This window comes from Melospiza melodia, unplaced genomic scaffold, assembly GCF_035770615.1.
Source record: "Melospiza melodia melodia isolate bMelMel2 unplaced genomic scaffold, bMelMel2.pri scaffold_51, whole genome shotgun sequence".
Classification (NCBI taxonomy): domain Eukaryota; kingdom Metazoa; phylum Chordata; class Aves; order Passeriformes; family Passerellidae; genus Melospiza; species Melospiza melodia.
In genome coordinates, this window is record NW_026948797.1 from 3,629,965 (window position 1) to 3,696,918 (window position 66,954).

Consider the following 66,954-nt stretch of genomic DNA (forward strand, 5'->3'; position numbering starts at 1 on the left):
CACCAGAGCCAGGTGTCGCTGCTGAGCTGTCCCAGTGTCCCTGTCCCGGTGCGCCTGTCACTCCCCGGTGTCCCCCTCGAGCAGCCCCTCGTCCCCCACCCTCAGCCCCTCGTCCCCACGGCTGGTGCCCAGGACCCCCCCGGCCGCCGCCAGCGCCACCAGCGCCGCCAGGGCGGCGGCCCCGAGCACGGCGCGCGTCCCCGCGGGGTCCCCGGGCAGCGCCGGCAGCGCCAGCGCCACCGCCAGGCCCAGCGGCAGCCGCAGCCACCGCGCCCCTCCCGCCGCGTCCCCGCCGCGCTCCAGCCGGCGCCGCAGGAACGCCATGGCCGGGAAGTAGATCCCGCAGGAGAGCTGCAGCAGCAGCACGGCGAGGAAGTCGCCGGGGGCGTCCAGCGGCAGGGCCAGCAGCACGAGGGCCAGCGCCAGCAGCAGCACGGAGCCGGGCAGGAGCCGCAGCGGCTGCAGCCGGAGCCTCCCGGTGGCGCCGCGCCGGAACAGCGCCGAGCCCGCGGCGCTGGCGGCCGTGAACGCCGAGAAGGCGATTCCTAGCGGGATCCCGTGCGCCTCCAGCACGGGCGTCCAAAGGAAGGCGAAGATGAGCAGGATGCTCTCCACCAGGGCCTGCACCAGCCCCAGGAGCAGCGCCCGGGGCTCGGACACGAGGCCCCGAAGGCCTTCCCCGCAGGCCTTCCCGCAGGGCCGGCTCTTGCCGTAGTTCTCATCCCAGTTTTTGCCAGCGAAGATCCCCGAGAGGGCCAGGAAGGGCAGCGCCGCCAGGAACGGGGCTGCGGGGCCCAGCGGCAGCACCTCGGCCAGCAGCCAGGCCAGCAGGCCGGCTGCCACGGCCAGGCCGCTGTTCCAGAGCGCCACGCGCGAGAAGGTGTCGGGAATCCACTCGGCAGGGAAGTCGTGGCGCTCCAGGTGCTCGTGGAGGTACCAGCACTCAAAGGCCGAGAAGAGCAGCGAGGTGCCGAGCCCCGCCAGGACCCGGGCGGCCGCCAGGGCCAGGAAATCGTGCGAGAGCTGCAGCAGGCAGGACACGGAGCACAGCCCCGACGACAGCACACAGGACTTCTTCCGGCCCAGCCGATCCACGAAAAGCCCCGAGACGAGGCCGAAGGCGACGTTGGAGGCGAAGCCGCACGAGTAGAGGGCGGCGATCTGGCTGCGCAGGAAGCCGCGGCTGTGCAGCAGCTGGAAGAGCAGCGGGCCCTGCAGCCAGTCGGCGGCCAGCGCCGGCAGGTAGCCCAGCAGGAAGCGCCGCTGGAAGCCGCGGAACGCGGGGTTGGAGGGCGGGGGGCGGCGCGGGGCCGGCTCCAGAGCCAGGCAGGTGAGGAGGAGGAGGGCGAGGGCAGAGCAGGGCAGCAGGAACATGGTGGGGAGGGGGCTCAGGAGGGCCTGGGGAAGGGAAAAAGGGAGATCAGCGCTAGGAGGAACTGGGAGAGTCCAGAGATGCCACCCAGGTGCCCCAAATTCCCCAGACAGCCCCAGGGACCCCCCACCCCACAGGGACCCCCAGCATCACTGATAGGCCACACATTCCCCACAGCTCCTCCCAAGGCCACCCAGACCCCCCCCCAGGCCCCACAGACCCCAAACCCCCCCTGTCAGTGCCCCTGTCACACCTTGGTGTCCCCACTGAGCTGTCCTGCTGTCCCTGTCACACCCCAGCATTACACCCCTATGTCCCTGTCCCACCCCGGTGTCCCCTGGAGCTGTCCTAATGTCCCTGTCTCTGTCACAGCCCAGTGTCCCTGTCCCACCCCAGTGTCCCTATCGAGCTGTCCCAGCGCCCCTATCCCCATTGAGCTGTCCCAATGTCCCTGTCCCACTCCAGTGTCCCCGTGAAGCTGTCCCAGTATCCCTGTCTCTGTCACAGCCCACAATCCCCCACAGACCCCCATACACCCCACGCTCCAGATTCCCACGGGCCCCACACAGAACCTCCATAGACTCTCCATAAGACCCTCACAGAACCCCCACACCCCTCCCACAGGAGCCTCGCACCCCAAATCCTCCTTAAACCCCCCCATATACCCCCTACAGCGCCACACAGAGCCCCCTCCACTCCCACAGCCCTCCCCGACCTGAGAGTTGCCCCATAGGATGCCCCCGGACACCTCTCAGACGCTCCAAAGCCCCTCCATCCCTTCCGGTAACCCCCGGGTCCCTCAGGGTCCCCCCCCATACCCCCGGGCCCCGCCGGCGTCGCAGCTGCTCCGCGGCGCCTCTACCGAGCCACTTCCGCTTCCGGTCCCATGTGCGCCGCCATGTTGGCCCGTGCCACGTGACACCGGGGCCCCGCCCCCTCACGGGCCCCCCAGGTCCCCACGGAGACCCCCGGGGACCGGTGGGGACCCCCCGAGGGACCCCCAGACAGCGCACGGGGGATTGCGGAGACCCCCGAGTGTCCCCCACTGTACCCCCCGCGGGGGGTTTGCGGCATCCCAGCCCAAAGAGCCGCCCAGTGGCACGCTCAGGGGGGTTTGTGGGGACCCCCGCCCTCAGAGAGCTCGTGCGAAGAGCCTCGAGCAAACCCCCCCGGTAACCCCCGGTACCCCCTGGAACCCCCTCTCCGTGTCCCGGTACCGGGGGCTGCCCTGCCCGCCCCTCACTCACCGCCGCCTCCGGGGGTCCGCGCTGCGGCGCGGGGGGGCCGGGCCCCCCTCACTTGAGGCTCAGGCGGGGCCGGGGGGGGACGCGGCGCGGGGGGGGGCAGCATCGGGGGTGACACGGGGGAGGACACGCGGGGGGGTGGCACTGGGGACAGGCGGCGGGGGCGCAGCACGGGGGGCGGCAGGGCGGGGGGTGATACTGGAGGCAGCAGGGAGGGGGGTGACACTGGGGGCGGCAGGGCAGGGGGGGACACTGGGGACAGCAGGGCAGGGGGTAGCACTGGGGGAAGCACTGGGGTGGGGGGTGACACTGGGGACAGGCGGGTGGGGGGCACCAGGAGGGGTGGCAGGGCAGGGGGCAGCAGGAGGGGGCGCAGCAGGGCGGGGGGTGGCACTGGGGGCAGCAGTGGGGGGGTGAGCAGAAGGGGCAGGGCAGGGAGCAGAAGGGGGGGGCGCAGCAGGGCGGGAGGTGACAGGGCGGGGGGCAGCGCGGGGATGTCCCCCCGCGCCGGCGGGGCCGGGGTCGCGGCCAGCCCAGCCCCATGGCCGAGCCACCCCCCCGCAACCCACGGCCCCCCCCCCCCGGGGATTTACCGGGCAAAGCGGCTGAGCGGGGGGAGCGGGGGGGGGGCACGTGGCGGCACCCGTGGGTGAGAGACACTGGGGACATGAGGACACGGAATGGGGCACAGGGGACATGGGGACACCGGGGACGTGGGGAACGTGGGGGATGGGGGGACACGGGGGGACATGGGGAGGACCTGGGGATAGGGGGAATGCGGGGGTACAGTGGGACGGGGGATATGGGAGAGCACCGGGGACGCGGGGGGGCACAAGGGGTACGGGAGAGCACCGGGGACACAGGGGATATGGGGGTGCACAGGGGACACGGGGGGCACAGGAGACATGGCGGGGCACAGGGGACACGGGAGACATGGAGGCAATTGAGGGCAGGGAACATGAGTTTGGGGGCAATGTGGGGACACAGGGACATGGGGGACACACAGGACATGGGGGATGCTCGGGACATGGGGGACGTGGGGATGTGCGGGGACATGGGGAACACAGCTGGGGGGACACAGGGGACATAGGGGTGCACAGGGGACATGGGGAACACGGCTGGGGGGAGGAAGGGGTTATGGGACACGCGGCAGCATAAGGGACACGGGGGCCATGGGGAGACACACGGGACACCGGGGACATGAGGAGGTCACAGGGGACACGAAAGACATGGGGCAACACGATTAGGTGGACCCAGAGTTATGGTGACTTGGGGGTCACGGGATTACGGGGAGATGCTGCTGGGGGGACACAGGCTGGGGACATGTGGGACACGGGGGACACGATTGGGGCTCACAGGGAATTATGGGGGCTGTGGGGGCTGTGGGGAGACGTGGGGGGACAAACGGGAGAGCAAACGGGGGGACACGAGGGTTGGCGAGACACACGGGGGGGTCCCAGCGTGGCAGGGGCAGGGCCGGGGTTGCACAAAGGGGCCATTGAGCTGCGCTGGGGGAGGGGCGGGGAGAGGAATTTCCACCCAAAACTTTTTCCATGAGCCCATTCCTGCCCCTCCCCCGCTCCAGCCCCTCCCCTCCCGTTTTCCCGGCACGGGGCGGGGGGGGGAGAGGCGGGGTGGAGGGGGTTACACGCGTGTCCGGGCATGGGGACACGTGTGTGCATGTGTGTCATGTGCAGGTACACACCCTGCACATGTGTCCTCATGCCCAGACATGTGTGTGCTCACTGGAGGCTGGGTAAAGGTGTGTGACACGTGCAGTGACTTGTGACCATCGCATGTACAGGTGTGTGACACGCACAGTGACACGTGATCATCCCATGTACAGATGTGTGACATATGCAGTGACATGTGACCATCCCTTGTACAGGTGTGTGACACGTGCAGTGACACGTGACCATGCCATGTACAGGTGTGTGACATGCCTTTCTTTACATGTGATCAAGCTGTGTGCAGGTGTGTGACACATGCAGTGACCTGTGCGGTGATCCCGTGTGCAGGTGTGTGAGCTGTGTGTGATCCCGTGTGCAGGTGTGTGAGCTGTGCAGTGACCTGTGCAGTGATTCCATGAACAGGTGTGTGACCTGTGCAGTGATTCCGTGAACAGGTGTGTGACCTGTGCAGTGACCTGTGCAGTGATCCCGTGTACAGGTATGTGAGCTGTGTGTGATCCCGTGTGCAGGTGTGTGAGCTGTGCAGTGACCTGTGCAGTGATTCCGTGAACAGGTGTGTGACCTGTGCAGTGACCTGTGCAGTGACCTGTGCAGTGATCCCGTGTGCAGGTGTGTGAGCTGTGTGTGATCCCGTGTGCAGGTGTGTGAGCTGTGCAGTGACCTGTGCAGTGATTCCATGAACAGGTGTGTGACCTGTGCAGTGATCCCGTGTGCAGGTGTGTGAGCTGTGTGTGATCCCGTGTGCAGGTGTGTGACCTGTGCAGTGACCTGTGCAGTGATCCCGTGTGCAGGTGTGTGAGCTGCGTGTGATCCCGTGTGCAGGTGTGTGACCTGTGCAGTGACCTGTGCGGTGATCCCGTGTGCAGGTGTGTGAGCTGCGTGTGATCCCGTGTGCAGGTGTGTGACCTGTGCAGTGACCTGTGCAGTGATCCCGTGTGCAGGTGTGTTACTCCTGCAGAGCCCCAGAAATGCAGTCAGGCAGGCGGTGCGGGCACAGCCCTTGCACACCCAGACACAGCTTTGCACACTCACGCACATCTGTGCACACCTGGACATGCTGGCACACACCTGTCCGCAGTGCACACGCTGGGGGAAGTGACAAGGGGATTGGAAGGGACCGGGAAGGACCGGGGAGATGGCGCGGGGGACTGGGAGAACTGGTAGGACTGGGAGGGATTGAGGGGTGACAAGGGGACTGGGAGGGACTGGGAAGGGCTGGGGTAGTGACAGGGAACTGGAAAGGACTGGAAGAACTGGGAGGACTGGGGAGACGGGTGATGACATGAGGACTGGGAGTGCACAGCCTGGAATTGGGAGGGGCTGGGGAGGGTGTGACGACGCGGGGACTGGGAGGACTGGGAGGGACTGGGGGAGACAGGGGGCGGGGCCTGGGTGCCCCCCAGGGAGGGAGAACACACGGAGGGGACAAACACGCCTGATACCGTGTGACACATGTGACAACACGTGTGTACGCCACACCGCGTGTCCGCGCCCCAGACCTCACCCTCTGCTCCAATCCCCGCCCATTCCCCATCCAGCCCCGCCCACCAGTTCCGCCCCTCGCTCAGACCACGCCCCCCTGCAGCGCCCGGGCCCCGCCTCCGCCCCGCCCATCCCTGAGGCCGCGCCTCGTTCCTGCTCAGCCCGGCCGCTCCAGGCCCCGCCCCTTCCAGGCTCCTCCATCTCAACCCCGGCCCCTTCCCAATTTAACCCCGCCCATTTAAGCCCCGCCCACACTCCATCTCTCACATTCCAAACTACCCCGCCCCTCCAGGCCCCGCCCCGTTTCCCCTCGCCGTTCACCACCTCCCACCGAAGCTCCGCCCTCCGCCCAGGCCCCGCCCCATTCCCCGCGCGCCTTCCAGCCCCAGCGTGTTCAGGCCCCGCCCCTCGCGCAGGCCCCGCCCCCAGGCCCCGCCCCCGCAGCCGCACCCTCCGGGGCCGCTCGGGGCCGATCGCGACCGAGGCCGATCGCGACCGATCGCGGCGGGGCCGGGGGGCCCGGGGGGGGCCGGGGTCGCCATGTTCGGCTGCGTGGAGGCGGCGGCGGCGCCGCGGCGGCTGCACGACGTGACGAACCGCGGGGGCTGCGCCCTGCGCAGGGTCCCGGTGCCCGCCGGCTGCGGGGGCCCCGCCCGCAGAGGTACCGGGGGGGCCGGGGGCGAGGGGGATCGGGAGTGCCCGAGGGGTGGGAGGAGTGGGAGGGTTCGCGAGTGGGTGTGCGGCGGGGGGGGGGCGGGGAAGCGCGGCCAGGTGTGAACTGAGCGTGCAAACGGGTGTGAGAGGGAATGCGGGCGTGCCGTGGGTGCGTGGGGAGTGTTCGCGTCGCGAGTGGGTGCGAGGGGTGCCGGGGAGACCCTCTGGGCGTGCGAGTGCGTGTGCAAATGAGCGTGAGCGTGCGCTGGCCTCGCCCCCGCGGGGGTGACTGCGCGGGAGGGGGCGGGGGTGCGGCTGCGAGTGGGTGTGGGGAGCGTGGGGGGGGGGTCGGGGCCGTGGGGAGGGGTCTCCGAGAGTGAGCCCGAGTGTGCCAGCGAGTGCCCGTGTGCGGGAGCCGGCGTGTCGGGGCGGGCGTGGGGTTGGCCCCGTGTCCGCGGGTGGGTGCGTGGGTGTGCCGGGAGCGGGGCTGCGAGCGTGTCCCGGGGTGTGAAGGCGCGGGAGGGGGGGTGAGGGTGGCCCGGGGAGTGACGCGCGTGGGTGCCGGAGCGGCCTGGGCGTGTGCGGGAATGACGCGAGGGGGTGGCCAGGGGGGCGAGTGAGTAAGGGGGGACATCCCCAAATTCCCCCGAGGAGGGACCCGGGGTGGGGGGCGCACTGCGGGAGCCCCTTGGGGGGCTTGAGGGACCTGGAGCCTGTTTTGGGGGGAGCTCCGATGTCCCGGAGCCCTTTGGGGGAGCAGAAATGGGGAGCCGGTATTGGAGGGGCACAGGGACACGGACCACACAGGACACTTTTGGGGGGCGGTCGGGGTCCTGGACCCTGCTTTGGAGGGGCTTGGGGGCCCCGAACCTTGTTCTTTTCGGGGGGTCGCAGACCCCTTTATGAGGGTAGGAAGAGGCACCCGGTTTTGGGGTGGCCCACGAGGGAGGTCCTGGGGGGCCCCACAGGAACCCTACCGAGTACATCTGGGCACAGACGGGGTGGGAGGGGACAGAATCCCCTAAAACGCCCCTGATTTCCCCCCTTCCACCTATGCCAGCGGTGCGCTGCCCCCTCCTGTGTCCTCCCCCCTCCCAGTTCCTCGGCCTAACTGGTTCCAGTCGTGGCCGCGCCCGCGTCCCCCCGCGTCCCCCCCCGCGCTGCCAATGTGGCACTTTAACCCCTGCGGGGCTGCCCCAAACCCGCCCGAACCCCGCTTGGCGCGGGGACGGGGGCGAGGGGGCTCCTCTCGGCAGGGCGAGGGGGGGCGTCACCGCCCGGGTTTTGGGGGAGCCCCTGTGGCCCCCCCCAAATTCCACCCTGGGCGGAGGAACTTCACCCCCCGCCTCCCCCCGTTCGAGGCCTGATGGGAGGCTGCCCCTTGGAGCGCGGAGACCCCAGAAAACCGGGGGGCCCCGCAGAGTCGTGGCCCCCGCCGATGTTTTTGGGGTGCTGTTTTTTTGGGGTGTGGATGCTTTAATTTGGGTTCCTCCCTTTCAAAAATCAAACTTTGAGAGAAAACACGCACGGTGGGGTCCCCCAAATGTCCACCCCGCAAATGAAACCCCCTCCCCACCTCAACCCTCCGCGGGGACTCCCCAGCATTGATGCGGGAAGGGGGTCAGAGCCAGCCCTCTGCAAACCTGGGGTGGGTCCCCGTGCCGGGGGCCGGAGTGTGCTCCCCAATTTCCGGCCTCGTTTTTAGGGTGGGGTCCTCCCCCGCCCCCCTCCCCCGGGTTATTTTGGGGTGCCCGTGGCACGCGCTGTGGCGGGGTCCCCCTCGCTCCCCCTTTCCCCCCGCGGTTACAAACGCGCCGCTCGAGGCCGGAATTTCCTCAATTTCAGCAATTGGGGTTTTTTTTTAGAAAAACACACAAAACCTACCCAAAAAAAAAAATATCTGAAACCAGCCGGCCCTCCCCCTCTGCCGCCCGGGCTGCGCGTCGGGGGGCTCCTCTCTCCCCCCTGTGTCACCCCCGGCACTGCGCGGGGGGATTGGAGGGGGCTGGGCACCCTTCTCCCGGATTTTGGGGTTTGGGGAAGCTGGGTCCGTCCCCACGCCAGGTGCTGGGGATCAGAGGGGAGAGGGTGAACACTGATATGTCCCCCACCCATGGTGGACCCCCCGGATTCCAGCCCCGATTTTGGGGATTTGCAACTCAGATTTTACGGTGGAGGTGACAGCGAGACCCCCAATATCACACCGAAGCCCCCTGTGCCTCAGTTTCCCCCACCCCCCGTTGTAGGCTGGGGTCTCTTTGGAGAGGGGTTGAGAGGGGCTGTTTAACTCCCAACACCTTTTCCCCCCCCAGCCCTGGAGCCCTCCCCTGGGCGGGTTTTGGGGGACACGGGCCCCCCCTCGCCACCGCCCCCCCCCCCGCGTGCACAAGCCGTGCTTCGTGTGCAGCGACCGCAGCTCCGGCTACCACTACGGAGTGAGCTCCTGCGAGGGCTGCAAGGTGCGGGGGAGCCGGGGGCACCGGGCAGGGGGGACCCCCGGCCACTGGAAACCCTGGGGGGGGGAGGCACTGGGGACCCCCGAGACACTGGAAACCCTGGGGGGAGAGAATTGGGGACCCCCGAGACAGTGGAAACCCTGGGGGGAGAGAATTGGGGACCCCTGAGACAGTGGAAACCCTGGGGGGAGAGAATTGGGGACCCCTGAGACACTGGAAACCCTGGGAGTGGGGCACTGGGGACCCCCGAGACACTGGAAACCCTGGGGGGAGAGAATTGGGGACCCCTGAGACAGTGGAAACCCTGGGGGGAGAGAATTGGGGACCCCTGAGACAGTGGAAACCCTGGGGGGGGCAGGGCGACCCCCTGAGACACTTGGAAATCTTGGGGGGGGGCGCTGGGGACCCCCGAGACACTGGAAAACCCTGGGGGTGGGGGCAGTGGGGACCCAGCACTTGGAGGAGGGGGGGGTCCTGGGGACACTGGGGACCTGCCCCAATAAAAGGGACTCGCCGCAGGCAGTGGGGATCCACCTGAGGAATGGTGACCCCTTGGGAGAGTGGGAATCCCCCGAGCGCTGGGGGAGCTGTAATGGGGACGCTTTGGGCACGTCACGGACGCTGTGGGGTGAGTGGGACCATGCCTGGGGGATGGGGACTCCTTCCTAGGCCAGTGGGCACCCCTGGGGAAGTGGGAGTCCCCCAAGCCCTGTGCTCCACCCTGGGATACTGGGGAGCCTTACTGGGACCCCTGGGGGTGTGATAGCGGTGCCCCCGGTTTGGGGTGCCCCCTGAGCGCACCGTTTTCCCGCTGCAGGGCTTTTTCCGGAGGAGCATCCAGAAGAACATGGTGTACACGTGTCACCGGGGAGCGCAACTGCCAGATCGACAAGGTCACCCGCAACCGCTGCCAGTTCTGCCGCCTCCAGAAGTGCTTCCAGGTCGGAATGTCCAAGGAAGGTGCGAGGGGGGTCTGGGCTGGGGTCCCCGAAGTTGGGGACCGGCCCCCCAAACATTGCTGAGGGGCCCTGGTGGTGTTGTGGTGGGCCTGGGGATGTTCCTGTTCTTGGGAGGAACTGGGGAGGATTTGGGGCCGTGGAGGGGACTGTGGGTGTGAGGCTTTCCCTCCTTGGTCCTGCAGAGGAGTTGCCTAAAATTGAGACCCCCTTCCCCCAAGCTTTGCTGAGGGGGTCCCAGGGTTCTGGGGATGCTCATGGTGGGGATGTTCCTGTCCCATGGGGGGATTTTTTGGGGGAGGAAGCCTCACCTGGGAGGGATCTGAGGGGGCACACTTCAATTGCCCCCAACCCCCAATGCCACCCCCCAGCCGTGCGGAACGACGGGAGCAAGAGGAAGAAGGAGGTGAAGGAGGATTTGGGCGGGGATGAGCTGAGCCCCGAGCTGGCCGAGCTGGTGCGCAGGGTGAGCAGAGCCCACCAGGAGACCTTCCCCTCCCTGGGCCAGCTGGGCAAGTACACCACGGTGAGCAGGGCTGGGGGTCTGGGGGGACCAAGGGGGGGCCCCCAACCCTCCCCCAGCCCTCGGATCTGGGGTAGGGTCGCTGCTCCCTCCTGATCCTCCCAAACATGAGCGCTGGGGGCAGCTGGGGCAGGGACATGTTCATTAGGGAGTGGGGGCACCAGGTTTCTGTCCCCAGGGGGTTTTGGGGGTCCCTTTGGGAGTGACCCCAACCCCAGCCCTCACACCTACAGTTGGGGTCCCTGTTCCCTCCCGATCCCTCCAAACCCTAAGTGCTGAGCACTGAGGGGGCTGGGTATAAGTTCAGGGGTAGGGGGGGCACTGGGGACAGCACTGGGGGTCGTGGGTGGTGTTTGGGGGATTACTTATGGGAGGGACTCTAATGCTGGAGCTCAGAGCGGGGTCTCTGCACGTCCTGACACCTGAAAACTCAACTGTTGAGTAAGGGGGGCAGCTGGACCTGGGGCTGAGGGTCACTGAGTGCCAGCACTTTCCAGGGAGTCCCAGCAGCTCCTGAACCCCCATAACTGAGCCTATGTCCCTCATAAATTGGGCACTGACCACATGGTGCAGCTGGATCTGGGGCTGGATTTACTGAGACTGGGGTCTCAGGTGGTCCCAGTGGTCTCAGGGAGTCCCAATCCACCCTGAACGCCCATAACTGAGCCCATCCCCCCCCAAAACCTGAGTGCTGACCGCTGGGTGCAACTGGACCTGGGGCTGTGGGGACAAGTTCAGGGTGCTGGGGTTGGGCTTCCAGAGGTTCCAGGGGGTCCAGGGGCTCCTGAACATCCCCTAACAGCCGTGGCCCCCCCGTGCCCCCAGAACTCGAGCGCTGACCACCGGGTGCAGCTGGACCTGGGGCTGTGGGACAAGTTCAGCGAATTGGCCACCAAGTGCATCATCAAGATCGTGGAGTTTGCCAAGAGGCTCCCGGGCTTCACGGGGTCTCAGCATGGCTGACCAGATCACTCTGCTCAAGGCTGCCTGCCTCGACATCCTGGTGAGGCTTGGGGGGGCCCTCTTCAGGGGGGTTAGGGGGCTCCTTGAAGGGGCTTGGGGTGGCCCACGATGGTCCTGACCTCGCCACCCCACAGACAGATGTCCTGGAGAGGGGCTGGGAGGTCTCCTGGGAGGGCCTGGCTGGGTTTGAGGATCCCTTGGTGGGAAACTTTGGGGTCCCTCAGGTGCTTTTTGGGACCTTGGGCTATTTTGGGGTGTCCCTGACCCTGACCCCCACCCAGTGCTGTGTCTGTCCTGTGGTAGAGCCAGAACAGGACACCACAATTCTCCAGGATGGGCAGATCCCCGGTGGATTTTGGGGGTGTCTGCTTTGCAGATGCTGTGGATCTGCACCTGCTTCATTCCAGGGCAGGACACAGTAATGGGATGGGCTGACCCTGGGTGGATTTTTGTGTCCCTGGAGGTGTTTTCAGGCCCTTCTGTGGATTTTTGGTGTTCTTCTGTGGATTCTATTGCCCTTGGGTGATTTCGCTGACCCTGGATGGATTTTTGGTGTTCCTGGATGTATTGTGGTGCCCCTTGGTGATTCTGGGGCCCCTGCCCTGCAGATGCTGCGGATCTGCACCCGCTACACGCCGGAGCAGGACACGATGACGTTCTCGGACGGGCTGACGCTGACCCCGGACCCAGATGCACAATGCGGGGTTTGGGCCCCTCACCGACCTCGTGTTCGCCTTCGCGGGGCAGCTGCTGCCGCTGCAGCTCGATGACACCGAGACCGGGCTGCTCAGTGCCATCTGCCTCATCTGCGGGGGTGGGGACATGGGGGACATCGGGAAATGGGGGGGACAGGGGGACTGAGCCAGCTGCTCAGTGCCATCTGCCTCATCTGCGGGGGTGGGGACATGGGGGGACATCGGGAAATGGGGGGGACAGGGGACTGAGCCAGGGCTGTTCATCTGTAGGGGTGGGGACAATGGGGGACATTGCAGGGACATTTTGTGGGGGACGGGGGACAGGGGACTGAGCCACGGCTGAGGGGTGGGGACATGGGGGACATTGCAGGACGTGGGAGGGACAGGGGACTGAGCCAGGGCTGCTCAGTGCCATCTGCCTCATCTGTGGTGGTGGGGACATGGGGGACATTGCAGGACATTGTGGCGGACAGGGGACTGAGCCAGGGCTGTTCATCTGTAGGGGTGGGGACATGGGGGACATCGGGACATGGGGGGGACAGGGGACTGAGCCAGGGCTGCTCAGTGCCATCTGCCTCATCTGTGCCTCATTTGGGGGACATTGCAGAGAGGTTGGGAGCGTATCAGGGCTATGGCAGATATGGGGACTGGGACTGAGTTGTGGCCGCTCAACCGCGGAGATGGGGACATGAGGGGATACTGGGGGGACATGGGGATCTCTAGGACAGAAGATGGGCATGAGGGGACATGGGGACACAGGGTTGGGGGAAATGGGGACAATGTCTATGTGGGTGGTGTCTCTCTCTCTCCCCAGACCGGATGGAGCTGGAGCAGCCCCGGCGTGTTGAGCGGCTGCAGGAGCCGCTGCTCGAGGCTCTCCGGGTCTATGCCCGGCGCCGGCGCCCGTGGCAGCCTCAGCGTTTCCCCCCGGATGCTGCTCAAAATCACCGACCTGCGCGGCATCAGCACCAAGGGTGAGCAACCCCCAGATCCCCGGGGGCCCTCCAAACTGCAGCAACCCTGCCAGGACCCCAAAACCCCCCAAACGCCCTTAGGGATCCCCCCAAAACCCCCTAGCCACAGTGATCTTCCCAAACGCTGTTCAAAGTCACCACCAAAGGGGGCAACCCACAAACCTTCCCAGAACCCCTCCAGAACCCCCAAAACCCATCAGGACACCCCCAAACCTGCCTCTGGCACCACAGGATTTGAAGCTCTCAGGGAGGCACAGTTGAAGGTCCTGGGGATGTTTCAAGTTTTTTTGGGGGGTGGGGGGGGGGGGGGGCATTTGAAGCTCATTTTGGGGTTGTTCAGGGTATCTGGGGAGGTTCAAGGTTTTGAAGGCATTGAAGCTTTTGCGGGGTTTTGAAAGTTGGGGGACTATTGACGTTTGGGAGGGTGTTGAAGTTCATTTTTGGGTGGGATTCAAAGCCTCGGGCAGAGTCAATCTCTTGTGCGGCTTGTCAAGGCTTTGCAGCAATTGAAGCTCATTTTGGAGGTGTTCAAGGTCTTGGAGGGGTCCAAGCTTTGGGGGGTTCAGAGTTTTGGGTGGGAATTGAAATTTGAGAGGGGTGTTGAAGCTCATTTTTTGGAAGGGGGGTTCCATCTCTCAGGATGGGGCCCCAAGGCCTTCAGGGGTGTTGACATTTTGGCTTCCCCCAGGGGCAGAACGAGCCATCACCCTGCGCACGGAGATCCCGGGGCCGATGCCCCCCCTGATCCGGGAAATGCTGGAGAACCCCGAAATCTTCACCGAAGTGGGGGGGGATGCGCCCCCTCCACCCCCAGACCCTCCTGCCGGCCCAGGACAGTCCCCCTGGTCCCCCCACATCCCCCATAGCCCCCCCCCAGCTCGGGGGGGGATCTCCAAAACCCGTCCGCAGTGGGGTGGGGACATTCAGAGCTGCCTTCCAGGGAAGCTGCCTTCCTCCTCCCTTTTGCTCTGGGGAGGGGGAGCTCCCCAAAGTGCCCCCCCCTGAATTTGGGGAAGGGGGCAGAGACTGACAGAGCAAAGCTATTGCCTTAAGCTGGGGGGCGTCTGGGGGGCACCCCTCAAACCTCAGCTTCACGCCAAAGCCCCCCTCAGACCCTGCTGCCACCTCCCCTTGTACTGGGGGGGCTGTGAGGAGGGCGAGAGTTGGGGGCCCCAGCACCTCCCCACCAAATTAATGCCTGACACTCCCACGGTGCCCCCCCGTGGTTTATTTATTGGACACAGGGTGGATTTGTGAGGGGGTACACACCCCCCTTCTCCCCCAGGACATCCTGCCCCCAAATCTGGGGGGAAAATGTTTCTATTGGCGGGGGGCTGCTTGTGGGTTTTGCTTTTTGATGCTGTTGGGGTGAGGAGGGAAACCCCAAAACTGCCTTCCCCTGGTGCCCCCCCCCAAACACTACAGAGACCAAAGATGGGGGACACAAGGTGACCCCCCCCCCCCCCCCCCCCCCATTTTGGGGTGGGCTTAAGCCATAGGGTGACCCCAAAATTCTGGGGGTCCCCCCAGACCCAACTGCCCTCCCAAATCTCTGTTACCCCCAGCCTGGCTGGATTGTAGGGTCCGGCCTTACTGGCCCCTCTACAACTGCCCCCCCGAATGTGGGGGGTGCAGAGCCCTCAGGGGGAGCCTGTTACACTACACAGAAGCCCCCCCCCCCCAGGGGCTGCACTTTCACCCCTATTTATTCCTCTGCGTTTACATCGGGCCCCCTCAGAACAGGGCCCCCCCCCCGCTGCTGCACCCCTGCTAATTTCCCCCTTTTTGGGGGGTCCCCCTGCCATGTTTACAGCCCACCCACCCCCCTCCCGCGCTCAGGGGGGACACGGGACTTTTCTATTTTTGCAAAATAAAGTTATGGAATTTTGGGGGGGGGTCATGAATTTGGTGTGGGGGGCTGTAAAGGGGATTTGGGGGGAGAGGGGAACCTTGGGAACCCCCCATGAGGTGAGGGGGGCATCCCTGGAGGTACAGGGGGGGGGGGGCACCTGGGGTCCCTTCTGACTTAGAGACTCCTCCAGGGGCAAAGGGGCTGCTTGAGGACCCCTCCCCAATTGGGGGGAGACCCCCACAATAAGAGGGTCACCCGGGGGCTCCCCCCTAGCTATAAGGAGGGGACACCTCTGTCCCCCCTCCCCAGTTTAAATCCCCATAGTCCCAATGTAACCTCCCCTGACTTTGGCATGAGTGGGTTCTGGGGTCCCCCCTCACTCCCCCAAAGGACTTAAATTTGGGGTTAAAAAAAGCAAAAACCCAAGTTTTTATTTAAATAAACCCTAAAGGAGGAGGGAGGACACACAGTGGAGGGGGAAACTGGGGGGACACAGTGGAAAGGGGGGGGACACAAAATTTGGGGACCCCTTAGAAAAATCTACAGTTTAAAAGTGACCCCCCCCCCCCACCCTCCCCCAGGGCTGCACCCCGCTTCCCCCCCCCCCCCCCATAGCAAAATAACTGTATTAAACCCTAAATCCCAACAAAAACACCCCAAAAATGAAGCTGGGGGGTGTGAGGGGGCTGGGAGCCATCACAGGTGGGGGGGCCCAGGAGTCATCCCTGTCCCCCCCCCCCCCCCCCCCCACCTCTCCCACCAGAATCCCCCCAACCTCCCCCAGCACCCCAACCCTGCCAGAGCCCCCAAACTGCCCCCCCCCCGGGCCCCACAAATTTGGGGGAATGGGCTCAGCAGAGCCAAAGTCCTTCTTGAGGGTGTCATTGGGGGAGGTCCCCAAAGTTTGGGCCCCTGCCAAAACTCCCTGAAGGCCCAGGGGGTTCAGGGCATGAAAATGGGGGGGCGCAAACTCATCTCTCTTGCCCCTTGGAGCAGTCTGTGATGGGGAGACAGGGGACCCCCCCCCAAAATGGGGGGAGGAGCAGGGCCCACCTTGTGGTCTTTGGGGGCTGCTCCTGCCCCCTCACCTTGCCCCTGATCCGGGGGTTTTCCCTTCCCTCGGAGCAGGGTTTCCCCCAGAAACTGGGGTCCCCCTTGCCCCCCCTTCCTCGCCCTCACCTAGGGCGCAGACCTCCCAGCATGGGGGGACATAGGCAGCACCCCAAAACTATGTGGAAGTAGGGGAAGCCCCCCAAAATCTGAAGGAGTTCCAGAGGAAATGGGAAGTGCTGCTGAGTGTCCCACAGGATGCGCCACTCAAGGGGGGGGCCCAAATTCTTTTTTTTTTTCCTATTTTCCAAAAAAAAAAAGGGGGTGCACGCCCCCCCAAGCTGAGGCCCCCCCCAACATGTTCAGTTTTCCTCCTTTTCCCCAAAGAAGAGAGGGATTGATGCTGCTGTTCCCAGTGGGACCCTCCTACCTGTGCACAGGCATCCCAGGATTTCAGGCAGTTTGGGGGTTCCCAGTCTTTCCTAAGAGGGGGAGGGGTGGATTCAGGGCTATAACGATGGCCGGGGGGCCACTTGAAGATTCCAGGAGGATTTTTGTGATCATAATCCAAGTTTTTAGGCCGGAGGGCAGGAACGATCCAAGTTTTTTCATGCTGGCAGCGCTCGCGTTCTTCCCCCACCCTTAGAGGGGTGAGAAATCCAGGTGAGGCAGAGCATGGTGATGTGGGGGGGGTGCAGGAAGAAACACCCCCCTCCCGCACCCCCTGAATTTCCCGGCATTCCCAGATTTTCACAGCAGGAGCTGCGAGTCGGGCGGGGTCTTGGTCTGGCAGCCTTGGCACATGCGCTTGTGTCGGAGCAGCCGGTCCGTGCGGGAGAAGCTCTGCGGGGACAAGGCGGGCTCAGCTCCGGCGGTGGCGCTGGGGATGCCCCGCCCGTTCCCACGGGAATTCTCCGGGAATACCTGCATGCAGCGCTCGCACTGGTACGGCTTCTCCCCGCTGTGCACGCGCTTGTGCCGCTCCAGGTGGTACTTCTGGATGAAGCGCATGTCGCACATGTCACACTCGAACGGCTTCTCCCCTGCAATTCCGGCCGCGAATTAGCCAGGGAAGGGGCCGGGGGGACTGCTCATTAACGAGAGTTCATTAGCGGTGGAGGGAGGGGGTGGGGGGAGCTGCTCATTAACGAGGGCTCGTTACCGGTGTGGATGAGGATGTGCCGTTTGAGGTGGTAGCTGCTCCGGAAGGCGCCGAAACAGTGGTCGCAGATGAAGTTCTTGAGCTGGAAGGAGCCGTTTTGCTCAATCACCACCATCTGAAAATGGGGGGGATTTGGGGGTTCAGAGCCGGGGGGACCCCCAGCAGCCCCCCCCAATCCCCCCCCCCCGGCCGTCCTGCGCCTGCCGGAGTTTGGGAGATTGTCTTCCTCCTCCTCCTCCTCGTGCGGCGCGGCGGCAAACCCTGGGATCCTCGGCGGGAGGAGCTCGGGGGTCCTCGGCGCTGGGAACCCGCTTGCGGCGCTGCCGGGGGGGGCGAGGGGGTGTCAGCGGCCCCCGAGATGGCCCCCGACCCCCCCCGGACCCAAAAATCGAGGGAGGACCCCCCGCGGGGGGAGGGGACCTGCCTTTTTCATGGATTTTCTTGGGGTTGGAAGCCTCAGGAGCATCATCGTCCTTGCGGGCACGGGGCTTGTCGGGGTCCTGGCGGAGGGACTGGGGGGGCAGGAATTGGGGTGGGGGTTGGAAAGGGGGGTGTTGGGGGGCAGAAATTGGAGAGAGGGGATTGGGAAGAGGGGATTGAGGATCCAGGAATTGGCAGGGAGAGGTTTGGGAAGGGGTGATTGGGGGGCAGGAATTGGGATGGGGGAAGGAATCAGGGGGCATTTGGGAAAGGGAGATGGAGGGAGCAGGGTTTGGGAAGGGGGCAGGAATTGGGCAAGCAGGAATTGGGGGACAGGAATAGGGATGGGGGATTAGGGAGGGAAAATCGAGGCAGGAAATTGAGGAGGGGGGGGGGTTCAGGATGAGGAGAGAATGGGGAGGTTGGGGGATAATGGAATTGAAGGGGAAACAATGGAATTAGAGCAGGAAAATCCGAAGCAGGAAAAGACCAAATAAAAGAGGAAAAATCCAAATGAAGGAGAAAAAGTCCAATAAAAGAAAGCAAAGGGCAAGTGAAGGAAGGAAAATCAAGGAAGGGCCGGAAATAGGAAATGAAAGGATGAAAAACTCAATTGAAGCAGAAAAAGGTCAAATGAGAAGTGGGAAAATGAAACTAAAGCAGGAAAACTAAAGGAGGAAAAAGCCAAATAAAGGCAGGAAAAAGCCAAATTAGAAGTGAAAAAGGTTAAATAAAATATAGAAAAGAAAGACTAAAGGGAGAAAACCTCAAATTTGAGGAGAAAAAAATCAGATTCCAGGAGGAAGAGGCAAATTAAAGGTGAAAAATGCCAAATTTGTGGCAGAATAGCCCAAATTAAAGCAGGGGAAAAAAAAGGTTGTAAACCCCCCAAAAAGCCAGAAAAAAAGAAATTAAACATAGAAAACGAGCAATTAAAAGTGGAAACCCCCAGATTAAGTGCAGCAATACCCAAATTAAACGTGGGAAACTCCAAATTAAAGCAGGAAAGGCCCAAATCAAAAGTGGGAAAAGCAAAACCAAGTGTGGAAATACAGAAATTAAAGACGGAAACCCCCGAATTAAGTGCAAAAATACCCAAATTAAAGCAGGAAACCCCCAAATCAAAGGTGGGAAAAGCCAGACTGACGGCATAAACCCCCAAATGAAGGGCGAAATCCCCCAGTCCAAGGTGGAAGGTGCCAGGTCCCAGTCCGTACCAGGAGGTCAGGGCTGGAGCCCCGTTCCCGGTTCCCGTCCTGTTTCCCGCCGGATTTGGGCATCATCTTCTTGCTGGCGACGGTGGGGACGAGGCAGACGCCCGAGAGCCCCTCGCAGGCCAGGAGACTCGCCTGGAACAGGGAGGGACCCCCAGCATCAGCCCCCAGCCCTGGAACACCCTGGAGGAGGGGTGAGGCAGCAGCCTCCAGTTCTGGGCCCTGATGGGAGCTTTGGGATAATGTGGGGAAACTCCGGGATGATCTCGAGGGAAGTTTGGGATGATCTCGAGGGAAACTTTGGGATAATCACGAGGGAAAATTGGGAGAATCCTGGGGAAACTCTGGGATGATCATGAGGGAAAATTGGGAGAATCCTGGGGAAACTCTGGGATGATCACGAGGGAAAATTGGGATGATCGCGAGGGAAGTTCTGGGGAAACTTTGGGATGATGTCAAGGGAAGTTTGAGATAATCTGGGCAAGATTTGGGGATGATCCCAGAATAGTTCTGGGAAGACCCCAAAGTGGAACAGAGGGGGTTGAACCCTCTTCTTTCAGCCCAATGAGGATTTAAGATCAAATGGGAAAATTCAAGGGAATTTTGCAGAACCTTTGGGATAATCCTGTGAAAAAGTGGGATAAACTCATGGCAAAATGAGAAGACCCCAAAACTGGGAATGGAGGAGGATGAACCCCCTGTTTTGAGGCCTGTTGGGACCTAAGGGTTAATGGGAAATTAGGGGATAATCCCAGGGAAAAAAATGGGGAATTATGGGGAAAATCTGGGGTAATTCCTGAATAATTCTGTTAACAGCCCCAGAGAAGGAGGGTTTGGGGAGGCTGAACTCTAAATTTGAAGCCTGACAGGACCTAAAGGCTACCAGGGAAATTTGGGAAATCCTGGAGAAAACTGGGATAATCACAAGGAAAATTCAGGATAAATGTAAGGAAATTTTGAGAGAATACCAAGGATAACTGGGATAATCCTGGGGTAACTCTAGGAAGATCCCAGGGTGTGTTTGGGGTTGGAAAATCTTCCAGCCTAGAGAGGATCTAATGGATAACAGGAAATTTCAAGATAATCCTGGGGAAAATTTGGATTATCCCATGGAAAACTGGGACAATTCCAGCAGAAACTGGGAGAATTCAGGAATAACGCTGGAAAAACCCCAAAAGTGGGGAGGGAAAGGTGGGGGGAGGCAAAACCACCCCCAAACCATCAACTGAATGACTGACCTGCCTTTATTGGGGCCCTAAAGGCTACTGAGGAAATTTGGGAAATCCTGGGGAAAACTGGGATAATCAGGGGAAAAATTTGGGATAATACTGTGGAAGTTTGGGGAGAGTCCACGTGTGCAGGGACAGCTTGAACCTCCTTTTCTGAGGCCTCAAAGGCCCTCAGGGCTAAGGGGAAAATTCAGGGTATTTCTGGGAAAATCAGGATAATCTTGAGGAAAACAGGGATAATCCTGTGATATGCCCTGAAGCAGGATGGGGGGATGGGGAGGCACCCCCCACCCTGGTGCAGGGGGAGGGAAGCTCCAGCTCTCTCCCCTCTTCTTTCCCTTTTCCCGTTTTTTGGGGCCGTTGTTCCCCCAAATTCCTGGGCCTGGGGGTGTCAGGATGCAGGGGGTGGGGGCTCATTACCTGAGCCATGCTGTGGGAGCCTTTGGCCTTACTTCTCGCCCAGGTAAAGCTCGTTTGGGGTAAGAAAAGGTGGGATCAGTAAATTTTTATGGATTTTTGGGCGGGCTCCAGTACCCGCCACGGCGCCGCCATTCCTTCTTCTCCTCCTCCTCCTCCTCCTCCTCCTCTTCCTCCTCCTGAGGGGGCCACTGGGGCAGGAAGGGGGGGAGACAGGGCCGGGCTTGCCCCCAAATTCGGGACCCCCCGAGCCGGGCGGGTGCTGGATCTGCAGGGACGGAGCTGAATCCAGAGGGATCCGCCTGGGGGAACAGCAGAAAAGGGGTCAGAGAGGGGACAGAGGGGGGACAGAGAGGGGACAGAGAAAGGCCTGAAGAGGACCTCGGGGTGGGAGCCAGGGGGAGAACAGGGACACCCCGCGAGGAATGTGGGGGGGTGTCGCAGGTCAGGGTGGCACTGGGAGGGAAATTCCTGAAACAGGGGGCGTCACGAGGGAAGGGGGAAAATGGGGATCCCTGGGGAGCGGGGGGTGGGCGTGGGGACGGTTCCGGGGGATCCTGAGGGTGTCTGTAACCTGCGGGGGGTGACACAGGGGGCGATCACTAAATCTGGGGAGGGGAAGGGCACGGAGGGGGTGGGACACACCCGGGCAGAGATACCGGGGGAGGGTGGTCACGCCGGGAGGGGCCGCACCGGGCGTCGGGGCCGCCTCCCTCGTTAGGACCTCCCCCCAAACCCTCCCCATCCCCCTCCCACCGCGAGCCCGTTCCCCTCCCCCCATCCCCCGTGGGAACGGCCCCCCGGTGCCGGGCGCAGTCCGGGCGGCCCTGAGGGTGCCGGGGAGTCTCGCAGGGGGTGTCACGGGGGGGTCCATCCGTACCTGCCGCGGCCCCTCCGCGCTCCGACCGCCCGAGCCCGGCCCCGCACCCCCCCGCCGCCGCCACCCGGAACCGGAAGCCCCCGCCCCCGCCGCCGCCGCCGCTTCCAGGGCGCCCAGGGCGCCTGGCGGAAGTGCGGGCGATCGTGCGCATGGGCAGAGCGGCGGCGTGACGGCGAGTACTGCGCCGCCATAGGGGGAGTAACCATGGCAACGGCGCGGCCTGGACCCCTCCGAGAGCCCCCGAGCCTGCCCAGGGAACCCACCCGGGGAGGGTCGCACCCCCCGTCGATCCCCCCTGACCCACCGCGAGTGGGACCCACTACGGCCCGACCCCACCCCCGACCCCCCGGTCGCGGGACCGACTCCCTCCCACCCGCCAATCCTCCGGCGGCGCCCCGCCCCGCGGCCCTCGCGACAAACCCTTGGGGACACCCTACCACAACCCGGTTTGGGCTGCCCCCCTCACTCCCACCGCTTCCCTTGGGGTGTCCCCCGTGACTCCTGTTGGGGGCTGGTACGCCCCATTCCTCTGCCCCACTTTTTGCCCCGCCGCACCCCCCGGTGGCGGTACTGGCTCTCCCCGTGGCGTCTGGGAAATGAGCGCGATACTGGAAATGGAGCACTGGGATTTGGGGTACACTGGAAATGAAGGGCACTGGGAATGGGTGTGGGGACACAGGACATGGGGGACACCAAACACTGGTGAGGGGAACACACTGCAAGTAATGGGGGGACACTAGGGACAGGTGGGGGGACAGGGGGGACAATTGGAATAAGTTTGGGGGCCCTGGGAATGGGTGGGGGCCACACTGGGAATGGGTTGTGGGGACACTGGGAGTGGGAGGCCATATGGGGTCACCACAGATCATCCCACAGATCGGGGGCCACAGTCCTAACCCTTCCCCCTGTCCCCAGAACCCTCCGGGGCTCCTTCCCGAGTCCTGGACTTTGCTCCTTGCCCCCGGCGACGTGACCAGAGGAAAATTCCATCCTGGGGAGGGAAGAGAGAGGAGCTGGGAAAGCCTGATCCAGGAGAGCCTGATCGCAGGAAAAGCTTCTCCTGGCAGCATCCAATTCGAGGATCACCTGGTCCCAGAATCATCTGATCCCAAGAGAACCTGTTCCTGGCAGCACCTGATCTTGGAAAATTGCAGCTGGCAGAGGTGAGAGGAAAGGTGAGTCCAGAGAGCCTGATGCCAGGAGAAACCCATCCTGGGAACACCTAATGTTGTGATCATCCTGTTACAGAACTACCTCATTCCAGAAAAACATCATTCTGGAATCGCCATAACCCAGGAGAATTTCATCCTGAGAGAGCCTTATTCCAGGGGCACCTCATTGCAGGGGGAAGCTCAGCCTGGGATCACCTTATCCCAGGAGATCCTTATCCCACAATCACCTCATTCTGGGACCACCTTATCCCAGGAGATCCTTGTCCCAGGATCGCTTTATCCCAAGGTTATCTGCTTCCAGGAGGAGCTCATCCTGGGATCCCCCACTCCTGCCACCTGCTGCCAATTCCAGGGTCCCTCCCGCTGCACTTCGGGGTCTCCCTGTGTTCTCCTGCCATGGCTGAGCCCTCTGGGGCTGGGGACAGCATCCCATTGGAATGTCCTGGCCTGGACATGGCCGCTGGGGAGGAATTCCTGCAGGAAGTGTTCCAGATCCTGCTGGAGGAGGGCGTGCGGAAGAGCACAGATGTGACACAGAAGGTTGGGACACTGGGGCACTCGGGAGGGAGGGTCCCCAGTTCCAGTGCATCCTATTCCTGTTTCCAGTACGATTCTCAATCCCAATCCCATTCCTGTCCCCACAGGCAGGTGACTGGAAGGAGCCCCCTGGCAGGGGATGGGGTTCCTGATTTGTCCCTATTGCTTGTCCTGCTCCCAGGCATTCCCTGTCCCAGTCCCTATCCCATTCTCATTCCCAGTCATTCCCACTCCTATTCCCAGTCATTCCCAGGCATGTGACTGGAAGCAGACATGGAAGGGGTGAGGGTCACAATATTGCTCCTTTCCCAGTCCTATTCCCATTCTGAAACCCAGTTCCAGTCCCATTCCCAATCCTGTTCCTAATACAAGTCCCGCTTCCAGCCCTGTTCCAACAGCTAGTCCCATTCCCAATCCCATTCTCAGTCCCGTTCGCGTTTCCAGTCCTGTTCCCATTCTGAGTCCCCTTCCCAATCTTATACTTGGAACAGGACTGGGAGTGGCACTGGGGTTGGGAATGAGAGTAAGTCCCAGTTGCAGTCTCATTCTCATTTCCAGTCTTGTTCCCCATCTTGTTTCCATTTCTAGTCCTATTTGCAGTCCCACTTCCAGCCCCATTGTCATTCCCATTCCCCATTCTGTTTGCAGTTCTGGTGCCAGTCCCATTCCCATTCTGGTTCCTGGTTCCAGCCCCATTCCCATTCTGGTTCCTGGTTCCAGTCCCATTCCCATTGTCAACATCATTCCCAGCCCGTTCCCCCTGCAGTTCCCAGTCCTGTTCCCAGTCTCGTTCCCAGTGATTCCCAGTGCTTTCCCAGGTGTGTGACTGGAAGGAGCCGCAGGAGCTGCGGGACCTGCTGGATCTGGAGCTGCGGAGCGACGGGGAGGGGCGGGAGCGGCTCCTGCAGCGCTGCCGGGATGTGCTGCGCTTCAGCGTCCGCACCGGTGCGCTCCCAGTACACACCAGTGCACACCAGTTCAGCCCCAGGGCAGGCCCAGTGCCTCCCGGTTTAGCCCTGCACAAACTGCAGTGGGCACGGCAGCTCTCACTCCGGCCCAGCGGTTCCCAGTGTGGCCCCTGGTGCCTCACAGTGTCAAACATTGTGGCCCCTGCCATGTTCCCCTCCATGTCTCCCCGATCTTCTCTGTCTCGCTTGACTGCCCCCCTGCCCCCATTTCCCCCTGCATCCACTCCCTGACCCTCCCCATGTACCCCTGACTCCCTCCAAGCTCCTGTTCCCTCCCTACCCAACCCCAATCCTTCCTGTCCCCACATGCTCCATGTCCCTCCTGTGTCTCCCCTGATTCCCCTATATCCCCCCTGCCCACCCATTTTCCCATTTCCTCACATCCCCTCATTCTGCCCTCCATATCCTCCTCCTGTCCCGCAGTCTCCTTCTGACCCTGCCATGACTCCTCTGAACCTCCTAGGTCCTTCCTTTATCTTCCTGTGTCCCACCCTCCACGTGCCATCCCAAACTCACTCATGTTCCCCCTCATTTACCCCTATCCCCTCCCATATCTCATTCTGTCCCTCACCCATGTCCTCCTCTGACCAACCTCTGTCCCCAACGTGTTCCCCCAGGTCACCCCCGGTTCTTCAACCAGCTTTTCTCGGGGCTGGACCACCACGCCCTGGCTGGCCGGTTCCTCACCGAGACCCTCAACACGAGCCCGTGAGCCCCCGACACTCCCAAAGTGGGGCTGGCGTGTGGGGAGACCCCTCAAAAACCTGCCATGACCCTCCCCTCCCCCAGATCCACCTGCAAGGAGCCCCTGGTGCTGATGGAGGGGGAGGTGCTGGCGGGAGGATTTTGGGCTGCTCAAGGTTGGAGGGAGGGTTTTGGGGGTGTTGAGGAGCCCAAATGAGAAAGGACCTGCCAAAACCCTGTGCTGACTGCCCTGATCTAGCCCCCAGTGTTGGTGCTGATGGAGGGGGGCTTCTGTGGGGAGGGTTTTGGGGTGCTGAGGCTCTGGGAAAGTTGTTTGGGGTTCTGAGGTATCAGGGGGAGGGGAACCCCCCCAACTGCTGCTGGGCCCTTCCAGGTACACATACGAAGTGGCCCCAGTGCTGGTGCTGATGGAGGAGCGGGTCCTGGCCAAGCTCCGGGAGCTCGTGGGGTGGAGCAGCGGCGATGGCATCTTCGCTCCCGGTATCCCGGACCCTTCCCAAGGGGTATCCCTGTCCCCCCTCTGCCCCTGGCAGCCTGTCCGTGGGGCCCTGGGGGTGAAACGGAGGTCCCTGTCCTGGGCAGGGGGCTCTATGTCCAACATGTTGGCCATGAACGTGGCGCGATTCCGGCGTTTCCCGGAGAGCCGCAGCAGAGGGAACTGGGACCTGCCTCGCCTGGGCCTGTTTGCATCCCAGGAGGTGGGACTGGGGGCTCGAGGTCCCCCCAAAACCTAATCCTCAGAGTCATCCCAATTCTAATCCATGGGGTCATTCCAAACCCTATTCCTGGGGTCACCCCAAAACCTGATTCCTGGAGAGGCTCCCTGTGGTCACCACAAACCTGATCCCATGGGTCACTCCAAATGTCATCCCTGGGACCTCCACAAAACATGATCCAGGGGCTCACCTGGGGTCATCCCAAAACCTGATCCTGGTGTCACCTCAAAGCTGATCCTTGGAGGTTGCCCTAAACCTGATCCATGGGGTCACTCCAAAACCTGGTGTCACTGAGGCTACCCCAAAACCTGGCCCGTGGGGTCACCCCAAGTCTGGTCCCTGAGATTACCCAAAATCTGGGGTTATCCCAAGTCTGGTCCCTGAGGTGACCCCAGATCTGATTCCTGGGGTCCCCCCAATCCCGGTCCTGTTTTCCTGCCCAGAGCCATTACTCCATCCTAAAAGGAGCTGCTCTCCTGGGAATTGGCACGGACAATGTTCACCTGGTGCGGACAGATGAGAGGTGAGTGCTGGAAGGTCCCGAGGGACCCCAGGTCAGGGGATTCCTGCAGGTATCCATCCCTATCCCTTCCCTTCAGGGGGAAGATGATCCCGGAAGAGCTGGAGAAGGAGATCCAGAGGGTGAAAGCTGAGGTCAGGAGAGGCTGCACACCTCAAAGGCCCTCAAACTCCCCAATGCCTCCGCCGTATCCCCAACGGCCTTCCCAGTGTTCTCAAAGCTCCCTCAAAGTCCGTGTGTCCCCCTCTAAGTCCCCAAAGCCTCTCCAATGTTCCCAAAGCCCTTCCCATGTCCACAAACCACCCTCCATGTCCCCCAATGTCCCCCCAAAAACCCGGAATGTCTTCCAATGTCCCCCCACTGTCTCTTCAATTCTTCAATGCACCCAATGTCCCCTGTCCTCCCCAGACCTCCTGCCCTTCCTTAAAGTCAGTTGCCTGTCTTCCCCAAAGCCTCCTGTAGCCCATTTCCTGCACCCCCAATGTCCCCCTGTATCCTCCAGCCCCCCACAGCTTTCTTCCTGAGCCCCCACAAAGTCCCCCCAAATGCCCACCCAGGGCTCAGAGCCCCTTCTTTTTCTGTGCCACCATCCTGGCTACCTTTGACTCCCTGTGCTCCCCTGCTCCCTACCCCCTTCCATGCCCCCAGCACCCTCCAATATGCCCAGACCCCTCCGTAATCCCCCCAGGGCTCGGAGCCCCTCTTTGTGTGTGCCACGAGTGGCACCACTGTCCTGGGCGCCTTCGACCCGCTGGACGCCATCGCCGACGTCTGTGCCCGCCACGGGCTGTGGCTGCATGTGGACGTGAGTTCGGGGTGCTTGGCTGGGGGGGGCTCGGGGGTCCCCCTGTGCGTGCTGATCCCCCTTTTCCTGCAGGCAGCATGGGGGGGCAGCGCCCTCCTGTCCCCCCGACTCCGTCATCTCCTTGCCGGCATCCACAGGTGTGTCCCTCCCCCTAGCCCCGCAAAAGACTCCCACCTGCCCTCTGAGCTTTTGGGGATACCCTTTTTCCCCAGAGGGCCCCCCCAAACTCTGCTGTTCCCCCCCACCAGAGCTGACTCAGTGACCTGGAACCCCCACAAGCTGTTGATGGTGGGGTTGCAGTGCTCAGCATTCCTGCTCCGTGACAGCTCCGTAGGTGCCCCCCATCCTGAATTTGTGCCCCTAGGATGCCTCCTGGGCCTCCTCATTAATTTTGGTGCCCCCTGCCCATCCCAGGGGCTCCTGCAGCGCTGCCATGGCGTGGGGGCCTCGTACCTGTTCCAGCGGGACAAGTTCTACGACGTGTCCCTGGACACAGGGGACAAGAGCCCCCAGTGCGGCCGCCGCGCCGACGGCCTCAAGCTCTGGATCCTCTGGAAAGCCGTGGGGACCCGGGGGCTGGCACAGCGTGTGGAGCGGGCGTTCGGTGCCTCTCGGTGAGCCCCAGGATCAGGGGGAACCCTCCACCCTCCCAAACTTGGCTTCACCCCTTTGCTGTCCCCAGGTATCTGTTGGAGCAGGTGAAGAGGAGGGAGGGATTCCAGCTGGTGATGGAGGTAAGGGTGATGGTGGAATGGAGGATGGGGGATATGGACACCAAAGAGTCCTGGAGGTTGGAATGCCACAAGTTTAAATCATCCTGGAGCTTTATCTGCCTGGCGGTTAATCCCAAAGGTTTGAATCCCCAAAGTTTAAATTCCAGAGTTTTCAATCCCAGAGGCTGAAATCTCAGAGGTTTGAATTGCCCCAGAAGTTTAAGTCTTGGAGGTTTAAATCCCTGAGGACAAATCCCAGAGGTTTGAATCCCAGAATCTGAAATCCTGAAGTTTGGAATTCCACAGATTTAAATCACTCCAGGGGTTGAAATCCCAGAGGTTGAAATCCTGGGGTTTAATCATCCTGGAAGTTTCCATTTTGGAAGTTTAAATCCTGGAGGATTAAATCCTGCAGGTTCCAACCCCAGAGAATTAAATACACATGGCTGAATTCCTGGAAGTGCAAATCCCTATCAGATTCTGGGAATTGGGTGAATGGTCATGATCTCCTTCCTCTTCCTCTTCCTGCAGCCAGAATTTATCAACCTCTGCTTCTGGTTCATCCCACCCAGCCTGCGGGGCCAGGAGAACTCCCCGCAATTCTGGGACAAACTGGGAAAGGTGAGCCCAGAATTCCAAATTCTCCCCACCTCCAACAGCCTTCCAAATCCCCAGAAATCACCCAAAAAGAAAAGCAAAATCCTCCTGAAATGGTGTTTCCCCCTAGGTGGCCCCAGCCATCAAGGAAAAGATGATCCGGAGGGGCTCCATGATGGTGGGATACCAACCCCAAGGATCCCACGTCAACTTCTTCCGGCAGATTATCACCAATCCTGCTGTCACCCGCCAGGACCTGGACTTCTTCCTGGATGAGATACAGGAATTGGGATGGGATCTGTGAGCACTCCCAAAAACCCCAGTGAAAGACCCCAAAACCTTCCCCCCATCCCTGAGGAAGAGGAGCAGATCCTTGATTTCCTCCCCTCATCCCAAATTGGAAATGACCCCAAAACTCCACACTCATGGAATAAAACTCCATTTAATGGTCTTGATCTGATAATAACTTGATATAACCCCACCCTCAAAATAGGGTTTGGGGTGTAGGGGGTCCCATAATTCCCCTGGAAGCTCCAGAGGAGGTTGTGGATTCTGGGATCAGCATGCAGTGGCCTTGTGACTCTCCTGACATTGCCATGGCTTCTTGAAGCTCCAGGGGCTGGAATTTGTAGGGAAGAGGATCTGTTAGCAGGCAAAAAACTCTTGGGAAAGTACTGCAAAACCTGCTGTGTCCATCCCTGAGGAAGTGGAGCAGAGCCTGGACTTCGTTCTGGGATCTTTAAATCAGGAGTAAAGATGGATGTTCGCGGCACTTGATCCTAAAACTCAGCACTCATGGAATAAAAGAGCATTTAATGGTCTCAATTTTATATGAATTTGATATCACACTCCCCTCCCCCAGGAAGGGGGTTTGGGGGTCCCTCAATTCCCCTGGAGGCTCCGGAGGAAGTTGAGGATTTCGGGATCAAGGTGGGCCTCCTCAAGGCAGGCTAGGAGCTGGGATGCCGTGGCTTCCTCTCGCTGACGCCGCTGCCAATCCCGCAGCATCTCGAAACTCCTCATAGTGAAATTGTTTGGATATTCCTCCTGGATCTGGTCCAGCCGGCTCTGCTCCAGCCCTAGATGCAGAATTCCCACTTCCTGCCACTCTTTTCCCAATCTTTTGGCGACTCTCATCAAATCCTTCTCTGTCAAGCGTCGGGGATTCACGGATGGAGCTGGAATCCCTCCAGGATGCTGTCCTGAAGTGGGATCCCCGGTCCCGTTGGAGGTGTCCCTATTAGGTTCCCTGGGGTTTTCCTCTGGGATTTGCTCTTCCAGGGGCAGCTGGAAGCGCTGGATGAGGTCGGGGCGGCCAATCTGCTGCAGGATCCTGGCGATCTCACGCAGGGAATTCCCCGGGAAGCGCTGGAGGAGGATCTGGCACAACTCAGGGCGCGATGCCTGGAGCACAAGCCCGGCAGGAATTTTGCTTCCCAGAAGGTACTTCAGGTTCTGGAATTGTTCTTCCGAGAGCGCCTGGTGCACCTCCAGCAGTGTTGCCCGCTCATCTCTCGCCATCGGGGCAGAAAATCCCACAGGGAAATGGGGTCACTGCTGGGACACAAGGGCTGGGCTAGAGGAATCACCGCGCAGCCCACAGAGTGGCGGACAAAGGGGCCACCCCTGGTCCCAAAAAATTCGGGGTGTGGGTGGAAAGGGGCCACGCTGTGCTCCATAAATTGGGGGTAGATGGGTCACCACCTGCCCCGAGGGCTTTCCTGGTGCGCCCGTTGTCCCCTCTAGGGGGACGCTAGGGGCTGAACCCTGCCAGCTCTGAACCCACCCTGCCCTGGGCCTGAGACCGGCGAGTCTCCCCCCAGTGGCCCCCCAACCCTGGGGCTGGGACCCCCAGTGTCACCCCAATGCCCCCACTCCTTCCTGGCTCCTCCCGATGTCCCCGCCGTGTGCCAGGTGCCCTTTCTTCCGGGTCCCCACGATCTCTGGCGCCCTCGGTACTTCCCTAGTCCGGACTCGCACCGTTCTCTCCCTCAAGCCTCTCGTTGTCCCCCCGCCACCGCCCCGCTCTCTCCGCGCTCTGTTCCCGCCACCGCCCCGCTCTCTCCGCGCTCTGTTCCCGCCACAGCCCCGCTCTCACCGCGCTCTGTTCCCGCCACCGCCCCGCTCTCACCGCGCTCTGTTCCCGCCACCGCCCCGCTCTCTCCGCGCTCTGTTCCCGCCACAGCCCCGCTCTCACCGCGCTCTGTTCCCGCCACAGCCCCGCTCTCACCGCGCTCTGTTCCCGCCACCGCCCCGCTCTCACCGCGCTCTGTTCCCGCCACCGCCCCGCTCTTACCGCGCTCTGTTCCCGCCACAGCCCCGCTCTTACCGCGCTCTGTTCCCGCCACCTTTGTTCCGTATGTGAGGAGCGGAAGCGCGGCCTCCTGTCCCCCAGCAGTTGCCGCGGTAACGCAGCGCGGCCGCTTTGAGCGGACGGGGCGCGTCCTGCCCGGGGCGCGTCCTGCCCGGGGGCAGCCTGGGGCCCTCCCGAGCGGAGTCCGCAGCGTCGTTTGGGCCCTCCGGGGCGGTTCAGGGGTGCTGCGAGTGAATTTTGGGCTCAGTGTCCCACCCCGAGGGCCCCAAGTGCTTCCATTATCTCCCAATAATCCTCCATCCCCCCAGTGCTTCAGTCACTTCCAGTACCCCCAGTAACATCCAATCCCTCAAACCCCCAGTATCCTCCAGTTCCCCAGTCTCTCCCGTAAACCTCCAGTCCCCTGGTACGCCCAGTCCCCCAAGTCTTTCCAATGGTCCAGTCCCCCCAGTATTCTCCAGCCCCTCCATTCCCCCAGTTCCCCCCAATAAGCCTGAGTAAGCCCTCAGTAGTCCCTGCAATTCCTTAGTCCCTCCAGTATCCCCCAACTCACCCCAGTCCACCGCAGTCCTCCAGCACCCTCCAGTGGTCCCCAGGCGCACTAGTCTCCCTCCAGTTTCCCAGTTTCCCCAGCTCCCCAGTTTCCCAGTCTGCCCAGTATTCCCCAATCCCCCCAGTTCCCCCCAGTTCCCACAGAATCCCCCAATTCCCCATTCTCTCCATTATCCCTGACACCCCAGTGTCCCCCAGGCTCCGCAGTCACCCCAGTGTATCCCAATCCCCCCAGTCAGTAGTCCCCATATCCCCGTGTATCCCCCACACCCCGCAGCGCCCCCAAAGTGTCCCCCCAGTGTCTCCCCCAGCCAGGCTGACCTGGCCACCCCTTCCCCGACTGCCCCGAGTCCATCCCACCACCGATGGTGGGAGGGTCCGTATTGTTCCTCCCTCTTTTCTTTTCTTTTTTTTTTTTTTTTTTGGTGGGAGGTTGGCTCCCGTTTCGTGGGGGTCGCCCTGGTCGGATTTGGGGGTGTCGGAGGCCTCCCGCCCCCAGCACGCTGCGGCACTGGCGGCCGCGCGGGAGCGCTTCCCTTCGCCCGGCCTCGTCCGGTGCCCCTGAGCCCCCCGTGCCCCCCAACAGCGGTGAGTGCCACCGGGGACATCCCCCCCAAACGGAGAGTGGGCAATTCCCCTCGCCCCCGCCGTGTCCTTTCTTTTTCCCGCTTCCCCTTCCGAGACCTCACCCGCGATTGCTGAGTTGCGGGAGGAGGGGCGAGAGGGAGCGACCCCCCCCCAGATACAGGGGTTCCTCCATGGGGGAATGGGAGGGGCTGTGGGGTGGGACGAGGGCAGTGCCATCATGTCACTGTGTGTGTGACCCCAGCGTCAGGAGGGGCACGGAGGGGCTTCGGGCAGAGCGAACCCTCCCTTGGGGGCGGCAGCGGCCCCCCGTGGGGTGTCCTCGGGTCACCCCGGTTCTCTCCCTGCTCCTCTCTCCCCCCGGCAGGGTCCTTCCGTCCAGGGGACGGCGGCAGTGGACGCTGGGGAGGGAGGGCCCCCCGAGACCCCCCCGGCCCCACGGATGCCCGGGAAACCGCACTGCTCGAGGCCCCCCCACAGATGAGACCTCTCCACCTCCTGCCAAAGAGGCCTCTGGCCACGGTAAGAGGTTCTGAGGGGGCCCCCTGGAATGGTGGAGGGGGGGTGGGTGCTGTTTCTGGGCTCCCTTAGGGACCTGCAATGGGGGAGACCCTGCCCTTGTGGTCCAGGGAGACCTCAAACCTCAGGGAGGGACCCGGGTCTCGGGCGGTCCCAGGGATTGGGGCGGGGGTGTTTTGGTCCCACAGTGTGGAGGGACCCCAATCCCAGAGTATGGAGGTGACCCCATCCCAGGGTAAGGGAATCTTGGGAATGTTGGGGTGGCCCATTCCCATGGCACAGGGGTACCTCAATTCCAGGGTAAGAGGGGACAGAGATGTGACAGTATCCTGCACCCACCATGTGGGGGTACCCCAGTTCCAAGGTATTCCCCTTTTCCATGCCCCAGGATACAGGGGTGTCACATTCTGGTGGCCTGGGGGTACACCAGTTCCAGGGTCTGTGGGTGCTCCAGGGATGCGGAGGTGTCCCAGTCCTATGGAATGGGGTCCCCTGATCCTGGAGTTTGGGGGTTCCTCAATCCCAGGATATGGGAATCTCAGGAATGTGGGGTTGTCCTATACCCATGGTTTAGGGTTCCCTGTTCCCATGGTATGGGCCTGTGGCAATTCCAGGGTAAGATGGTGCCCTGATCCCCCAGCCCAGGGAGCCACAGTCATGGGGTGCAGCGATGTCTCGTTCCCATGGAATGGGGGTGTCCCAGGGTTGGGGTACACGGATGTGCTATTCACATGGAATGGGGTACCCCAATCCCAGGGCATGGGGGTGCCCTGATCCCAGGATATGGCAGCACCACAATCCCAGAGTTAAAGGTCAGTATCACCTGATTTGAGGGTGCAGGGTTCTAATCTCATGGCATGGGAATGCCCTCATATTGGGATGCAGGGATGTCCCAGTCCCATGGGATGGGAGTGTCCTGATTTTGGGCTGTGAGAATGTCCTAGTCTCACGTATCGGGATGTCCCAGTGTTGGGGTGCAGGGTTACCCCAAACCCATGGCATGAGGGTGTCCTGATTTTGGGGTACAGGGGATTTTTCTGGGTACCCCGAGTTCATCCCTGTGTTCCAGAGGGATTTTGTCTGTTCCAGTCCCTGTCCCTCCTTGCACCCCAATCCCAGATCCTTGTCTATGTGCAGTGGGGAGCAGGGGGAAGTGAACTCTGGCTTTGGAATACGATAGGGATAGGGGTAGGGATAGGAAAGGGGAGGGAGGAGGTGGCAACCGGGATGGGGAAGAGGGAAAAGGGATGGAGAAGGCTCAGAGGAGGTGGAGAAGGGGAAGAGGGGATGGAGAATGTGAGAGGGGGTGGAGCAGATAAGGATGGGAAAAGGAAAGAGAAAAGAGGATGGGAAAAGGGGAAGAGGAGCAGGAGAAAGGTGAGAAAGAGGATGGGGAAAGGACAGTGGGAATAGAGCAGGTACAAATAGGATGGAGAATGTGGGAAAGACAAGGGGAAGAGAGGATGGAAAATGGAAAGAAGGATGAAGGTACCAGTGGGACCAAGCTGAGACAGAGGGCCTGGAGCAGGTGCCAGTTGGAAAGGGCCGGTGTCATTGGGATGGAGCAGGCGGCTGGGGGCCCCAGCTCCTGTCCTTGCCCTACCAGTGCCCACCCTCCTCTTGCACAGCCCATCCTGGCCCGGCCTGGCAATGTCGGAAGCCCCCGAGGCCCCCTGTGGGGGGACCAAGTCCCCTGAAGGAGCTGCTGAGGCCAGAAGGGGCTGGGCTGCACCCCGCTATCTGCGGGGAATGTGGGAAGGGCTTCAGCTGGAGCTCGGGCCTGGCACGGCACCGCATCCCCCTCACTGGGGCGCGACCGTTCACCTGCAGCGCCTGCGGGAAGGGCTTCAGCCAGAATTCCAACCTGGCCACGCACCGGCGCATCCACGGCGGGGAGAAGCCCTTCGGCTGCCGGGACTGCGGGAAGCGCTGCGGGGAGAGCTTGGCGCTGGTGCAGCACGGGCGGATGCACACCTGGGAGCGGCCGTACACATGCAGGGAATGCAGGAAGAGCTTCAGCGTCGGCTCCAACCTGCGACAACACTACCGTAGCCATGGCCGAGAGTGGCTCCACCTCTGCCCTGAGTGCGGGAACTTTCTGGAACCCTGGCCAGCTCTGCAGGCACCGCACGGGGCATGGGTACAGTGACACCTGGAGGGGCATCAGGACAGCTGGATGGGTTGGGACACATGAATGGTGATAGTGCCACCGTGATGGGGACACTAGGATGAGGATGGGGAGGAGGGGATGGGATGGGAACAAGGATGGAGATGTGTTGGTTTGGCACAGCCTGGTTTTTGGCAGGGGTGGTGGTGGTGCCACAGGTGTGGCTTCTATGAGAAGCACCTGGAAGCTTCCACCATGTCTGACATAGGCAATCTCTGATGACTGTGAAGATGGACGTGCTGCTGGCCCAATTAGAGAGGCTGGAACACCTCTGTGATGACATATTTAAGAAGAAAATCAAAACCGTGTTTGCACGGCTTTTTCCCGGGGTGGCGAAGCCCTGCTGCCGGGGCCATCCTCGTGCAGCCTGCAGCGATGCGCTGCAGCCACCGCCATCTCAGCAAGGCCTGCGGCGAGCCTTGCCTGCCCGGCTGCCCCGAGCCAGCTGCACCGCCGGCGGAAAGGGCAGGGACAGTGGCAGCAGCGTCCCCTTCCCAGCACCCTGCACGAGGAGAGGCATTAAATAGCACCAGCACTGCGGCGGCCGCCACTGCCCTGCAATGGCAGCAGGGCTGTATGGCCAACAGTGGAAGCACAATGAGAAGGTCCCTGATGCAGAACCTAGACAAAATCACCATAGTGCTGCGGGATCCTGCAGGAATCTTCGGACTCGTGGAACTTGTTGGCACTGGTACTGGGATTTGGGGTAGACTGGAAATGAAGGGCACTGGGAATGGGTGTGGGGACACAGGACATGGGGGACACCAAACACTGGTGGGGGGAACACACTGCAAGTAATGAGGGGACACCAGGGACAGGTGGGGGGTACACTGGGGACAGAGGGGACAATGAGAATAAGTTTGGGGACCCTGGGAATGGGTGGGGGCCGCACTGGGAATGGGTTGTGGGGACACTGGGAGTGGGAGGCCATATGGGGTCACCACTCTTCCCACAGATCCGGGGGCACAGTCCTAACCCTCCCCCCTGTCCCCAGAACCCTCCGGGGCTCCTTCCCGAGTCCTGGACTTTGCTCCTCGCCCCTGGCGACGTGACCAGAGGAAGATTCCATCCTGGGGAGGGAAGAGAGAGGAGCTGGGAAAGCCTGGTCGCAGGATCATCTAATCCCAAGAGAACCTGTTCCTGGCAGCACCTGATCTTGGAAAATTGCAGCTGGCAGAGGTGAGAGGAAAGGTGAGTCCAGAGAGCCTGATGCCGGGAGAAACCCATCCTGGGAACACCTAATGTTGTGATCATCCTGTTACAGAACTACCTCATTCCAGAAGAACATAATTCTGGAATTGCCGTATCCCAGGAGAATTTCATCCTGAGAGAGCCTTATTCCAGGAGCACCTCATTGCAGGGGGAAGCTCAGCCTGGGATCACCTTATCCCAGGAGATCCTTATCCCACAATCACCTCATTCCTGGACCACCTTATCCCAGGAGATCCTTGTCCCGGGATCGCTTTATCCCAAGGTTATCTGCTTCCAGGAGGAGCTCATCCTGGGATCCCCCACTCCTGCCACCTGCTGCCAATTCCAGGGTCCCTCCCGCTGCACTTCGGGGTCTCCCTGTGTTCTCCTGCCATGGCTGAGCCCTCTGGGGCTGGGGACAGCATCCCATTGGAATGTCCTGGCCTGGACATGGCCGCTGGGGAGGAATTCCTGCAGGAAGTGTTCCAGATCCTGCTGGAGGAGGGCGTGCGGAAGAGCACAGATGTGACACAGAAGGTTGGGACACTGGGGCACTCGGGAGGGAGGGTCCCCAGTTCCATTGCATCCTATTCCTGTTTCCAGTACCATTCTCAATCCCAATCCCATTCCTGTCCCCACAGGCAGGTGACTGGAAGGAGCCCCCTGGCAGGGGATGGGGTTCCCAATTTGTCCCTATTGCTTGTCCTGTTCCCAGGCATTCCCTGTCCCCGTCCCTATCCCATTCTCATTCTCAGTCATTCCCAATCCTATTCCCAGTCATTCCCAGGCATGTGACTGGAAGCAGACATGGAAGGGGGTGAGGGTCACAATATAGCTCCTTTCCCAGTCCTATTCCCATTCTGAAACCCAGTTCCAGTCCCATTCCCAATCCTGTTCCTAATACGAGTCCCGCTTCCAGCCCTGTTCCAACAGCTAGTCCCATTCCCAATCCCATTCTCAGTCCCGTTCGCGTTTCCAGTCCTGTTCCCATTCTGAGTCCCCTTCCCAATCTTATACTCGGAACAGGACTGGGAGTGGCACTGGGGTTGGGAATGAGAGTAAGTCCCAGTTGCAGTCTCATTCTCATTTCCAGTCTTGTTCCCCATCTTGTTTCCATTTCTAGTCCTATTTGCAGTCCCATTTCCAGCCCCATTGTCATTCCCATTCCCCATTCTGTTTGCAGTTCTGGTGCCAGTCCCATTCCCATTCTGGTTCCTGGTTCCAGCCCCATTCCCATTCTGGTTCCTGGTTCCAGTCCCATTCCCATTGTCAACATCATTCCCAGCCTGTTCCCCCTGCAGTTCCCAGTCCTGTTCCCAGTCTCGTTCCCAGTGATTCCCAGTGCTTTCCCAGGTGTGTGACTGGAAGGAGCCGCAGGAGCTGCGGGACCTGCTGGATCTGGAGCTGCGGAGCGACGGGGAGGGGCGGGAGCGGCTCCTGCAGCGCTGCCGGGATGTGCTGCGCTTCAGCGTCCGCACCGGTGCGCTCCCAGTACACACCAGTGCGCACCAGTTCAGCCCCAGGGCAGGCCCAGTGCCTCCCAGTTTAGCCCTGCACAAACTGCAGTGGGCACGGCAGCTCTCACTCCGGCCCAGCGGTTCCCAGTGTGGCCCCTGGTGCCTCACAGTGTCAAACATTGTGGCCCCTGCCATGTTCCCCTCCATGTCTCCGCTGTTATAAATGCTGTTCAATTTGTGTTGAATTGGGGCTGGGTTGGAATTGCTCTTTTGGGGGGATTTGATGGGTGTTTGTTGTGGGTCCTGGGGAGGGCAGGTCCAGGATTTGGTGGGGTGATAGTCGAAGGGAGGCGGGAGGTGATTGGACAGGGGACTTGACCAATCATTCGATGCCCCAAGAAAATGATTGGTCCGGAATGAATATCGATATGGACCAATGAGAACACCGGAAAACACACGGACCAATCAACACACAGATCCTTCTGAGGGACCTACTTTTTTTGGGGAGAACTCAGCGTGTTTGGGAGACATTGTTATCTTTGGGTTGTTGCATGGGAGTTTGGGCTTATGTCAAACTCCTGTCCTCTGTGGTTTGTTTTAATGAACGAGAGCCTTTTTCCTTCTCAAAATCTGGCCTCGTTCGAATTCATAACATCTTCTGGGGACTCATCAGGGATAGCCCACGCCCCAAACTGGTCCGGGGTAGCTCAGGACCTGGGAGATACGTCCAGCCACCTTTTTTGGCTGCCAGAGATTTGACTACGTTGGACTGCGGAAGGGATTGCTGCCTATACCCAAGGCTGCAGAGGACACAACAGCCCAAAAAGGTGAGAGCCCTTCGAGAGGGAGTGGGCCTCACACTGCCCCTGAGCAGTGCGAGTGGGGTTTAAGGTGCGAGGGGGTGCGAAGTGAATGTGTGTGATTGAGACAGGGACTGTGAGCGCAGACTCCCGAAGCAAGTGTGTGGGGGAAGCGAGTGTTGCAGCCGTTGAGTGCGTGTTCCTCTAGGGACCCCTAGAGTAGGGGAGACGAGGAGTACCCTCCTCTAGCCACCCTTACCTGCTCAGACGCCCGTTCCTCCAGTGAGTGGAGGCTCCAAGGGGTGATTTGGGCCCTTGGCCCTGAGAGGAGGGTGTTAGTGGGCTGGACTGCCCAGAGTAAGGGGCAAAGGCTCTGACCACTAGCCCAAATCACCTGGAGGGTTGTTCCTCAGAGACAGAGCAGGGGAGTCTAGTCTCTGAGGAACTAGGACCTTAGGGGTGGGAGAAAAACTCCTATACAGAGACTGCCAGACAAAGTAGCCACTGTATAGGGGAGTGCCCCTTTCTGAGACAGGGGAAGGGAGGGTGCCCAGCCTAAGAGAGTTAGGGAGCCCTCGAGCTAGGATCCCACTGGGGGGGTTGCAGAGGGGGACAGACTCAGCACCCTGAGCTGGGATCCCATCAGGGGGTCGTAGGGGTAACTGAGGGGCCTGAACTTCACAGGTGCAGTGACCCTCAGCGGGCAGGTGGGCCACCAGCTATGGAAGGGCCCTTTCAGCCACTAGGGCTGAAGGGGATGTTAGAACCTGTCTAAGCTAGGGCAAAATTCAAGAGGCAGAGCCTCTCCGGTGGAAGCCCTTTGTGCATGAGTTGTCGGGATCTCTGCAGAGTGAGGTTTGGAGGTGAGCACAAGCTGAAAGTCCTCCGAATGCTACTCAGGGAGAGCAAGTATAAGACCCCGCTGCGGCCATTTTGTATTTGGTTGAGCGGGCGGTTCGTTTCACTGTAGCCATTTTGTCTTTTGTTGAGCAAGTGGCTCGCTGTGGTCATTTGGTATTCGGGTGAGCAGGTGGTTTGTTTCAGAGTGGCCATTTTGTCTTCTGTTGAGTAAGTGGCACACTGCGTCTATTTTGTATTTGGTTGAGCAAGTGGTTGTAAGTTGCTTAATTTCTTGAAATAGCCATCGTTATTGTTTAGTTTTCCAGCTAAGACAATAGCTATTACATTTCTTTTTGGAATTAATTTGGACATTTCATTATTCTTAGGTTATAAATGTTCATTTCAATTGACAATTTTATTCCGAAACCCTTGTAAACCGCAATATTTGTTTTGTTTCCCATACTAAATATTTCTTTGAGTCACCATTTTTTTGTTTTGTTTCCCACCAAAGCCACCACATTTATTTTGTTTCCCAGGTCAAACATTTCTTTAAAAGTTGCCATCTTTGTCTTGTCTCTTAGGATAAGGAACTTTTAAAAGTAACCATTATTAATACATTTTCCACAATAATTAATATTTATTTTCTCTTCCACATTAATAACTAATACTTATCCCTTATTAAAAAATTAAAATAAATAAATAAATTCAAATAAATAATTAACAAAATAATATTTTTTTAAAATTGTAATTGGATACCAATTGCTAGTTAAAGATGGGACAGTGTGCTGGAAAAAGTGCTAGCAGGAAGAGAAAAGGGAAGGAAGTTTTTAAGTAAATACCTCCTAGTAGTCCTTTAGGTGAACTTTTAATAAACTGGGATACTAATGAGGGAATGAAGGATCTAGATAAAATAAAAATGATGAGATACTGTACAGAAATATGACCTAAAGAGAGTATTGCTGAAGGACCTGTCCTGGTACGGGACAAAAGAAAGATGTCTATGTACAGCTTTAAATAGATATGTCAATACCTGGGTAGAACCTTGCGAGGAAGAGATTAGTTATGCTAAATGTTGGTTAGAAAGGGAGAAACAGGAAGAGGAAATAAAAGGATATAAGGTATCCAGAGAAGAAGAAAAAGAAGAAACTAAGCTACCAGAAAGGAGGTGGGATCCTTTAGACCATCTTCCTCTGCCTCCCCCTCCTGATCCCTTAGATTACACTCAGAGTATCCATCCCCCTTAGATTACCTCCCGTTACCTCCTCCTCCGACTCCTCCTATAGACCACCTTCCTCCTCCCCCTCCAACCTTGTACCCCCTCAGTACCATCTCATGAGGTGGATGCAATTTCAGGATCTACTCCCACAGGAGTTTTAAAATCACCTCAACCTTTTAATTCAAGTTGTCCTGCTCCCAGCATCCCTTCTTCTGTATCATCTCCTTTCCCAAATACACCAGAACCTGCCCATTCTAGTACTCCTTCAGTTTTGCAGATTCCCTCCAGTTCCTCAAGTACCCAGACACCGGTCTCTAGTACCACTCAGAGTGTCCATACTTGGGAGCCCAGTCTTGGCTCCCAAAACTTTCCAAAATACCCCTCTTTATTTTTCCTCCATATTTCAACCGACAACCCAAAGTACCTCTTCCTCTATTCTTATTTCTGGAACATAACAAAACATTCCTTTTTATTTATCCCCCATACCTCAACATACTGAGAGTCAAAAGCAGGAGGAAAGTTTGCAAACAAAAGGTCAGGGAGTGAAAAGGGCCTGTTGTTGTAAAGATATAGAGGAAAAGAAGTTAATTGAACCAGATAAGCATGTAGAAAGCCATCAATATAATACAAGGTTCCAAGCAAAGAAAATTCAAGATGAAGGTGGGAGAATTGAAAAGTTGTTTCCTCTAAGGGAAGTGCCTATGGGGAGGGCCAGAGGCTGTATTGGTTTTGTGAATGCCCCATTCACGGCCTCTGAGGTTAGAAATTTTAAGAAAGAAATTAAACCTTTATTAGAAGATCCCATAGGCATCTCACAGCAACTAGATCAATTTCTAGGACCCAATATTTACGCATGGGAAGAATTAAATTCAATTTTAGAAATACTCTTTTCGTCAGAGGAAATACAAATGATTCGTGCAGCAGGCATGAAAACTTGGGAGAGGGAGAATTGAGGTGGTCCCAGAGGGGAAGAGAAGATGCCTCTCAATCCACCCAACTGGGACCCAAATCAGGAGGAGGGAAGAGCTAGTATGAGACAATATAGAACCCTAATTATAAGAAGGATAAGAGAGACTGTCCCTAAAACAAATAACGCTAAACTGGCATTTGATAGCCATCAGGAACGGGATGAGTCACCTAGTGCCTGGTTAGAGACATTTAAAAGAAATTTTGAATTGTATTCTAGTATTCTAGTGTTGATCCGGACAGTCCAGAAGGACAAGTCCTAGTCAAAATTCAATTTGTAACAAAAGCCTGGGTAGACATCAGGAGAAAATTAGAAAAGCTGGATGATTGGCAAGAAAAAGGAATGAACGAGTTATTATTACGGGAGGCACAAAAAGTATATTTAAGGAGGGAGGAGGAAAGTCCAGGACAAAAGCAAAAATCATGGTAGCAGTGGCTAGGGAAAGTGCAGGGTTCAGAAGTAGTGAATTGACAGGAGTGAGAAAAGGCGAGTACGCAGGGCCTCGAGGAGGTGAATTCAAAGTACAACCAAGTAGCAAGAAAGAGCCAAATAGAGATAGCAGAACATCTTGGGTGGAAGGAAGACCACCTTGGGCCGATATCATATGTTTTTATTGTGGAGAAAGGGGACACACCAGGAATTTTTGTAGAAAAGAAAGAATAGATGAAGCCATCGCACAAGAACAGGACACTCTAGGATGGAGGCAAACAGGAGATGACAAGGGGTGTCAGGGGCTCTATGCTCTGAGGGATGATATTGGTCATCAAAAAGAGCCTCTGGTAAACTTAGAAATTGGCCCTCAGAGTGAAGAAATTGAATTTCTAGTTGACACTGGGTCAGATCGTTCAAGTGTTTCAGAAATCCCTAAGGATGCAAACAAAGTAACAGAACATGTAAAGTTAGAGGGGCTGAAAACAACCCTTTGGAAGTGCCCATCATTGAAGAAGTGTCTATAAAAGGAAGTTTCAGAGAAGGCTCTGCAGACCTGCTATACTTGCCAGAATTAGATTCTAACCTTCTAGGCTGGGATTTACAGGTGCAATTAAAGATAGTAGTACCTGAGGGAGAACATATGGTAGTAAAGATGATGGTTTTGAGGGAGGAAGATGAAAAGGCCATAAATCCGAGGGTGTGGGCAGAAGAGGGAGGACTGTTAAGCATTCCACCTACAGAAGTAAAAATGAAACCCAACCTTCCTCCCATAAGAATTAAACAGTACCCAGTTTCTATAGAAGGTAAACAAGGACTGACACCTGTCATTAAAAACCTGATTGAGGAAGGAATTCTAGAACCGTGTATGTCCCCACATAAGACTCCTATATTGCCTCTAAAGAAACCAGATGGTACATATCAGTTAGTCCAAGACCTATGAGAAGCAAATAAGTAAACAATTACCTGATACCCAGTGATAGCCAACCCATACAATTTATTAAGCAAAGTACCATCAAAACATGCATGGTTTAGTGTTATAGATCTGAAAGATGCTTTTTGGTCCTGCCCACTTGAAAAAGAAAGTAGAAAATGGTTTGCATACGAATGGGAGGATGAGGAAACTGGGAGGAAACAAGAGCTGCAATGGACAAGTTTACCTCAGGGATTCACAGAGTCACCAAATTTGTTTGGCCAAACTCTAGAAGAAATCATAAAACAATTTACACCCGAAGGAAATTCCCAGGTTCTACAGTATGTAGATGATTTGTTGATTTCTGGGGAACAAAGAGAGGAAGTACAAGCAACAACGGTTAATCTACAGAACTTCCTGGGGGGAAAAGGGTTAAAAGTATCCAAAAAGAAGTTACAATTTGTTGAACCTGAAGTAAAAGATATGGGTCGCATAATTGGGAAAGGATACAAGAAATTAGATGCTGATTGAATTCAGGGCATACTATCCTTACCAGCACGTAAAACAAAAATGGATGTAAGGAAATTACTTGGATTAACTGGATACTGTAAATGATGGATAGATGGACACACAAAGTTAGTTAAATTCCTATATAACAAATTGGTTGAAGATGAGCCTATAAATTGGAGTGAAGATGATGAGAAGCAGCTGGAAGAATTAAAGGAAAAATTAGCAAATGCCCCAGTGTCAAGTTTACCGGATTTGAATAGACTGTTTGAACTGTTTGCTAATGTAGAAGAAGGAATAGCTTATGGTGTCGTTGTACAAGAATGGAGTGGAGTGCGGAAGCCCATTGCCCACATCTCAAAATTATCAGACTCAGTTGTCAGAGGTTGGCCCATTGTGGAAGAATGGCTGGATAAACAGGGCCATGGGTCCCTTGAAATGTTGTACAAGCAAACCCCATGTTGGCTTGACATAACTAGGCTGCACGCCATGATAAGGAAATTGCAAAGTGTGCTGTGTTATGCTGACAAGGTCGAAAGGGCAAGGACAGCAGTAAAAATGAAGAAGAAAAGAGGTTTTGCAATATAAAAATTGAAAGTAAAAGCAACGAGAATGAGGAAGAACCCTGTGTTAGAAACCAAAAAGGAAGAGGAGTATGTAATGTAACTTTTTGCTTTAAACTAATGAACTAACGATAAGTATGCATAATTACTAGAAACATACAAAAGTTCCATTGTACTCAAAATAAGTTGAAGCTTGCTTTACCAATCATATTAACTGATTGCTTGTCTTCCCTCGCCGCTGTCAGCCTACTTGTCTCCAAGCGGTAGCTGCCACTGTAGTTCTCCTAGAAGAAGGTTACAGGGTAACATTAGGTAACAAAATCAAGGTATATACTCCCCATGATTTAAAAAATATCATAAGTAGGAGAGCATGTCAGTGGATTTCAGACAGTAGACTTTTAAAGTATGAATTGACTTTAAACAACAGTGAAAATACAGAATTAGCTACAACAAGAATTCAGAACCTCGTGCAGTTCTTATACGGAGAACCAAAGGAAGAATTGCAACATCACTGTCTCAAAACTATAGATTTGAAGATAAAAGTCAGAGAGGATCTATTAGAACAACCTTTGTCTGAGGGAGAAATACTTTTTATAGATGGTTCATCACAAGTAGTTGATGGGAAAAAGAGTATCAGGATATGCCATAGTAGATGGATATACAATGACAGTTGTGGAAAAAGGAAAGCTTCCTGTGAATTGGTCTGCAGAGTGTTGTGAGATTTATGCACTGTTAAAAGGAGTGAAATGGTTGGACAAAAAGAATGGCACTATATTCACTGATTCTAGATATGCTTATGGGGTAGTACATACCTTTGGGAAAATCTGGGTGGAGAGAGGATTTGTTAACTCAAAAGGAAAAACCTTGATTCATGAAGGCCTCATAAGAGCAGTGCTAGAAGCTTTGAAAGGGCCTAAAGAAATTGCAGTGGTGCATACAAAAGGACACCACAAAGATGATACTAGAGAAATAAAAGGGAACAGCTTAGCAGATATAACTGCAAAGAGGGCCACAGTGGATAATTCAGAAAAGATCCTCAAACTAAATGAAATAGGAGATGAGAATGATGATGATGATAGAGGAAAGGAGGAGATCCCTACATTTAATGAAAAAGAACAAGAAGAGTTACTAAAACATGGTGCGGACCAAAATGAAAAAAGAGAATGGAGGATGCCAGAGGGTAGACAAGTATGAGAGCATTAACTAGGAAAATATTAGAGGACCTACATGTCTCAACCCATCGGCACACTCAAGCTTTGTGCGATCACTTTATGAGAACTTATGTATGTATCGAGGTATGGGAAATTGCCAAAATAATAACCAGAGAATGTATGAAATGTCAGAAGATAAATAGAAAGGTAATGAGAAAATTACCTCAAGGGGGAAGCGAGTTAGCAAAAAGACCATTTCAATGTATACAAACAGACTTTACGGAATTACCACAGGTACAAAGGTATAAGTATTTACTGTAATGATAGACCATCTAACTCATTGGGTGCAGGTATATCCAACAACGAAAGGAACTGCAGAGACTGTAAGCAAAATTTTATTAGAACAAATCATACCCCGATATGGAATAATTAATACTATTGACTCCAATAGAGGTCCTCATTTTACAGCTAAGATATTACAACAACTAATGAATGCCCTAAATATCATCTGGAAATCTCATACTGCATGGAGACCCCAAAGTTCTGGGAGGGTAGAAAGAATGAATCAGATTCTTAAGACAACTCTTACAAAATTAACAGAAGAAACAAAGAAGAATTGGTTGAAATGTCTCCCTCTGGCACTAATGAGGATAAGGACTAAACCAAGGGCAAATATAGGAGTGCCACCATATGAAATTATGTTTTGTTTACCATTCTTAACAACTTCAGGAAATTGAGAACATATGAAGAAGGAGAATGGGGTGTGAGCAAATATATCAAGACTACAACCTGCACTTTAGAAGAATTAAGGGATATCGTCCTCAAACTACTCCCACAATTCCAACCTGGTGACTGGATATTAATCAAGACCTGGAGAGAACAACCATTCATCCCAAAGTGGGAAGGTCCATTCCAAGTTCTACTGGAAACAGCTATTTGAACACAGGAGCAGGATGGACACTTGTCACCCGAGTGAAAGGGCCAGTTTCAGCACCGAGGGGCTATCTCTGACCTCAGCTAAGTAACACCAAGCTGATTCTAAGGAAGAAGACATCAGAAACACCATAAGAAGACACATAAATTATGAGTTATAATGGAACTTTGTTAGATTTATTGTAAAATAACTAATTGAAAGTTGTCACTTTTTTTTTTTCTCTATTTAGGGGGGGTGAAATGATATGAGTTGTGAAGGAAGTGTTTTAATCTCTGGTATTTATTAATACAGATCCTGAGATCCAGGAAAAGATAGAGCATTCTCCCATGCCTCTAGCAATCTGCCCCTAAAAGACGGAAGGAACAGGTTGATACAAAAGGAAAGGTAGACTCCTGCAGCAGTAATTGGTAAGAATCTCACAGAAATAACAAGGAAAGTGGGGGCAAGACTGGATCAGGTTATATTCTTACCACAGAGTCGCTGATCCTCTGTGGAGGGGAGACATGGTTGGGAGAGTAGCTTGTACCGGACCCCCACTGCCATTTGAGAAATGCCACCATCCTCTGTGTGCAGGAGATTCTTGGACTGCTGTCCTTAGAACCCGCACGAATCCGAGTCCCAATTGCTTCAACTTTTTGTCATTCACCACCTGTATAGAAGATGGAAAAACATACTGGCTCTATGAACATATAGGGAATTTCAAACAGAAGTTAATGGGGGAATGCCCTATGAAAGAAAAATTAATCTGTTCAGAAAAGAGACTGATTGAAGGAAAGATAAGACATGGGGTTTATGAACCATGTTTAATGAAAGAAAGCTGCTACTACAAGAAAATGGAGTGGCAATAGCGGAGAACTCAGAGATTGCCAAGTCAGCCCCTGAGATGTACAAGCAATACCAGAAATTGAGACAACTATACACCATTGAAGAAGAAACTAATTACGAAAATGTTGGACATGCTGATGCGGGCTAAAGCCCGATCAAAGTTTTAGGGGGGAAGTTGTTATAAATGGTGTTCAATTTGTGTTGAATTGGGGCTGGGTTGGAATTGCTCTTTTGGGGTGATTTGATGGGTGTTTGTTGTGGGTCCTGGGGAGGGCAGGTCCAGGGTTTGGTGGGGTGATAGTCGAAGGGAGGTGGGAGGTGATTGGACAGGGGACTTGACCAATCATTCGATGCCCCAAGAAAATGATTGGTCCAGAATGAATATCGATATGGACCAATGAGAACACGGGAAAACAATCAATCAACGTGCAGATCCAACACCCACCAATCCTGGACCTGAGAGAGGTTATAAAGTGAGGGTTTTGGTTCGGTTTGGGGTTCTTCTCCTTCTGAGGGACCTACTTTTGGGGAAGAACCCAGCATGTTTGGGACACGTTATCTTTGGGTTGTTGCATGGGAGTTTGGGCTTATGTCAAACTCCCCGTCCTCTGTAGTTTGTTTTAATAAACGAGAGCCTTTTTCCTTCTCAAAATCTGGCCTCGTTCAAGCTCATAACACCCCAGTCTTCTGCATCTCGCTTGACTGCCTCCATGCCCCCCCATTTCCCCCTGCATCCACTCCCTGACCCCCCTCATGTACCCCCAACCCCTTCCATGTCCCATCTGATCCCTCCCTACCCACCCCCAATCCTTCCTGTCCCCCCCATCCTCCATGTCCCTCTTGTGCACCCCCTGATTCCCCTGTATCCCCTCTGCCCACCCATTTTCCCATTTCCTCACACCCCCCCATTCTGCCCTCCATATCCTCCTCCTGTCTCCCCAGTCTCCTTCTGACCCTGCCATGACTCCTCTGAACCTCCCGTGTCCCACCCTCCACGTGCCATCCTTAACCCTCTCATGTTCCCCCCCATTTGCCCCTATCCCCTCCCATATCTCTCCCTGCCTCTCCCTGCCCCCCCGCCATGTCCTCCCCTGACCACCCTCTGTCCCCTCTGTGTTCCCCCAGGTCACCCCCTGTCGCGCATCCCGGCTGGATGGTGACAGGGGTGGGCTACAGTCCCCCTCTTTTGGGCTCCGCACTATCCCAGCTACCAGTGGAGGCGCGGCGTGGAACAAAAGGGCCACAGCACGGGCCTGGGGTAGAACTCTGGGTAACGTTTTTAGATGGCAAAAACCCCCTCCCCAAGGTCCCAGGACCACAAACTGGGGGCAAACAACAGCTTATAGAGGGGGGCAGGTCTCAGGAGAGGATAGAATCTCTAGCTAATCAGGAGAATTGGGGGTGGAACACAAGGTGGGGAATACAAGGTATATAAACCAATGAAGGACTTCAAGGGAAGGGAACAGTTTGGGATAGGAGGGGTTAACAACACGGTGGGAGGGGACAGGGATTTGAAACTTGGCCAGAAAATAGCTAAGTAACAAACAGATAAACCCACACCATGCCCAATAAAATAACAAAGGCGGGTCTCGATCCCTGAACCCTGAACAAGGGTTCTGAACCCTAGTCGCTAATATCCTCATTCTAACCTTAGTAGGCAGTCAGCCAGTAGAACACCCCTTCATCATCATGGGCCAACTAGCCTCATTCACCTACTTCACTCTAAAAACAGGGGGAGAAAAAACCCAAAAGGACCACCAAACCACAAATCAAGCAGTAAACATGCCAAATAGAAAACATACTACAACCCCCAGTTCTTCAACCAGCTTTTCTTGGGGCTGGACTGTGGACCACCACGCCCTGGCTGGCCGGTTCCTCACCGAGACCCTCAACACGAGCCCGTGAGCCCCTGACACTGCCAAAGGGGAGCTGGCGTGTGGGGAGACCCCTCAAAAACCTGCCATGACCCTCCCCTCCCCCAGATCCACCTGCAAGGAGCCCCTGGTGCTGATGGAGGGGGAGGTGCTGGCGGGAGGATTTTGGGCTGCTCAAGGTTGGAGGGAGGGTTTTGGGGGTGTTGAGGAGCCCAAATGAGAAAGGACCTGCCAAAACCCTGTGCTGACTGCCCTGATCTAGCCCCCAGTGTTGGTGCTGATGGAGGGGGGCTTCTGCGGGGAGGGTTTTGGGGTGCTGAGGCTCTGGGGAAGTTGTTTGGGGTTCTGAGGTATCAGGGGGAGGGGAACCCCCCCAACTGCTGCTGGGCCCTTCCAGGTACACATACGAAGTGGCCCCAGTGCTGGTGCTGATGGAGGAGCAGGTCCTGGCCAAGCTCCGGGAGCTCGTGGGGTGGAGCAGCGGCGATGGCATCTTCGTTCCCGGTATCCCGGACCCTTCCCGAGGGGTATCCCTGTCCCCCCTCTGCCCCTGGCAGCCTGTCCGTGGGGCCCTGGGGGTGAAACGGAGGTCCCTGTCCTGGGCAGGGGGCTCTATGTCCAACATGTTGGCCATGAACGTGGCGCGATTCCGGCGTTTCCCGGAGAGCCGCAGCAGAGGGAACTGGGACCTGCCTCGCCTGGGCCTGTTTGCATCCCAGGAGGTGGGACTGGGGGCTCGAGGTCCCCCCAAAACCTAATCCTCAGAGTCATCCCAATTCTAATCCATGGGGTCATTCCAAACCCTATTCCTGGGGTCACCCCAAAACCTGATTCCTGGAGAGGCTCCCTGTGGTCACCACAAACCTGATCCCCTGGGTCACTCCAAATCTCATTCCTTGGACCCCCACGAAACATGATCCAGGGGCTCACCTGGGGTCATCCCAAAACCTGATCCTGGTGTCACCTCAAAGCTGATCCTTGGAGGTTGCCCTAAACCTGATCCATGGGGTCACTCCAAACCTGGTGTCACTGAGGTTACCCCAAAACCTGGCCTGTGGGGTCACCCCAAGTCTGGTCCCTGAGATTACCCAAAACCTGGGGTTATCCCAAGTCTGGTCCCTGAGGTGACCCCAGATCTGATTCCTGGGGTCCCCCCAATCCCGGTCCTGTTTTCCTGCCCAGAGCCATTACTCCATCCTAAAAGGAGCTGCTCTCCTGGGAATTGGCACGGACAATGTTCACCTGGTGCGGACAGATGAGAGGTGAGTGCTGGAAGGTCCCGAGGGACCCCAGGTCAGGGGATTCCTGCAGGTATCCATCCCTATCCCTTCCCTTCAGGGGGAAGATGATCCCGGAAGAGCTGGAGAAGGAGATCCAGAGGGTGAAAGCTGAGGTCAGGAGAGGCTGCACACCTCAAAGACCCTCAAACTCCCCAATGCCTCCGCCGTATCCCCAACGGCCTTCCCAGTGTTCTCAAAGCTCCCTCAAAGTCCGTGTGTCCCCCTCTAAGTCCCCAAAGCCCTTCCCATGTCCACAAACCACCCTCCACGTCCCCCAATGTTCCCCCAAAAACCCGGAATGTCTTCCAATGTCCCCCCACTGTCTCTTCAATTCTTCAATGCACCCAATGTCCCCTGTCCTCCCCAGACCTCCTGCCCTCCCATAAAGTCAGTTGCCTGTCTGCCCCAAAGCCTCCTGTAGCCCATTTCCTGCACCCCCAATGTCCCCCTGTACCCTCCAGCCCGCCACAGCTTTCCTCCTGAGCCCCCACAAAGTCCCCCCAAATGCCCACCCAGGGCTCAGAGCCCCTTCTTTTTCTGTGCCACCATCCTGGCCACCTTTGACTCCCTGTGCTCCCCTGCTCCCTACCCCCTTCCATGCCCCCAGCACCCTCCAATACCCCCAGACCCCTCCGTAATCCCCCAGGGCTCGGAGCCCCTCCTTGTGTGTGCGACGAGTGGCACCACTGTCCTGGGCGCCTTCGACCCGCTGGACGCCATCGCCGACGTCTGTGCCCGCCACGGGCTGTGGCTGCATGTGGACGTGAGTTCGGGGTGCTTGGCTGGGGGGGGCTCGGGGGTCCCCCTGTGCGTGCTGATCCCCCTTTTCCTGCAGGCAGCATGGGGGGGCAGCGCCCTCCTGTCCCCCCGACTCCGTCATCTCCTTGCCGGCATCCACAGGTGTGTCCCTCCCCCTAGCCCCGCAAAAGACTCCCACCTGCCCTCTGAGCTTTTGGGGATACCCTTTTTCCCCAGAGGGCCCCCCCAAACTCTGCTGTTCCCCCCCACCAGAGCTGACTCAGTGACCTGGAACCCCCACAAGCTGTTGATGGTGGGGTTGCAGTGCTCAGCATTCCTGCTCCGTGACAGCTCCGTAGGTGCCCCCCATCCTGAATTTGTGCCCCTAGGATGCCTCCTGGGCCTCCTCATTAATTTTGGTGCCCCCTGCCCATCCCAGGGGCTCCTGCAGCGCTGCCATGGCGTGGGGGCCTCGTACCTGTTCCAGCGGGACAAGTTCTACGACGTGTCCCTGGACACAGGGGACAAGAGCCCCCAGTGCGGCCGCCGCGCCGACGGCCTCAAGCTCTGGATCCTCTGGAAAGCCGTGGGGACCCGGGGGCTGGCACAGCGTGTGGAGCGGGCGTTCGGTGCCTCTCGGTGAGCCCCAGGATCAGGGGGAACCCTCCACCCTCCCAAACTTGGCTTCACCCCTTTGCTGTCCCCAGGTATCTGTTGGAGCAGGTGAAGAGGAGGGAGGGATTCCAGCTGGTGATGGAGGTAAGGGTGATGGTGGAATGGAGGATGGGGGATATGGACACCAAAGAGTCCTGGAGGTTGGAATGCCACAAGTTTAAATCATCCTGGAGCTTTAACTGCCTAGCGGTTAATCCCAAAGGTTTGAATCCCCAAAGTTTAAATTCCAGAGTTTTCAATCCCAGAGGCTGAAATCTCAGAGGTTTGAATTGCCCCAGAAGTTTAAGTCTTGGAGGTTTAAATCCCTGAGGACAAATCCCAGAGGTTTGAATCCCAGAATCTGAAATCCTGGAGTTTGGAATTCCACAGATTTAAATCACCCCAGGGGTTGAAATCCCAGAGGTTGAAATCCTGGAGTTTTAATCATCCTGGAAGTTTCCATTTTGGAGGTTTAAATCCTGGAGGATTAAATCCTGCAGGTTCCAACCCCAGAGAATTAAATACACATGGCTGAATTCCTGGAAGTGCAAATCCCTATCAGATTCTGGGAATTGGGTGAATGGTCATGATCTTCTTCCTCTTCCTCTTCCTGCAGCCAGAATTTATCAACCTCTGCTTCTGGTTCATCCCACCCAGCCTGCGGGGCCAGGAGAACTCCCCGCAATTCTGGGACAAACTGGGAAAGGTGAGCCCAGAATTCCAAATTCTCCCCACCTCCAACAGCCTTCCAAATCCCCAGAAATCACCCAAAAAGAAAAGCAAAATCCTCCTGAAATGGTGTTTCCCCCTAGGTGGCCCCAGCCATCAAGGAAAAGATGATCCGGAGGGGCTCCATGATGGTGGGATACCAACCCCAAGGATCCCATGTCAACTTCTTCCGGCAGATTATCACCAATCCTGCTGTCACCCGCCAGGACCTGGACTTCTTCCTGGATGAGATACAGGAATTGGGATGGGATCTGTGAGCACTCCCAAAAACCCCAGTGAAAGACCCCAAAACCTTCCCCCCATCCCTGAGGAAGAGGAGCAGATCCTTGATTTCCTCCCCTCATCCCAAATTGGAAATGACCCCAAAACTCCACACTCATGGAATAAAACTCCATTTAATGGTCTTGATCTGATAATAACTTGATATAACCCCGCCCTCAAAATAGGGTTTGGGGTGTAGGGGGTCCCATAATTCCCCTGGAAGCTCCAGAGGAGGTTGTGGATTCTGGGATCAGCATGCAGTGGCCTTGTGACTCTCCTGACATTGCCATGGCTTCTTGAAGCTCCAGGGGCTGGAATTTGTAGGGAAGAGGATCTGTTAGCAGGCAAAAAACTCTTGGGAAAGTACTGCAAAACCTGCTGTGTCCATCCCTGAGGAAGTGGAGCAGAGCCTGGACTTCGTTCTGGGATCTTTAAATCAGGAGTAAAGATGGATGTTCGCGGCACTTGATCCTAAAACTCAGCACTCATGGAATAAAAGAGCATTTAATGGTCTCAATTTTATATGAATTTGATATCACACTCCCCTCCCCCAGGAAGGGGGTTTGGGGGTCCCTCAATTCCCCTGGAGGCTCCGGAGGAAGTTGAGGATTTCGGGATCAAGGTGGGCCTCCTCAAGGCAGGCTAGGAGCTGGGATGCCGTGGCTTCCTCTCGCTGATGCCGCTTCCAATCCCGCAGCATCTCGAAACTCCTCATAGTGAAATTGTTTGGATATTCCTCCTGGATCTGGTCCAGCCGGCTCTGCTCCAGCCCTAGATGCAGAATTCCCACCTGCCTCCACTCTTTTCCGAATCTTTCGGCGACTCTCATCAAATCCTTCTCTGTCAAGCGTCGGGGATTCACGGATGGAGCTGGAATCCCTCCAGGATGCTGTCCTGAATTGGGATCCCTGGTCCCGTTGGGGGTGTCCCTGTTAGGTTCCCTGGGGTTTTCCTCTGGGATTTGCTCTTCCAGGGGCAGCTGGAAGCGCTGGATGAGGTCGGGGCGGCCAATCTGCTGCAGGATCCTGGTGATCTCACGCAGGGAATTCCCCGGGAAGCGCTCGAGGAGGATCCGGCACAACTCAGGGCGCGATGCCTGGAGCACAAGCCCGGCAGGAATTTTGCTTTCCAGAAGGTACTTCAGGTTCTGGAATTGTTCTTCCGAGAGCGCCTGGTGCACCTCCAGCAGTGTTGCCCGCTCGTCTTTCGCCATCGGGGCAGAAAATCCCACAGGGAAATGGGGTCACTGCTGGGACACAAGGGCTGGGCTAGAGGAATCACCGCGCAGCCCACAGAGTGGCGGACAAAGGGGCCACCCCTGGTCCCAAAAAATTCGGGGTGTGGGTGGAAAGGGGCCACGCTGTGCTCCATAAATTGGGGGTAGATGGGTCACCACCTGCCCCGAGGGCTTTCCTGGTGCGCCCGTTGTCCCCTCTAGGGGGACGCTAGGGGCTGAACCCTGCCAGTTCTGAACCCACCCTGCCCTGGGCCTGAGACCGGCGAGTCTCCCCCCAGTGCCCCCCAACCCTGGGGCTGGGACCCCCAGTGTCACCCCAATGCCCCCACTCCTTCCTGGCTCCTCCCGATGTCCCCGCCGTGTGCCAGGTGCCCTTTCTTCCGGGTCCCCACGATCTCTGGCGCCCTCGGTACTTCCCTAGTCCGGACTCGCACCGTTCTCTCCCTCAAGCCTCTCGTTGTCCCCCCGCCACCGCCCCGCTCTCACCGCGCTCTGTTCCCGCCACCGCCCCGCTCTCACCGCGCTCTGTTCCCGCCACCGCCCCGCTCTCTCCGCGCTCTGTTCCCGCCACCGCCCCGCTCTCACCGCGCTCTGTTCCCGCCACCGCCCCGCTCTCACCGCGCTCTGTTCCCGCCACAGCCCCGCTCTCACCGCGCTCTGTTCCCGCCACAGCCCCGCTCTCACCGCGCTCTGTTCCCGCCACCGCCCCGCTCTCTCCGCGCTCTGTTCCCGCCACCGCCCCGCTCTCACCGCGCTCTGTTCCCGCCACCGCCCCGCTCTCACCGCGCTCAGTTCCCGCTACCGCTGTTCCGCATCTGACGAGCGGAGGCGCGGCTTCCTCTCCCGCCCCAGCGGAGCGGGGCCGCTTTGAGCGGACTTGGTGCGTCCTGCCCGGGGCGGGTCCTGCCCCGGGCGCGGCCCGGGGCCGTCCCGAGCGGAGTCCGGAGCTTGGTTTCGGGGCACCGGGGCGATTCGGGTTGCGGGGAATGAGTTTTGAGCCCAGTGTCCAGCCCTGAGCGGCGGCCGCGCGGGATCCCTTCCCTTCTCCCGGCTTCGTCCGGTGCCCCTGTGAGATGCAAAGCTGTGTTTCGTGTCAGGTACAAACAGGCGACGTGTGTATTTGCGAATGCGAAATATGTGGACCCCGACAATGGGAGAGCTGTGAATTCTAATAATAACTGAGGAAAATAAAGCATGGAAAAAGGCCTTTGTACCTATCTTGTTTGCAATTAACCCTGGTTGATTTAGGAGCATTGGAATTAAGGTGTTAAAGATGTTGCTTTTTGCTTGCATTTAATCCATAAAAAGCTCTGCAATAATAACCTTTTGATGTATAATTTTAGAATATTACTTGTATCCTTGAAACTATAGCTTTTGAATATATATGAAGGAAATATGCTTACCTCACGCCTTATTGAAGCAGAGAAAAACAGCTTGAGAAAGAAAGATGAACATCACCTCAAGGATTTATGGTTTTGACCAAAGGGAAGCTGGATATCACTGTTATGAGATTTAGAGTCTCTGCAATTAAAAGGTGGACACACATCTGGGGAGCCAGACCCCACCAGATGGGATTCGTCTTTCTTCTTTCAGAAACTAGACCATCAACATCTGGGGATACTCCTTTGAGATACATCCCGAGAAATTAAAATCACAATAGTGTATAGAATTGTGATATAATATTTTGGAATGAAAACTGATGATGGGTGAAAGATTGGAAATAGAAACTGCTGAAAAAAACTGAGTGCCCCTGTAAATACCTGTAACCATCAATTATCGGTGAGCAGTTGGAGGGAAAACTTCACCCACTGTACCCAGCGCTGTATTGCTCATACTTTACCATATTAAATAATAAATTGATTGCTGCTTGAATATTGGCCTAGTCAAGCTTCTTATTCATAATAAATTTGGTGCGTTGGCCAGAAATTTCCAAATCCATTGAGGGAGACTCCTGATCTCGGGGAGATGCCCCACCTTGTAGGCTTCTGCCTCGGGTGGCCCCGAGTGACAGGGGACTCTCTCAGGGAAGAGGAAATCCATAGGGTAAATTATGAGCGAAGAATTTTTAGCTCCTGGAGTAGACTGCAGTAAATTCACCTGTAATAAACTCGTGCACAAAGTCCCAGGTGAGAAAAGGAGGCTGTAAGTATTGCTTGGTTTGTTGGGATAAGAACAGGTGTAGGTGTGTAAGAGTGTGAATGGTGTGTGTGTGAGACGTGACCTAATCACGACACAGGTGAGGAGTTCTTCTAACCTCAGCTTTGCTACCCCACGAGGGGGGCGGCAGGTGAAGGAACAAAGCATGTGGAAGAGGATTTTCTGTATATAAAAGGTTGGGGGGGTGAGATACGATAATAGTTACGGAGAGGAATTTGTTTTCTTTTCCTTGTAGAGAATCAGAGGCAAGAGGCATTAGAAGGGACTTGTTATTAAGGAAATTCCTGACAAGAAGGACTAAGGTCTGAACAAGTGAGGTCAAAGTGAGCGAGGGAACACCTGTTTGGGGAAAAAAAATGGGTCAATGCCAGAGCAAATACCCAGGAGGTGGTATAAACCAGCAGGAAAATAAAGGTACTGAAAGTACTGGAAAAAGAGGGAGCATTTTGCCAGATATACCCCAGGACAGCCCCCTTGGGGTAATGTTAAAATTGTAGGACAAATGTGAATCCAGGAGAGGAAAAAGTAAAGAGAAAATGATACAATATTGTGTGGTAGAATGGACTAAGGAAATGATACGACCTGATAATTTATACTGGCCAATGTACGGGTCATCTGAAGGGTGGATCTGTAAGGCCTTGAATGCCTATGTCCTGGCCTACTCCCCCTGTATGCATTAAAAACCAAAAAGGAAAAGAATCAGTGAGATCACTTAGATAACCTTCCCCTCCCCTCTTATCTACCACAGCCAGCTGCACTGGCAGAGGTGCCTCATCCAGCACCTAACCTGGCACATTTTGCACCCATTCCAGCACCCCCTGCACCACAAGCCCCGGTGGCTCCACTCCCACTGCCGCAAGCCCTGGTGGCTCCACTGGCACTGCCACAAGCCCCGGTGGCTCCACTGCCATTGCCACAAGCCCCGGTGGCTCCGCTCCCGGTACTTGATTCACCACCAGCACACAGAACAAGAAGCCAGGAAAGGTCACGAGCAGAAAGCAGTGGGGATAGCAATAAAGAAGGGAAGGGGGGGCAGCTGTACCCATTAAGGGAAGTACCATTAGTAGGAAATCAAGGGAGACCACTCATTGGGTATGTGTCAGCACCCCTGAACACTGGGGATGTAAGGGCTTTAAAAAAAAAAGGAATAGGAAGGTTACTCGAAGATCCTCTAGGGGTGTCTGAAAGGCTAGATCAGTTTCTAGGATCCAGTATTTACCCCTGGATGGAGATTCAGTCAATTTTAAGTATTTTATTTACAGCAGAGGAGAGGCAGCTGATAAGATAGGTTAACATGAGAATTTGGGATAGAGACCACCAGCAGGGACGTTTAGGAGAAATGAAATGGCCCCTGGCAGCCCCTAACTGGGACTGTAACAACAACCAGGACAGGCAGAATATGGTGGATCTCAGGAATATAATTATTCAGGGAATCTGAGAAGCAATCCCCAAAGGGCAAGATATTAGCAAAGCCCTGAATGAACGTCAGGGGAAAGACGAGTCACCCATAGATTGGTTAGAAAGAGTAAGGAAAGGTATCCAATTGTATTTGAGATTAGATCCTGATACAGCAGTGTGGGAAGCATTAATCAAAACTCAGTTTGTGGCTAAGTCCTGTGAGGATATTAGAGGGAAACTTAGAAAGTTAGACGGCTGGCAGGAGAGAGGTTTGCAAGAATTGTTACGAGAAGCACAGAGAAAAAATATTTTATCGATGGCTTGTCAAGGGTGTTAGAAGGGAAAAGAAATTCAGGATAAACAATTGTAGAAGGAGAAAATATGTCTGTAATAGAATGAGGAAAAATAAGTTCTAGCTGGTCAGCTCAGGCTTGTGAATTATAACGAGCTTTAGAACTTTTAAAAGATAAGGTGGGGACTATTTACACATACTCAAAATATGCATTTAGAATGGTACACACATTTGGAAAAATCTGGATAGAAAGATGTTTGATAAACACTCAAGGGAAGAAACTGATCCATCAGGAGTTAATAATCAGAGTGCTTGAAGCCTGGAAAGGACCTAAGAGAATAGCAGTAGTACATGTAAGAGGTCATCAACGGAGGTCAAGCTACTTAGTGAAAGGAAACAGCACAGCTACCAAGCTGCAAAGGAGGCAGCATGTAAATTAAAAGAAACTATCCAGCTGAACACCGTAGCGGAAATTCAACAGGAGCTGCCAAAAAGTTATAGTACTCAAGAGGAGAGTGCTATAAAAAGATTAGAAGCTAAGAAAGAGCTGGAAAAATGGGTACTATCAGATGGGAGAGAGATTTTACCTAAGGCTTATGCTAGAAGGATTTTAAGCCAGTTGCACCAACACACTAATCGGGGAACAAGACCCTTATGTGATCATTTTTTAAAATATTATGGATGTATTGGACTTTTTGAGATAGCAAAACAAGTAACACAGGGGTGTTTGACATGTCAAAAAGTTAGCAAAAAGGTAATGCGACAAGCTCCAACTGGCAGTAAAAAATAGCCTACTGACCATTTGAAAGGGTTCATGTAAATTATACTGAATTACCAAAGGTGGGCAGATGGAAATACTTGTTAGTATTAGTAGATCAACTGACTCATTGGGTGGAGGCCTACCCGGCTGCCTGAGCCACAGTGAAGTTTGTGGTTAAAATATTGTTGGAACAAATCATTCCTCGATTTGGGGTTATCAGGGCCATTGATTCTGATCAGGGCTCCCACTTTACTTCCAGCATTATAAAAGGAGTAACACAAGCTATGGGGATTTCCTGGGAATATCATACCCCTTGGCACCCTCAGAGCTCTGGGAGGGTGAAAAGAATGAACCAAACTATAAAACAGCAGTTAACAAAATTAATGATTGAGACCCAAATGTCATGGGCAAAGTGTTTATCTTTAGGATTGCTTAATAAAAGGACACTTCCAAATGCAGATACGGGACTTTCTGCGTGTGAGATGCTTTATGGAATGCCTTATTCCCAGGAAGTACCCCAAACATCAGTAATCATAGCCGATATGACTATTCAAAAATACATCCAGAAGATGGGACAACATGTCCTAGAACTAAGGGAGAAAGGAGTAATTGCTCAATCAGCCCCTCTCAGATTTAGCATACACCAAATAAAACCAGGTAACCGGGTGCTGATTAAAAGCTGGAAAGAAGAAAGTTTGTCTCCCAGGTGGGAAGGTCCATATTTACAGCTGTCCGAACTGCGGAAAAAGGCTGGATCCACATGTCGCGGGTCAAAGGACCAGCGGAACCACCGACAGAGACGGAACCACTGACAGAGACACCTGCTGAATCCCAGTGGAGAATTGCATCTACCCCCAGAGAACTGAAAATCAAGTTAAAAAGAGACTGATGTATGTCACAAAAAATGCTCCTACCTTAAGCTGCAAAACCAATTGCACTCATAAGAGGTAGAATGTACTACTACAAACTTTAAGTGTTATCCATGGGGTTGTTTTAAGTGTATAGAGTGTGAAGAATTTTGGTATACAAACCTACCAAGGGGACAGATCCCTAATGCTCTCTGCTATAATTGTATGAAAGAAATAGAGAAAGAAACTGATAAAACTTTGTGGGCTGCAGTAAGGAAAATACATATTAAAACAGGTGATAAAGATTGGTAGAGAACGTGGGTACACAGAACAAGAGCAGGAATTTATTTGCAAGAAGTACCAAAGGCCAAATTAGAAAAAGTAAAGTGTGACTTTGAGCAAGTCACTAAAGAGCAATTGGATACTGAACAAATATCAAATGAAAGCAAAAGAGTGGCAGGAAGCCAAGTATCGCTGTGTTTTGCGGAGAAAAGAAGAAACCTCACAACTTTGTAAAAGTTGTAAAGCTTGGTATGTTTTTTACAGCGCTGGACTGGACGCATGCGGAGATTGCTCTCCTCAAAAAGGCATGCGTACCTCTGAGAACTTCAGATCTCCTTTTATCTCTCTCTCAAATACATATGCATACAGTTTCACAATAGGTTCATACATATTCATTTTTATGGGTTTCGTGTGACTTTTACCACTAGTTCCTTTTTATCAGAAAGAATTCCGAGGTCAGGCTGACTTGCCCTTACAGCAGTCCCTGTCTCTCTCTATCATCTTCTGTCTTCCCCCCTTTATCTGTGTCCTTTGCTGAAGTAACTTCACTGACCTTAGGCATTGCAGTCTGTCTAAATAACTATGGTTTCTAACCAGAACTCAACTCAAAAATGTACATTTCACCTAAATTAAAATGGATTTCTATCCTGGAAAATTTTCACTTTGCCTCATTCCCCCCTTTCCTAAAAGGAGGAAGTAAATTCTTTTACTTGGTACAAATTCTTATGACAACAAGTGTACTTTAGTGCTTTACCATGTACATTTGATAAAGAGGTTAATACAGTTATTTGTTGTAGTATTCTCCAATTCCAAATTAGCAATATAATAGATAATCTTAAGCTTATCCCAACTAATATTAACAAAACTACAATGGGATGACACAACTTATTAAAGATTCCATTTGCAGTTGGTGACCACCTAAAGACCACATCCCACCAGTGATGATCTGCATTTTGTTCTATTCTTTGCAGAATTCTAGTTATTTCTTTTGTATCATGTTGGACAGTAATTAAGGTTTTCTTCCCACTTTCTTGGATTTCCTTCAAGATCTCCAATAGGTCTTGGTGCTTAATTAATTGTTTTACGAATGTAAGGTTCATCCCAATAGGGGTAAGTGATAATCTGTGTTACATTGTGTAATTGGTTTTAACCAGCTGGTGGGATGTCACTGTGGCTGAGTACAAAAATCACACCCGATAATCTTAACAAAATTACAAATACAGAATTAGAATGATTTCTACTTGACAGAATAACATCATTGCTATCAATTTTTACAGCAGCATAGGCAGTTCTCAAGCATACACACCCTTTTCCAGTATATACGAGCACCGTTTTCTGGTCAGTGACTGGATGAATTTCAAAGTGGCAAATATTCTATTCAGTGTCTAGACACACATCTTGGGCATTAATAGTACTGCTTTCACAAATGAATCCCATCTGTTCTCTAGTAATGCAGGATTCTAAGTTTACTGTCTGCCACTTTTCATTCATCTTTCGTGTCCACACTCTATGTTCTGAAGGGTAGAGTATTGTTTTTTCATGGTTTAATCCTAGGTCAATGATGGGATGGATAACATAAACAGTGCCACAAAGGCAGTGGCCACATTAGAAGCAGGATTATAAGTGAAATTCACCATAGTCCACCAGGATTGAAACTTCCTTTCAAAATCAATTCCATTATCTCAAACAATTCTCCGAATTTCAGGTGGAAAATTGCCTTCACCCCTTTCCCGTATGATCAGAGCTGCTGTTGCTTGCATCTATAACTGTGCTTGTATACAACTAAAAGCTAAAGACACATTATCTTGAACTGTACTAAGTGCTTCTACTATTAACTTGTGGTCTTGGTCCCCGGCTGTTTCCCACTTTGGCAGTACTTTTGAAATCTGCCACTGGCTAGTTCCTAATGCCAATAGAGATGACTGTAAAGACTGCTTCAATTTTGTTAGGCTACCTGCTGCAGTGGCCAGTTTATTCATCAGTATTTCTGAGTCAATTCTATTTAAAACTCCTAATCTTGTCTCTAATATGCCAGTTAGATCCTTTCTTATTCTGCTCCTGAGATATGTCTGTCTTTGTAACCACATTGTCCTGCCCTCAAAGGATGTTTTTGGGAAGGAGGAGCAGGCTGGTTGGATTTTTGAGATGTTAATTTGCATTATCAACTCCACACGTTTGAGAGACCATTCTGAATTGAATAATAGTTTTTCACCCACATTCTTTACTATGTAGGGGCCTATTTCATACACCTCAGGTTCAAGTTTGGGTAGAGTCTGAACTAGTATGGGTTGTATAAGGTCCTGCTGTTGTAAAAAGTGCAGTGTCAGCTTTGAATTTAAATGAAAGTCTGACAGCAACTCGAACTCAAAGGCAGGTCACTTCTACAGGCTGCATCAAGGTGAAATTACACCAACAGTCTGATTCACTTAGGCTATCACAGACTTCCTGGTGTTGATATACACCAGGGGAGGTTGAGACACTAATTGCATCTGGTGTCTCATAAGCCGTCTTATTGATGAACTGGCACCCTACTTTGATTTCTTCTCCTCTGATTCTTTGAAGTGCCCACAGTTCTCATTCCTGCCATTCTTGCTCCTCACATACCTGATTCCTGTGGATTACTACGGTAGATACGTTTAAATCTTTTATCTCAGAAGGTTCTCCCATGGATCTAGTATACTGATTAAAAGCCTGGGACCAAGGCCATTCAGCATTGCTTTGGATAGAGGTATTCTTTAGTTCTGAAACTTCAGTTACAATTACATATACAACAATTCTGTGAACCCAAGTATGAACTACTCCTGATTGCAATATGCTCATTTTGCCCGAGTAAGTTTTAGTCTCAGTTCATTGTCTTGTGGTGTCACTCTCCAAGGGACTTCTAGGGCTTTCTTCTCTCCAGAGTGATGGATCCAGGCATTCTGCTCCTTGATTTTGATTGCAGTGAAGGTGGTGAGAAGTACTTGCAGTGGTCTCTCCCACTGTGGTTCCAAAGTCTTCTCTGTAAAAGACTTAACATATACATCATCCCCAGGCTAGCTAACTCTCTGCTCTGAGTTCCAGCCACATGTTTCTCAATTTCTCTGAGCTGTTTGCTTAAAGCCACCATGTAGGTGGACATTTTGGACATTCCCTTTGTATTCTATATGGTTTTCTATAAGGCATTTCAAAAGGATTCAGCATTCCTTTAGCTCAAGGTTTAGTTTGAATTTGCAATAGTGCCTGTGGAAGAGCTTGGGGCTAGGGTAGATTAACTTCTTGCCCCAGTCTTATGATTTGCTGCTTAATCAAATGATCCATTTTCTCTACCTGGCTGTTTGATTGGGGCAGTATGGAGTGTGAAGTTCCTAATTTATGCCCAGGTGGCTACTGATCTGTTGCACTGCTCTGGAAATGAAATGTGATTCTTTATCTGAGGATATCGTGGCTGGAACTCTGAAGCGCGGTATTATTTCTTGTAATAACGCTCTGGTCACCTCTTGAGCTTTGACAGTTCTGATGGGGAATGTTTCTGGCCACCCTGAAAATGTATCTGTCAATACCAGTAAATACTGATACCCCCCTTTCCTTGGGAGTTCTGAAAAGTTAATTTGCCACTGCTGTACAGGCCCATGGCCTCTCCCAGTCTGACCGAGTTTCGGCCGGGGGTATTTTGGGGTTAGTCTGGAGGCAAGGATCACATTGTCGGCTTACCTGAGTCATAGTGGCATATAAATTCCTGACAATGATTCTTTCAATCAGATGTATGTTCTAGAAAGCCTGTGGAAATTACTAATTCAAAGTCAACACTTCATTTCAATGCACTGTGTATCACTGGCAGCCTTGGTCATTTTGGAAAAGGAGCCACACTCTATAAAAAAGCTTTTAAGTAGTTAGGCCCTAGTGTGTTTTCTAGTGCTCTTCTTTCATTGGTAACCACGAAAATGGGAAGGGATTACTAGCTCTCTTTCAATGGTAGCACACCCCTTGTAGTTGTATGTCTCTTTTGATTAGTATTATTGTATTATGGCTTACCTTCGAGGAAAATCTGTACCTCACCCTTTGCTGCTTTCTTTGCCTCTCCATCTGCCAGCTCATTTCTTTCCTCCAATTTTAAGCTCACTCTCTGGTGTGCCTTAATGTGCTTTTTCAGGTAGCTGAACTGCTTCCAGCAGCCGGATTGTCTCTTCTTCTCTTGTGAGGTTAGCAGTCCCCTCTCTTTCCAGATGGCTCTATGTGCATGCACAACTCTGAATGCCTTTTGCTCTTTCTAAGGGATGGGTCAATGCATTTATCTCGGCCTTCTGTGCAGAGGTACCTGTTGGTAAGTGTCCAGACTCTATTACCTCTCTGCAGGTAGTCACTGTGTACTTTGCATGTCTCTTTCCACTGGCAATGTAGCTGCTCCCGTCAGTGAACCAGGTCTCTGCATCATCCAAAGGAGGGTCCTTTAAGTCTGGGCGGCTGGAGTAGGTAGCTTCAATGGTCTCCAGGCAATCATGGTGTGCTTCTTCTTCTTGATTCCACTGAGAAAAGAAGCTGGGTTGACAATATTAGTCACCACGATTTCTACATCATCTTGCTCTACCATGATGGCCTGGTATTTCAGAAACCTCTGTGGTGAAAGCCAGTGGGCACCCTTTACTTCCAGTACCGCGGACACTGTGTGGGACACTAGCACAGTCATTTTTGTCCTGGGGTAGACTTGCGTGCCTCTTGAATATTCAGCACAACTGCTGCTACAGCTCTGAGGCAACCTGGCCATCCTTTGGCTGTTGCATCTAGCTGCTTAGAGAAGTAAGCAGCTGCCCTTTGGTATGGACCCAAGTCCTGAGCCAGTATTCCCACAGCAACTTCTTGCATGGAAAAATAGAAAGAATGGTTTACTTACATCCGGAAGTTTCAAAGCTGGAGCCGACATGAGGGCACTCTCTAGCTGATGGAAGGCCCGTGTGGTGTTTTTTGTCCACTGGAGATCTCTGTTTCCATCGGCAATAAGAGCATAGAGAGGTCTGACGAGCAGTCCATAATTATAAACCCACACCTGGCACTACCCTGCCATGCCTAAGAGGGTTCGGAGTTCCTTTGTTGTCTGGGGTTTTGGGGTTTAGCATATGGCTTCCCTGCCTTAAAGTCTGCTGCTCAGCACTCACTTCTTACCCTGGGTAGATTACCTTATGTTTCACTACCTGTGCCTTTTTCTTTGAGACTCTGCGTCCTTGGGGTCCTAGGAAATTCAAAAGGCTTACCGTCCAGGCTTCCCTCATCTGAGTGGCTACTAGAAGATCATCCACGTACTGCAACAGCCTCCTTTCCTCTTGTGGAGCTTCCCGGGACTCTGGGTCTTTGCAAGCTGTTTTCCAGTCGGAGTGGGGAATTTTGAAGCCTTCAGGCACATGGACTATGTGAGCTTGTGTTTGAATGCAAAAGTTTTCTGGCTGGCTTCGTGGATAGGGAGGCAAAAGAAGGCATCTCTTAGGCCTAAAACAGTGAACCAGGTTAGCTCAGGTGTTAAGCAAGTTAGTAAAGTATATGGATTTGCTACCACAGGGTATAAATTCTGTGTTATCTTATTGACAGCCCTCAATCTAGCACTATCAATTATTGGGCTGATTCCTTCCCTATCTTCCTTTTGAAGGTACTACTCAATTCTCACTGGTTGTGTTTCTTCCTTAAACTTGATTACCATGGGGGGCATTTTTCACTCTTCCTGGTGTAGCAGAGGCCCATACCCTTGAAAACATTTATTTACTTATTCTAATATCTCCTTACTAATGTCTTTCTTAATTTCAGTGTCTGTTAATGTTAAGCCTAACATCTTTATATCATTTGCCTCCAGAGTAACCTTTCTCATTTGAGAATGTTTAGCGAATTGAGCGAATTGTACAAAGCTTCCAAGTACACATAGTACACGTTACTTTAAAGGTTTGCAAAAGTATGCCTTCTCAGACTGGCCAGTTGTTCAGTTGTTCCCCACACTACAACATAAACATTCTCCACAGGTACTAAAGCTTTATTTAAAACGGAATATATGGCCCTTGTGTCGACTAAAATTCTTCCCTTTTGGGGAGGTCATCTTTACCCTTCCTCCCTTACCTTGGGAGGAGCCTTTAACAAATCATATGTACTCATTTTGAGAACTGTGATTGCTTTGCATTTCAGCATGATAATCTTTGCTTGACTTCATATGTTGCTATCTTATGCTGCATGCTGAACAATGTGTTTGATTTGCTTTCTCTTTGCCTTGTTTTCCTTTTCAAGGGCCAAGACCAGAGGGCGGTCTGAGCTCACAGTCTCTTTGCCCCTCTGGGTGGTTTCTTAAAACAAAAAGACATATCAGCATACAAAACCCCATCCCATTTACCTTCCTATATTAAAACAGTATTAACTGCAATGAAGTATTATAAATATTTTTATTTTCTGAGCTGCTCTTACTGGCAGCCTTCTCCCAGTGAGCCCCTCCTAAAAGGGGCTAATTTAGGAACCTCTTTGCTCTGGTCAGTTCTCATTATCACTTTCTCCTTGCCCTATCTCGCTTCCGCCCAAACCTCTTTTCACAGACCTTCACAGTAGTTTCTCAGTCTTCCTCCTACACACACACAGCTCCAGGTGGCGGGTATCAGATGTGATTTTCCACACACAAGCCTTAAGATCTTAGGTTCTGAATCAGCTTGATCAGAAACCTTTAATTTACACTCGGGGCATGTGCCCTGACGCTTATTAGAACAGCCATACCAGCGTTTCTCACAAACACCGCACTGCAATAATACCTGCACATCCAGCTTTTGCTCAAAGGTCATTCCCATGTTCCTTGGGGAGACAGGGCAGCCAGAGCTGTCCCTGTGCTCAGGGGACAGCCACTGTCACCTCACGCAGCGTGCCAGCCTCTTGATGCACCAAAGGCACCCCAAAATTGCCCGCAAAGGCAGGCTCTTCTGTTTGTTACTGAGAACTCTAAATCCCTACAGCAGGCTGCTCCTAGTCCAGACTTACTACAGTACCAGCTGAAGTCTCATAAATCTCATAAGTCTCATTCATCTCTTCTATCTAAACTCTGTTTTACAAAATATCAGTCTTTTCTAGTTCTTATCTTGCTCAATCTAATTAAGCACTGTGTCTACTTACACGTTTTGCTGCCTTGCAAAACAGCTGTGCTTGTCACAGCCGAAACTCTGATATGCCCACAGACACAGACACCTGCACACCCCTCTTTATCTCAAATTCATTAGAGCCAAGGCTTGAATTGCTGTGGGGGGGAGAATTCTTGGAATTCCTTTAATTCGCTTTATTGTAGTCAAGCATAAATCACCATACCATAGTTCTCCTGTGTAAAATGCTACTCTTGTTGCAAACAAAATCTTAAAATCTCCACAGTCACTACTATACGATCTGAGAATCAAATTACCACAATGCAGCGGAAGAAAATCACCACACAAAATCACTGGGAAAGGGCATATCTCTCAAAGTGCCCACTTTTCTCAACACAACACAGCATACCATAATTCAGCATTTACTCACATCAGTTTTTCCTGGACACAATCAAAATAACAGCACACAGTCTAGAGATCAAGTACAAACATCCAGGAACTCCCTGAGCTCATACTCACGGTTGAAATGTACCAAATCTACACAAATCACTACATTTAAAGACAATAAATACCATCACTGATGTTCCTCCACTCGCTTCTCCGCTGGGCACTTCTCTCCCTGCCCCCGCAGCCTGCTGCAGCCGGCGCCTCAGGCCTCACTCGGCTGCTTCAAACACGGGTAGTACTCACCCCCCCACAGTGTAGAGCACTGTAGATTTACTCTCTTTTATACACCATACACTTAGACACTTGCACGATTAGAAACACAGTGCACTGACCACACAATGCATTGACCATACAGCAACACAGTGTCCGGACACCACACACACACACACACACACGCACACACACAAACATAGAGGGGTTCACCCGACCCACCCCCAGGGTTGCTAGCGGCTGCTCTATCAGACAATGAACCCCCGATACAGTGTCTGGACACACACACATAGAGGTCTACTTGACCCACCCCTAGGGTTGCTAGTGGTCTGCCCTATCAGAACGATGAATCCCCGTCTCTAATATAGCTGCTCCATCAGCTAAGCCCAGACGTCGCTGAGTGATTTACTCCCTAACTCTCTTTTCCCCCGGGGGCCCTTCAGTACATACCATATCTTCCGCCGCAGCCAGCAGGTCCTTGTTTGTCCTCGCAGGAGGAAAGTTGAGACGAGAGGAGCCACCCCAGGAAAAAAATCCTAGGGTGCATGTTGGAGGTCCGTCTATCCCCCCTGCCACTGCGGGGACAGAGAACTCCTGGCTGGCTTGCCAAAATGTTTTGTGGAGAAAAGAAGGAAACCCCACAACTTTGTAAAAGTTGTAAAGCTGGTATGTTTATTACAGTGCTGGACGCATGCGGAGATTGCTCTCCTCAAAAAAGGCATGTGTACCTGTGAGAACTTCACATCTCTTTTTATCTCTCTCTCAAATACATATGCATACAGTTTCACAATAGGTTCAAACACATTCATTCTTATGGACCGGG

At 54.9% G+C, this 66,954-nt stretch overlaps 7 protein-coding genes across 19 annotated transcripts in view; 3 read left to right on the top strand and 4 right to left on the bottom strand.

Annotated features, from left to right (window-relative positions):
• The window catches only part of MFSD5 (major facilitator superfamily domain containing 5), a 3,342-nt gene extending 1,161 nt beyond the window's left edge, over positions 1–2,181 (bottom strand). Inside the window, exons 1-2 of the mRNA XM_063147771.1 lie at positions 2,121–2,181; positions 1–1,398 (exon numbers count right to left, since the gene is read on the bottom strand). The exon at positions 1–1,398 is cut by the window's left edge and continues 1,161 nt beyond it. Coding sequence (XP_063003841.1) covers positions 58–1,374 — 1,317 coding nt within the window. The 5' untranslated portion in view covers positions 1,375–1,398; positions 2,121–2,181 and the 3' untranslated portion in view covers positions 1–57. The remainder of the gene's footprint in view (positions 1,399–2,120) is intronic.
• Positions 2,182–6,365: 4,184 nt separating this feature from the next.
• Positions 6,366–14,898, top strand: RARG (retinoic acid receptor gamma). The gene is given in 13 exon segments (XM_063147772.1): positions 6,366–6,450; positions 8,756–8,902; positions 9,419–9,527; positions 9,717–9,767; positions 9,769–9,859; positions 10,227–10,381; positions 11,204–11,323; positions 11,325–11,381; positions 11,950–12,021; positions 12,023–12,155; positions 12,851–12,960; positions 12,962–13,010; positions 13,699–14,898. Coding segments are annotated over 11 exon segments (1,242 nt in total). The 5' UTR covers positions 6,366–6,450; positions 8,756–8,902; positions 9,419–9,440; the 3' UTR covers positions 14,016–14,898.
• A 1,547-nt stretch (positions 14,899–16,445) lies between these two features.
• ZNF740 (zinc finger protein 740) lies at positions 16,446–21,309 on the bottom strand. The gene is made up of 8 exons (XM_063147820.1): positions 21,235–21,309; positions 20,358–20,656; positions 18,712–18,843; positions 17,475–17,586; positions 17,340–17,367; positions 17,075–17,193; positions 16,837–16,955; positions 16,446–16,755 (listed from the first exon to the last, which is right to left on the bottom strand). Exons 2-8 carry the CDS (start codon positions 20,364–20,366, stop codon positions 16,663–16,665), a joined length of 612 nt encoding a protein of 203 aa, XP_063003890.1. The 5' UTR covers positions 20,367–20,656; positions 21,235–21,309; the 3' UTR covers positions 16,446–16,662.
• A 301-nt stretch (positions 21,310–21,610) lies between these two features.
• Positions 21,611–28,422, top strand: CSAD (cysteine sulfinic acid decarboxylase). Of its 6 annotated transcripts, none has more exons than XM_063147834.1 (16): positions 21,611–21,868; positions 22,150–22,409; positions 22,708–22,946; positions 23,762–23,888; positions 24,529–24,619; positions 24,990–25,096; positions 25,199–25,314; positions 25,776–25,855; positions 25,932–25,986; positions 26,541–26,657; positions 26,730–26,794; positions 26,906–26,987; positions 27,072–27,271; positions 27,340–27,391; positions 27,902–27,991; positions 28,191–28,422. In XM_063147834.1, the coding sequence occupies exons 3-16, from the start codon at positions 22,803–22,805 to the stop codon at positions 28,269–28,271; spliced, it is 1,407 nt and encodes a 468-aa protein (XP_063003904.1). In that variant the 5' UTR covers positions 21,611–21,868; positions 22,150–22,409; positions 22,708–22,802; the 3' UTR covers positions 28,272–28,422. The 6 variants fall into 6 exon arrangements, with proteins under 6 accessions (XP_063003904.1, XP_063003899.1, XP_063003900.1 ...); XM_063147829.1 differs by having other exon boundaries at positions 21,613–21,868; positions 28,098–28,422; XM_063147830.1 differs by having other exon boundaries at positions 21,613–21,868; positions 22,150–22,397; positions 22,483–22,946; positions 28,098–28,422.
• Positions 28,394–30,409, bottom strand: LOC134413795 (uncharacterized). Of its 4 annotated transcripts, none has more exons than XM_063147836.1 (2): positions 30,297–30,409; positions 28,394–29,521 (listed from the first exon to the last, which is right to left on the bottom strand). In XM_063147836.1, exon 2 carries the CDS (start codon positions 29,486–29,488, stop codon positions 28,850–28,852), a length of 639 nt encoding a protein of 212 aa, XP_063003906.1. In that variant the 5' UTR covers positions 29,489–29,521; positions 30,297–30,409; the 3' UTR covers positions 28,394–28,849. The 4 variants fall into 4 exon arrangements, with proteins under 4 accessions (XP_063003906.1, XP_063003907.1, XP_063003908.1 ...); XM_063147837.1 differs by having other exon boundaries at positions 28,394–29,524; positions 30,297–30,395; XM_063147838.1 differs by lacking the exon at positions 30,297–30,409 and adding an exon at positions 30,066–30,128.
• Positions 30,410–31,822: 1,413 nt separating this feature from the next.
• LOC134413798 (cysteine sulfinic acid decarboxylase-like) lies at positions 31,823–51,580 on the top strand. The gene is given in 19 exon segments (XM_063147845.1): positions 31,823–31,940; positions 33,768–34,795; positions 35,099–35,295; positions 35,594–35,832; positions 36,649–36,775; positions 37,761–37,771; positions 47,712–47,738; positions 47,740–47,798; positions 48,169–48,275; positions 48,378–48,493; positions 48,954–49,033; positions 49,110–49,164; positions 49,698–49,814; positions 49,887–49,951; positions 50,063–50,144; positions 50,229–50,428; positions 50,497–50,548; positions 51,060–51,149; positions 51,256–51,580. Coding segments are annotated over 16 exon segments (1,506 nt in total). The 5' UTR covers positions 31,823–31,940; positions 33,768–34,795; positions 35,099–35,295; positions 35,594–35,688; the 3' UTR covers positions 51,430–51,580.
• On the bottom strand, positions 51,549–53,557 carry LOC134413796 (uncharacterized). 5 transcript variants are annotated; one of them, XM_063147841.1, is made up of 2 exons: positions 53,454–53,557; positions 51,549–52,679 (listed from the first exon to the last, which is right to left on the bottom strand). In XM_063147841.1, the coding sequence occupies exon 2, from the start codon at positions 52,644–52,646 to the stop codon at positions 52,008–52,010; it is 639 nt and encodes a 212-aa protein (XP_063003911.1). In that variant the 5' UTR covers positions 52,647–52,679; positions 53,454–53,557; the 3' UTR covers positions 51,549–52,007. The 5 variants fall into 5 exon arrangements, with proteins under 5 accessions (XP_063003911.1, XP_063003913.1, XP_063003914.1 ...); XM_063147843.1 differs by having other exon boundaries at positions 53,421–53,505; XM_063147844.1 differs by having other exon boundaries at positions 51,549–52,682; positions 53,454–53,470.
• Positions 53,558–66,954: the final 13,397 nt, after the last annotated feature.

What these genes read in the sequence shown, in the direction of transcription:
- ZNF740 (XM_063147820.1), bottom strand. An exon ending in GTCCCCTCCCCCCGCGGGGG is followed by an intron (nt 17,368 to 17,474) that starts GTCCTCCCTCGA and finishes CCCAGCGCCGAG; the next exon opens with GACCCCCGAGCTCCTCCCGC. An exon ending in GCACATCCTCATCCACACCG is followed by an intron (nt 16,956 to 17,074) that starts GTAACGAGCCCT and finishes CCGGAATTGCAG; the next exon opens with GGGAGAAGCCGTTCGAGTGT.
- CSAD (XM_063147829.1), top strand. Translation starts at nt 22,803, where the DNA reads ATGGCTGAGCCCTCTGGGGCTGGGGACAGCATCCCATTGGAATGTCCT. An exon ending in CGATGGCATCTTCGCTCCCG is followed by an intron (nt 25,097 to 25,198) that starts GTATCCCGGACC and finishes TGTCCTGGGCAG; the next exon opens with GGGGCTCTATGTCCAACATG. An exon ending in TCCAGAGGGTGAAAGCTGAG is followed by an intron (nt 25,987 to 26,540) that starts GTCAGGAGAGGC and finishes TAATCCCCCCAG; the next exon opens with GGCTCGGAGCCCCTCTTTGT.
- LOC134413795 (XM_063147836.1), bottom strand. Translation starts at nt 29,488, where the DNA reads ATGGCGAGAGATGAGCGGGCAACACTGCTGGAGGTGCACCAGGCGCTC.
- LOC134413796 (XM_063147841.1), bottom strand. Translation starts at nt 52,646, where the DNA reads ATGGCGAAAGACGAGCGGGCAACACTGCTGGAGGTGCACCAGGCGCTC.